The 68511-nt window shown below is 37.4% G+C and overlaps 2 protein-coding genes across 8 annotated transcripts; one reads left to right on the forward strand and one right to left on the reverse strand.

Moving 5' to 3' along the window:
* Positions 1-25892: 25892 nt before the first annotated feature.
* On the reverse strand, positions 25893-47254 carry NPY1R (neuropeptide Y receptor Y1). Of its 5 annotated transcripts, none has more exons than XM_078001411.1 (4): positions 46628-46758; positions 28594-28634; positions 27785-28227; positions 25893-27683 (listed from the first exon to the last, which is right to left on the reverse strand). In XM_078001411.1, exons 3-4 carry the CDS (start codon positions 28208-28210, stop codon positions 27231-27233), a joined length of 879 nt encoding a protein of 292 aa, XP_077857537.1. In that variant the 5' UTR covers positions 28211-28227; positions 28594-28634; positions 46628-46758; the 3' UTR covers positions 25893-27230. The 5 variants fall into 5 exon arrangements, with proteins under 5 accessions (XP_077857537.1, XP_077857536.1, XP_014994878.1 ...); XM_078001410.1 differs by lacking the exon at positions 46628-46758 and adding an exon at positions 34424-34538; XM_015139392.3 differs by having other exon boundaries at positions 27785-28634; positions 46628-47254.
* Positions 46213-54448, forward strand: NPY5R (neuropeptide Y receptor Y5). 3 transcript variants are annotated; one of them, XM_015139387.3, is made up of 5 exons: positions 46213-46321; positions 48060-48099; positions 49602-49733; positions 49821-49893; positions 52307-54448. In XM_015139387.3, the coding sequence occupies exon 5, from the start codon at positions 52316-52318 to the stop codon at positions 53651-53653; it is 1338 nt and encodes a 445-aa protein (XP_014994873.1). In that variant the 5' UTR covers positions 46213-46321; positions 48060-48099; positions 49602-49733; positions 49821-49893; positions 52307-52315; the 3' UTR covers positions 53654-54448.
* The last annotated feature ends 14063 nt before the right edge of the window (positions 54449-68511 follow it).

Below are 68511 nucleotides of genomic sequence, written 5' to 3' on the forward strand. Positions count from 1 at the left end.
CAATGAAATTTGACACCTTCATTGAATCTCTTTTTCATGAAATATTTCTCTGTAGTATGTGATGCTGTAAGTTGCATTTTACCCTCAGCAGAACTTTCAAAATTGGAGCTAATCCTCTCAAATCCTGCCACTTCTTTATTAACTAAGTTTATGTAATATTCTAAATTTTTTGATATCAATTAAACAATGTTCACATCTTCACCAGGAGGAGATTCCATCTCAAATAACCATTTTCTTTGCTCATCCATTCAAGTTTTGTTTGTTTGTTTGTTTTTTGAGATGGAGTCTCGCTCTGTCACCCAGTGCGTGGCACAATCTTGGCCCGCTGCAACCTCTGCCTCCTGGGCTCAAGCAATTCTCCTTCCGCAGCCTCCTAAGTAGCTGGGATTTACAGACGTTCACCACTATGCTCGTCTGATTTTTGTATATTTAGTAGAGACAGGGTTTCACCACGTTGGCCAGGCCGGTCTCAAACTCCTGACCTCAGGTGATCCATCTGCCTCTGCCTCCCAAAGTGCTGGGATTACAGGCATGAGCCACCACACCCAGCCCTTGTTCAAATTTTCTCATGAACTTGTAGCAATTCAGTCACATTATCAGGCTCCACTTCTAATTCTAGTTCTCTTCTTAGTTCCAACACATCTGCAGTTACTTCCTTCACTAAAGTCTTGAATCCTCAAAATATTCTGTTTACATGCTGTAAACAGAGGTGCTGTCATCCAAGCTTTCTTGTTTTATTTATAGAGCACAGGCAGAGTAGATTTAGGATGATTCTGAAGAGGCCTAAAATTTTTGGAATTGTAAATGAACAGTGACTTTAAGTTAAGGTCACCAGTGCATTAGCCCCTAATGAGTGAGTCAGCCTGACCTTTAAAACTTTGAAGCCAGGTATTGACTTCTCCTCTGTAGCTATGAAAGTCCTAGATGGCCTCTTTTTTCAATAGAAGATTGTTTGCCTCCACTGAAAATGATTTTTAGTGTTGCCATGTTTATCAATTGTCTTAGCTAGATCTTCTGGATCACTTGCTACAGCTTCTACATCTGCACTTGCTACTGCACCTTGCACTTTTATGTAATGGAGATGCCTCCCTTCCTTAAACTTCATGAACCAACCTCTGCTAGCTTTCAACTTTTCTTCAGCAGCTTCCTCACCTCTCTGTCATCATACAGGAGACAGAGAGTCTTGCTCTGGATTAGCCTTTGACTTAAGGGAATGTTGTGGCTGGTGTGATCTTTTATCCAGACCATGCAAACTTACTTCATATTGGCAAAAAGACTGTTTTGCTTTCTTCTCATTTATGTGTTCACTGGAGTAGCACTTTTAATTTCCTTCAAGAACTTTTCCTTTCCATTCCCAGCTTGACTGTTTGGCACAAGAGGGCTAGCCTTCAGCCTATCTCAGCTGTTGACATATCTTCCTTACTAAGTTTAATTATATCTAGCTTTTGATTTAAAGTGACAGAAGTGCAACTCTTCCTTTCACTAGAACACTTAGTGGCCATTTCAGGGTTATTAATTGGCTTAATTTCAATACTGCTGCTTCCCAGAGAATAGGGCGGCCCAAGGAAAGGGAGAGAGACAGGGGAATAGCCAGTCAGTGGAGCAGTCAGAACATGTACAAAATTAAGTGGTTTAGTTTGCCATCTTATGTGAGAGTGATTTCTAGTGCCTGAAAACAATTACAATGGTGACATCAAAGATCACTGACCACAGATCATCATGAAGGATATAATAAGAATAAAGTTTAAAATATTATAAGAATTACATGACAGACACCTAGTGTTCACATGCTGTTGAAAAAAATGGTGCTGATAGACTTGTATGAGGCAAGGTTGCCACAAATCTTCAACTTGCAAAACATGCATTGTCTGTGAAGTCCAATAAAGCAAAGCATGATAAAATAATCTATCCCTTTATATTGGAGAAAGGGCTCAGACTGAAGCTCTAATTCCAACATTAGTATCAGTTCATACAGTGCTACTTGGGCTTTGCTGAGCCTCCATTTCCCATCTTTAAAAATGTAACTTATACATTCAAGGGTTTCTAAGATATGTTCTACTTTCAATTCAATAATTCTGTGTTCTCCAATTTAGCTGGGACATGAAAATTTAATCCTGTAGCCAACAATCCCTAGTGTAGGATGTTATCAGCAGAAGCACAGTTTCATTTATTTGAAAGGATTCAACTGATATGCTCCAGGCATCAATGCTAGCCTGGATGATTGACAAGAGAATCTTTTCAGCTATGACCATCTGGCTTAGCCATGTCCCTGACCTTTGCACACTCCAGGCTAAGCAGTCTTTGCTAGGCTATGAGCTATGTCAGGACATGAACAACAACAAATTATAATTCCGCTGCTCAGTTGTGAAAAATCTAGGATAAGGGATGATGTGACATGCAATGGGAACATGAGACTTGGAGTCAGACATTGGTTTAAATCCTGACCCACCTCTTACTAGCTTATGTTTATAAATAGATAAGTGGATCTGGACAGAAGGAGAACCAGGGTAGATGAACTCTGAACAGAGTTCTAAGAACAGACACAGAGATGGTTTTACTCCCTGCTCCATTTTAAACTTCCTGGACAGAGGTGCTCCTGGACCCAGAGGTGTGATTTCCAGCCAACAAGAAGCCAGAGGCCTGAGAGCAAATCCTACCCTTAAAAAGTGAAGTCAAGAGAGGATAGGATGACCTCACAGAAGCTGAGTACAAGCAATTAGCACAAATGAGCGTCAGAATCATAGACCTTCAGATTTGGTAGAAAACTAACAGATGTAATTATCAATATCCTACAATATCCTGACCAGTGATGGTCTATTCTCTGCTTCAGTATGCCCAGTGGTGGATAATTCATCCTCTCCCAGGAAAAAAACAAACAAACAAACAAACAAAAAAACCTTTAATTTTTTTTGCCTTCTGAAATGCATTATTTTCTGAGGACTGTTTTAACTTTCATATATTTTTCTTGTGCCAGGGTTTGAGTAGGAAGTATAAGAAAGAACAGAAGAAAAAAAACAATAGCATCTCTTGCTGAAACTTGGCCTGATGGCTTAATAGTATCACAGTTTCCTGTGTTTTATTTTCAGGAATAATTTAACCTTAGAATGCATGAATTGCTATGGAGAAGTGAATCTTTGCGAACATTTTCTTTGAACTTATTTTGAATTTCATCACTTTAGAGAGAACTATTTTATATTGCTTAAAAATTCACATTATTGTGACCAAGTTTTGGAAAAATGCCAGAAAAAAATGGTTTCTTTTTTGTATCTATTTCAAATACATAGTTCAATGTTTTCTCTAAGCTCCTGCTTAAAGTGTGAAATTGTTCCCGCAGCTCTGGTAATGCTTCTTAAATGTCTTATTAAAAACAAAATGCAGAAATATATTGTATGGAAAAAAACTACCTTTAATAAAAAATAGCTAATCTTAGATAGAATCGGACCTACAGTGTCTATATAATATTTGCAACCTTCCAGAATAATTAATGGGAATCATTTTCATTTTTCCTCAAACTGGAGTGCTCTTTAGCATTATTTTCTCTTTTCTTAAACACATAGGACTTATATTTGAGGGCAATTAGAACTTTTAGAAATGCAGTAACTGTATTTCATAGGAATAATTTGTGCTCTCTACAACCTGATTGCCACTATATTTTAATATCTAACATACAGTCAATAGAAACTTGCTTTCACTATTCAATTATTCAGTTTTTATATCCCAGAAAGAGGAAACACTATTAATTCTCCACGTATGCAGTTACAAAACAGGGTTATAATGAGGTTGAAGGGTCTTACTCTTTTCTTTTCTTTTTTTTTAAGTTGAAGACTCACTCTGTTGCCCAGGCTGTAGTGCAATGGCACAACCTTGGCTCACGGCAACCTCCGCCTCCCAGCTTCAAGATATTCTTCTGCCTCAGCCTCCCAAGTAGCTGGGACTACGGTGCATGCCACCATGCCTGGCTAATTTTTGTAGTTTTAGTAGAGACAGGGTTTCACCATATCAGCCAGGCTGGTCTCGAACTCCCGACCTCGTGATCTGCCCGCCTCAGCCTCCCAAAGTGCTGGGATTACAGGTGTAAGCCACTGTGCCCAGCCAGTTCTGACTCTTAAGGAATCATCCATCCAGGAAATTAAAAATATTTCAAGAGGAATATTTATGGATACCAGTCTAAACAGTGCTGTTTATCATCGAGTCACACAAAAGCCTACCATTTGAATCTGACTAATTTTTTCTAACAAAAGTGATGAATGTTAAGACAGGAAAGCAGAGCAGTGTAGTGTTTAAGAGGGCAGACTCTGGAGCCAGATGGCTCTGAATTTGGATGTTGTCTTCATTACAACTACCTACGTGACTATGAGCAAGCTATTTGGATTTAAACCTAAGCATTTAATTATACACTTAAAGATAAGCCTAGTAACAGTTTTTAACCTCATTAAGTTCTTGTGAAGAATAAATAAGATAATAGACACAAAATATCTTCTACGACACCTAACACAGAGTAGATGCAATAAATATTAAGTGCTGCATTGGTCTATTCTTATGCTGCTAATAAAGACACACATAAGACTGGGTAATTTATAAAGGAAAGAGGTTTAATTGACTCTGTTCTGCAGCACTGGAGAGGCCTCAGGAAACTTACAATCATGGATGAAGGGGAAGCAAACACGTCCTTCTTCAAGGGGCGGCAGGACAAAGAAGTGCCGAGCAAAAGGGGGAAAGCCCCTTATAAAACCATCGGATCTCAGATCTCATGAGAACTCACTCACTATCATGAGAACAGCATGAAGGTAACTGCCTCCAGGATTAAATTAAAATCACCGGGTTCTTCTCATGACCCTTGGGGATTATGGGAACTATTATACAATACAAGATGAGATTTGGGTGGGGACACAACCAAACCATGCCAGTGCTATTATGTGATTGTTTAATACTGCATTCTAGAACTATATATTGTGATTGCTATATTCCAGGCCTTGTGAAAGTACTGGGGATATGAACATTCAAAATTCCTGGTTTTATTGGTTCTCCAAATCTAGAAGAGATGAACGAAACATAAACAAACAGCAGTATAATGGGAAAAATGCAATGGCAAAGGGACATGAGTACACTGCCTTGGGGAACCGAGAGAGACGTCACACATAAGATAGTGTTAAGATGCAGAATTTTATAAACATTTCTGATCCTTTTCTAGCTACAACAGAGGCTCTATGGATAAGATTTCTGAGAATAAATCATATGCTTCTAAAATCTACTGTAATTTCTTCAGGCTTTTAAGGATGCTGTCCAGGCATTATTCCAGTGATTATCATCAAAGCAGATGATTCACAGCAATTCCAGAAGTGTCAGGAAATTCTATAGAATCTCTTGGGTCCCTTAGCTGATGGGAGGATATATGTCATCTCACATGATGTAGTGGGTTAAGTGTGGTCTCTGGAATCAGGCTCCTGGAGTTGAATTTTGACTCTTCCACAAGTACCAGTTTGCTGTATGCAAAATACTGAGCTTCTCTACCTCAGTTTCTTCCTCTGTAAAATGGGGAAGCAGAATAACAATTTTATAAAATTTTGTGAGGATTGAAGAATACAGGTAAGTCACTTTCAGATGTTAAGTGATAAATGGATGCTAGCTTTTATTGCATATGATTAAGAGCTAAAAACTACTCTCATTTCAGAAAAGTTTTCATTTTTTGTTTGGTTTGGTTGGACCATGACCCACTAATCAGAATAAAAAGATGCAACTCCTGGTGAAAAGGAAAAATCTAGAGGTGCTAGAAGGAACACCTCTATTTGTTATTCTGTTCTTTCCTATTTCCCTAGATGGTGAAGGGTGAAGGGTTCTGTAAGTGTCAAACAAGATAAGGGGCTAGTTTCCATTTACATTGTTGTGATAGCTCTATTTTCTGTGTGCTCGTTCATAATGTTCTTATTTAATGTGTCAATATGTTTTAGTCCTGACATAGTGTGCTCTTGGTTTTATGACCAAATCTGTAGCCATGCTGTCCATAGATTTATTTTTCATATTTTAATAAGGATCCACTGGTTTATCCTTTCATTAGGCTCTTCTTGTGAAAAGATTTATGTAAGAATCAGTCAGAGCTAAACAAACAACCCCCTAGCTACCCCAGTCAATTAAAAAACAAAGGAGCAAGGTCTTAGGAAGGAAGATATGTCATCCATAGAAATATTAATAATAAACTCTGAACACAGGAAGTGGTGGGAGTGTAATTCATACTAAAATAAACATGCTGATTAATTAAAATCTCAGTCACCATGCCCTGCCTGCAGGCACTTCATTGTTAGTGTTACCAGGAGCAAAGCTGTATTGTTATTCTCTGATTTCTAGAGATTATTGTAAGGGATGTCTTACTATAATTGGAAAAGCAGCTCCAGAATCACCAACTGCTCCACACCACATGACAATGAACACACACACAAACACATTTGATGCGTACTAACAATTTTATATAAATATAAATTATATATAATAGATATAAATTATATATATTAATTATATTATATAATAATTATAATATAATTATTATATTATATGATATAATAACATAATATAATATATATTTATATACAAATTATATATAATATTAATTTCATATATAATATGGTATATATTATATACAAATATATATGTAAATATATATAATATATTATATATACCATTTTATATTTATATACCAATTTTATGTATATATACCATTTCAGCAGTAGACCAAACATATTTCGTTTATCCTTTTTATTTCTTAACACTAAATATTTACTATACTCAAATTTGATAGCAATAAACATTTCACAGGAGATTTTCTGCTCAAGCAGGCTTTTTAAAACCTGTTCAATATTTTGAGATATAACACAAATACAAAAAAAGTATAAAGCATGGTTGAAGAATGTCATGAAAATTATAAACAGAACACCCAATATGAGAAATAAAATATTGCTACATTCATAGAGGTTTTCTATATCACCGTGTGTCTCTTCCCAGATTCGATTCTTCCTTTCTTTCCCACTTGAGACAATTGGCTTGATTTTACAGCAACCATTTTCTCTATAGTTTCCTAACTATGTGCACATCCCTAGTAATGTAGTTTAATTTTTCATTAAAAAAAATTAATTTGGGCCGGGCGCGGTGGCTCACACCTGGTATCCTAGCACTTTGGGAGGCTGAGGCGGGCGGATCACGAGGTCAGGAGATCGAGACCATCCTAGCTAACACGGTGAAACCCTGTCTCTACTAAAAATACAAGAAATTAGCTGGGCGTGATGACGGGCTTCTGTAGTCCCAGCTACTCGGGAGACTGAGGCAGGAGAATGGCGTGAACCCAGGAGGCAGAGCTTGCCGTGAGCTGAGATAGCGCCACTGCACTCCAGCCTGGGCGACAGAGCAAGACTCCATCTCAAAACAAACAAACAAACAAAAAACAATCAAAAATATTAATTCGAGTGGATACATACAAAATATATTCTTATATGTTCTGGTTTCATTTATTCAAAATCATCTTGGAAGATTTTAGAATACGGCCAGGGTTTATTTTATTTTATTGCTATAAAAGTTCCAATCTATGAATATATAATATTATTTAATGATTCTACTGTCTTTGGACATTTGGATTGTTTCCAGTTCAGGATAATTAGAAGAAATGATGCTATAGACATTCTTTTACATGTCATATATTCTTGTCCACATAGGAGGAGACTGTATGAGTTTTATTCCAGGGTTTGAAATTGTAGGATGATAAGATATGCATATCTTCAGTTTCACTAGCTAATTCCAAACTAAGATACAGGATAGATGTGTATTTTGAGAACGCTCCATAGGTGATTCCAATCATTATTCTTGTTGATAATTACTCCAAAGAGTAACTTTCTGACAATGTTAATTTTAAGTGCCAAATCTACCACACATTAGTTTATGACTTTGAAGATGTTATAGAAACGTTTAGTTTTCTCAACTCAGCTGGTTTATACCTTAAATGTCAGTTGAATGAACCTGAACTGATACCTGAACAGGAATGAATGACACCTACCTGAAAGGGTTTATGAAGACTGGTAGGCATCACTAAATCTCTCATCCTCCTTTAATCTGGGTTTTCTGGTCTGTAAAATTGAGCTAATAATTACTTAGTACAAAGAGTGGCCGAAAATATCTAAATAAAGCAAACCATATGGAAGCAGTTAAAGAATTGCAACATATTATTTAAATATAAGTTATTTTCCTCTAAAGAGCTATCAGGTCAAGGAAAAGCTGGGAGCAAGAGATAGTGAATTATTTAGTACAAGGAGTGAATGCAAACTTTCAGGGACTTAGTGTTAGTTTCTATGAGAAACTGAAAATGGCGTCCAGTGCACCTTCTGAGGCACCATCTTCTTGTCAATGTAGCCATTTGTCAGGTAATATAAATAGCAGCAGGAGATATGGGCATGTTATTTTCTTTTCTTTTCTCTTTTCTTTTCTTTCCTTTTCTTTTCTATTCTGAGATACGATGTCACTCTGTCATCCAGGCTAGAGTGCAGTGGCATGATCTGTCCTCACTGCAACCTTCACCTCCCAGGTTCAAGAGATCCTCCCACCTCAGCCTCCTGAGTAGCTAAGACTACATACAGGTAGGTGCATGCTACCATGCCCAGCCAATTTCTTTTTCTTCTTATTATTTTTATTTTTGTAAAGATAGGGTTTCACCATGTTGCCCAGGCTGGTCTCGAACTCCTGGGCTCAAGTGATCTGCCTGTCTTGGCCTCCCAAAGTGCTGAGATTACAGGTGTGAGCCACTGAGCCAGGCCATGATATTCCTTTAGCCCTAACACCAAGTCAACCATTCTATTGGTCTCCCCAGTGCAACTAACTTATAGTGTCTGCCCGCTTGAACTTCACCTAGTTTACTTGGTTATTATTTAGCAAACAAAGTGTCTTGGACAGCAAATTGGAATGGAAAAGACTTGTTGAGCAAAGTTAGGTGCAAGTCAAGACTGTTAGAAAAAATAACCAGCTTCTTACTGACCCAAGAGAGCCTCTTCATTCTGACTAATAAACTGGCATCTGTTTTCAAGGATGATTGTTTGCATAAAAAAGAATTTCTGCTTGAAGAAAATGAAAGCGTACTTGGGTATGACATGTACCTCACCTTCAAATATCTAACTTACACAATAGACACCCGTAATAATACATCTTCCTCAATCAACCTAAATGTATGTAACTGGAGTTTCCAGCACTGTCCTGGGTGTTATTCATGTGCCAATAGCTGTATTGAAAGAAGAAACAGTCCTTAAATAATTGAACTTAGAACCAAAAAGCTAAAAAAAACATGATTCTTAAATGTGGTAATTATTTTTCTAGCACTATGAATATTAGCCAACATTTTATTTACACTTATCTTTGATTAATGTTAGTTCCTTCCTTAGCTAAAATGTTTCTAGTTTTATTGTGTTTAAAAATAACTTTTGATGTGAATGCATAAACTATGTATAACATAGGCAAAGAAAAAACAAGCAAAAGACTAATAATTTTGTTGTATGTTATATGAACTGGACAGATTAAGGTTCTCTATAATTTTTTCTGTCAGGTAGTTGTAATTCTACCTCGTTTTTGAGGTTTGGTTCAGGTGTTTTCAAGAAGCTTCCTTCAGTCCTGTCTGAGCTAAGTACCTCTGAGAACATCATGAATATACATTTAGGGTTATGCTCAACATATGCTACATGAGAAATGATATATTTCTGTAAATTTCCCCCATTGAATTTAGTGTCTGTCCAAAGTAAGGACAGTCTCATTTCACTGCCATCATCTTCCACAGAACTTGGCACCAGCTGGTTTATACCTTAAATGTTAGTTGAATGAACCTGAACTGATACTACCTCTTGCTGTAATCCATTTTTCTGCTTCAGAAAAACTGAGAGTGAGATGAACATATTCTACTAAATAAAGATGGGATGAGAATTCTTAACTTCATACTTTGCTGTTTTTCCCTTACCGACCCTCCAGCCAAGAATACTGTGTTAAACTGTTCAGAAACCCAGCAAAGCTGGCTGGAAAGAGAACATTATGTCCAAACCTCAGGAAGCATGAAAAGGAAATAAAAGAATTTCTCTAGAAGTATAAAGTTGGAAGTGTTAAGATGCCTTGGAAGCCAGGAACAATTGAAATATTTTCAAAGCACAAAGTTTCTGATTTCCTCAAAAGGAAAATATTTGAGTAAGACTTAACTATATTCTAGCTTCTAATATATTAGCTTACTTTATTTTCACCCTGTATTTGGCTGACTTATTTGCAGACATTCTAGTAATAATGAGATATTGAGAGTATTATCATGGCTATTTAATTATACTTTGTATTTTCTCTCAAGATGTGACTTTTTAAAGTTTTTATACAGTGCTTAGTCATATTTAGGCACACGTTTTCCCCTAAAGAAATACTCACATAAAAAATTTTCAGAAAAACTTGCACTTTTTTCCAAAATTATTTTGTGTTCTTTATTTAGTGTTAAATATAGGCTAACCACAGTATCTTGAGATTGAATATTTAAAAAATAGACTAGCATTATGGATGTGCTCAAGCGGAAAGCTACGTATGCAACTTCAAAACTTTCATTTGGCTGTCATTGGAAAGGGTAATATTTTAGTTTTCAAGTAGACATGCTTTGGAGTCACCCAGATGTGGGACTAAATTCAACTTCTGCAGATTAATAACTGAGACTTTAGGGATTCTATGCAATCTCTTTGAGATGTACCTTTCTCACCTATAAAATAATAACACTGTATACATATGGCTTGTTTTGATGTTTTAAATTCTCAGTTGGTAGCTATTCATATACCCTCTATGAAATTGTTTTTGTTTTTGTTTTACTATTCACTTGATGTCAAGGGATTTATTTGTCCATAGGATTTCTTTGTCTGCTTTCAAATTGGATATTTTCTAATTTCCAACCTATTATAGGAAAGACAGATCACTGTCTTCATTTTACTAACTGTCTTACTAACTGCCATGTTTTCAGTTTCCTTCCACCTCACCACAAACTCCTGGCCTCTGTGATTCCATGCATAGTATAATCATTGAATGTGAATTTCACCTTGCGTATAGAGTCTGTTTGGGTAATTTGCTTTCCTCTCCTCTACTTCATTCATATCCATATACATTTATGAACATCATGTTCTCTTTCCAATTGCAAAATGTCCTTTATATGGCCTTTAAATGCATTGTCCATTTTGAAAATTAGGTGCACTTTCCTAGGCAGCTCCTCCATACTCTCCACTCCTTCCAGCCTGACTCAGTCTTACATATGTTCAGCTGGACTTGGTTCTCTTTGGCCACAATTTCACCTTCTCCATTTTCCCCAGTCTGTCCTTGTATATGTCACAGAGTTCTTCTTACTTTGCTATAACATGCCTTTATATGTTTATTATTTATTTATTTTTGAGACAGAGTCTCACTCTGTGACCCAGGCTGGAATGCAGTGGTGCAATCCAGGCTCACTGCAACCTCCACCTCCTGTGTTCAAGTGAGTATTGTGCCTTAGCCACCCGAGTAGCTGGAATGACAGGCGTATGTCACCATGCCTGGCTAATTTTTGTATTTTTAGTAGAGACGGGCTTTCACCATGTTGTCCAGGCTGCTCTCAAACTCCAGACCTCAAGTGATCCACCTGACTCGGCCTTCCAAAGTGCAGGCATTATAGCTGTGAGCCACCGCACCCTGGCCTTTGTCTTTATTTTTCAGGACACTTTCTCATATACGATTTGTTGTAGGTAGAACATTTTATCTGCATAGAGTCCCTGACCAGGTCTCCCCTTTCTGTTAACCCAAGAGTCTTACAAATTATAAAATTTTGGAGCTGATATCTATCTTAGATGTCACTTAGTTTAATTTCCTCATTTTGCAAATGAGGATGCTGAAGCCTAGAGATGTGCATAACAAACATTGTCTATCTTTTCTTTCTAATTACAATCACTCCTTGAAGGCAAAGACTACATTTTACGCACATCCCCATGTGTCTGCAAAATCTAAATATGCTTTGGTGTTGAGAAAATAATAACTACTATGGAAGGTTGTGATATCATTGTAGAGTCAAAATACCAAAACACTGCGCCTGTAATGCTTAAAACCAACAGCAGAGAGGACGTAGACTTTTGCCTCTACCGTATTTCTGTTTGTCCCCTGCCATCTGTTAGGCCCTTGGATAAACTCAATCCCCGTAAAGGACAGTGTGTGTTGTATGTGGCAAAGAGACCCTGGGCTCTGAGGCTGGACAGATCTGGATTGAATTCTACCACTTTGCCAGCTTGTGGCCTTGGTTAACTAACTTAACCTCTCTGGGCTTTAACAAGAACCATAAGGCAAACTTGAAGTGAGAATCAGATACAAATTAGAAAGGCATCTACCACATATGTGCTGCATAACAGTCAGCTATTATTATTAAAGTCTATTTGATATAACTAGGGGAAATACATGCGTAGGATAGATACAACAATCTCCAAACTTGTCTTCCTAAGGGAAATAAGCAGTACAACAAAATGAATGGAACTAGAGAAACTTACTTATTTCATTAATCTTTTGAAGAGCCATAAAATATTAGGGCTCAAGATAAAAATAAAGTAAAGGAGGTGGGGTTGGGGGCCCAAAGGTGATGCTATGCCAAAACAACAGAAAAATTCAGTTATAGAAAGCACTTTTCTTCTTTTTTATTTTGCTATTTGGACAAAGCAAAAATATTTTGCATGATTGCCTTTACTCATTTTTTTTCACTAGCAGTTTTGTTTATGTGGAGCATAGACAAAAATAAATCAACTGTATGATGTCATTCAATTGCTCACTAATGTAGAGGTATAGAAGAGAAATCCATGGAATTTGCAGTCACATGGACCTAGGTTCCAATCATCACTTCTTATTTGGAATATTATGAGATAGTGTAGAAATAAAAGCATCTGGCAAAAGAACTTGAGTCAGATACATATTTTACTGCAATTTTCAAAAGATATTTAAATCAACAAAGGCTTCTCTTCTGTTTCCTTTAGGAGTGTAAGATGCAAATGCAAAATCTAACATGGATACAAGTCTGTAGATCTGTGACATGTCTCCAGGGGGTATTTAGTGCATGCCCAGTAAATGCATATGAGGCAATAATACAGCAGCTTTCACTGGAAGCATTAAAGCATTGCACAGAATTTCTTATTAATTTTCTTTTGATCAAGTTTAGGGAAGTTTAGAAAATAAGAGAGGAAATCTGGTACACTAGAAGTGGCACAAGACTTAGAGTCAAACACATGCAATTCAATTCCTGCTTTGCTTTTTATGAACTCAGTGAGTTTGGAATGCTGTTTAATCTATCCAAAACTGTTCCCTTATCTTTGAAATTAAGATAGAGAAGTGACTTTACAGATGTTTCATGAGGACCAAATGAGATGACATACATGAAATTTTTGGCACATAGTAGGTGCTCAAATTTTAGTAGTTTTCTGGCCTTCTATATCTTTTTCTCCCCTGTAGAAATAATTGTGAAAATAAAATTCATTTTTATGATCATTAAAATACCTCTTACATAAGTTTCCCTCCATGAAACTTATATTTTAAAATTAAATTATAAGAGGCAACCCAAAGAACAAGAGAAAATATGTGCAAAGCACATGTCTAATGAAAGACTAGTATCCAAAATATACAAAGAACCCTAGAACACAAAAGTATCAAGAAAAATAACCCTATTAAAAAATAGGCAAAGGAGTTTAATAGATGTTTCTCCAAAGAAGATATATAAATGTTCATTAAGCATGTGAAACTACGCTCGATGACATTAGTCACTAGGGAGATGAAAATTAACATCATGCTGAGGTGATAACCACTTCACACCCACAGGGATGAGCATAATCAAAATGACAGACAATAGTGGAGAAATTGGAACCCTCATGCATTGCTGGTAGGAATGTAAAATGTGCAGCTGCTTTGTAAAACGGTTTGGCAGTTCTTCAAAAATCTAAACATAGAGTTAGCAGACAACCTGGCAATTTCACTTCTAGGTATATATCCAAGAGAAGGGAAAACATATGTCCACAAAAAAAAGTATGTAAGAAGGTTCATAGCACCCTTATTCATAATAGCTGAAAAAGTGGCAACAATCCAAATGTCCATCAACGTACGAATGGTTAAACAAAATATGGTGTATCTATACATAGAAATACTATTTGTAATAAAAAAGGAATGAAATATTGATATGTGTTACCACATGGATGAACCTTGTGAATATTATGCTAAGCAAAGTGAGGTAAGTTACAAAAGATCACATATTATATTATTTCATTTATAAGGAAACGTTTAGAATAGGCAAATGCATAGAGACGGAAATAGGACTACTGGTTGCCAGGGAGTGGAGGGGAAAAGGAACCAGAAGCCATTGCTAGTGGATATATTATTGTTCGTTGGTTTTTTAAATAGATTTTTTTTCTTTTTTACTTATTTTACTGTTTTTGATTTTTTTTTGTTTTTTATAGACAGGATCTCACTGTATTGCCCTGGCTGTTCTGAACTCCTGGCTTCAAGCAATCCTCCTGTCCCAGCCTCCCAAAGTGCTGGGATTACAGGCATGAGCCACCACACCTGGCCTAGACTATTTTTTAGTGCAGGTTTAAGTTCACAGCAAAATGGAGTACAAAGTACAGAAATTTCCCATTTACCCCTTGCTGCCCCATACGCACAGTTTTCCCACTATCAAAATCCCACACCAGAGTGAAACATTTGTTACAATTGATGAAACTACATTAACATATCATTATCACCCAAAGTCCATAGTGTACATCACAGTTCACTCTTGGTGGTACACGTTCTATGAGTCTTGACAAATGTATAGTGACATGTATCCACCATCATAGTATCTTACAGAGTAGTTTCATTGCCCTAAAAATACTCTGCACTCTGCCTATTTGTCCCTCATTCCCTTTACCACTGGAAAACACTGAATTTTTTCCAGTCTCCATTATTTTGCTTTCTTCACAGTGTCATATAGTTGGAATCATACAGTATAAAGCTTTTTCAGATTGGCTTTTTTCAATTAGGAAAATGAATTTAAGGTTTCTTCACATCTTTTCATGGTTTGATAGCTCATTTCTTTTTAGCACTAAATAATATTCTATTGTCTAGCTATATCATCGTTTATTCATTCACCTTCTGAAGGACATCGTGGTTGCTTCCAAGTTTTGGCAAGGAAGAGTAAAGCTGCTATAAACATCCATGTGCAAGCTTTGTGTAGACATAAGTTTTTAACTCTTTTGGGTAAATACCAAGGAGTGTGATTGTTGGATCATATGGTAAGAATATGTTCAGTATTATAAGAACTTCCAAACTATCTTCCAGTGTGACTGTACCCTTTTGAATTCTCACTAGAAATGAATGAGAGTTCCTGTTGCTCCCCATCCTTGCCAGCATTTGGTGTTGTTAGTCTTTTGGCCGTTCTAATGGTATATGGTAGTATCTCTTTGTTATTTTAATTTTCAATTCTCTAATGACATATGATATTGAGCAACTTTTCATATGCTTATTTATCTTCTGTGTAACTTTTTTTGGTAAAATATCTGTTCAAGTATTATACATTTTTACATTGAGCTATTACTTTTCTTGTTGAGTTTTCAAAGTTCTTTGTATGTTTTTGATTACAGCCTCTTATCAGATATGTCTTTTTTTTAAATTTTATTTTAAGTCCTGGGATCCATGTGCAGGATGTGCAGGTTTGTTACATAGGTAAACGTGTGCCAAGGTGGTTTGCTGCACCTATCAACCCATCACCTAGGTATTAAGCCCAACATGCATTAGCTATTTATCCTGATTCTCTCCCTCCCCTGACTCCCTGCCAACAGGCCCCAGTGTGTGTTGTTCCCCTCCCTGTGTCCATGTGTTCTCATTGTTCAACTCCCACTTGTGAGTGAGAAGATACAGCGTTTGGATTTTTGTTCCTGTATTAGTTTGCTGAGGATAATGGCTTCCAGCTCCATCCATGTCCCTGCAAAAGACATGATCTCATTCCTTTTTATGGCTGCATAGTATTCCATGGCATACATGCACCACATATTCTTAATTCAGGCTATCGTTGATGGGCATTTGCATTGATTCCATGTCTATGCTATTGTGAAGAGTGTTGCAATAAACATACATTTGCATGTATGTTTATAATAGAATGATTTATATTCCTTGGCTATATACCCAGTAATGGGATTGCTGGGTCAAATGGTATTTCAAAGTGGGCAGAGAACATGAACAGGCACTTCTCAGAAGAAGACATTTATGCAGCCAACAAACATATGAAAAAATGCTCAATATCACTGATCATTAGAGAAATGCAAATCAAAACCACAATGAGATACCATCTCATGCCAGTCAGAATGGTGATTATTAAAAAGTCAAGAATCAAGAGAAACTGGTGAGACTGTAGAGAAATAGGAACACTTTTACATGTTGGTGGGAATGTAAATTAGTTCAATGATTATAGAAGACAGTATGGCGATTCCTCAAGGCTCTAGAACCAGATAAGTCTTTTGAAAATATTTCCTCCTAGGTCTGTGGCTTCTCTTCTCATTCTCTCTTTGCTTTTGCTACTTTTATTTTAGGTTCAGGGAGTACATGTGCAGGTTTGTTACATGGGCAAATTGCATGTTGCTGAGGCTTGGTGTATGAATGATCCCATCACCCAGGTAGCGAATGTAGTATAAGTAGCCTTCCAACCCATGCCTCCTTCCCATCCTCCCCCATGAAGCAGTCCCCAGTGTTTGTTGTTCCTATCTTTTTGTCTATATGTATTCAATATTTAGCCTCCACTTCTAAGTGAGAACATGTGGTATTTGATATTGTGTTCCTCTATTAGTCGGCTTTGCTGAGAGTTTTTATTATAAATGGATGCTAGATTTTTTCAAATGTTTTTTCTGCATCCATTAACATGATCATGTGATTTTTTAGCCTGTTGATGTGATAAATTACATTAATTGATATTCAGTTGATATTCAACTATACCCAGTTAATTGATGGTGCTATTGAGTTCAACTATGCCCTTACTGATTTTCTGACTGCTGTATCTGTCCATTTCTAATTGAGGGATGTTGAAATCTTCAACTATAATAGTGGATTCATTTCTTTCTCCTTGTAGTTAAATCAGTTTTTACCTCACATATTATGCTACTCTTTTGTTAGTCATATAAATGTTAATTTTTTTATGTCTTCTTGGAGAACTGACATTTATCATTATATAATGGCCCATTTTATGTCCAATAACTTTCCTTCCTTTGAATGCTGTTCTGTCTGAAATTAACATAGCTACTCCTGCTTTACTTTGATTAATATTAGCATTGTATATCATTCTCTATCCATGTACTTTTCATCTATGTATCTTTATATTTAAAATGGGTTTCTTATAGACAACAAATAGTTGGATCTTGTTTTTTGCCCACTCTAACAATCTCCATACTTTAACTGGTGCATTTAGATCATTGATGTTCAAAGTGATTCTTGATATTGTTGGATTAATGTTTGTCATAGTTGCTATTATTTTCAGCTTGTTGCCCTTATACTTTGTCCCAATTTTTTCCACTTTTTTTTTTTGCCTTTGTGGTTTTAATTGTTTATTTTATATAATACCATTTTATCCTCTCTCAGTATGTCAGTCATGATACTTTAATTGTTTTAGTGGGTTTTTAAAACTATTTTTAGTACTGTAGTCTTTTTTTACTATTATAATATTTTTTCTAGAATTTATAATACACATTTACAACTAATCTAAGCCCACTTTCAGAAACACTATACCACTTGTATTAGTCCATTCTTGCACTGCTATAAAGAAGTACCCAAGGCTAGGTAATTTATAAAGAAAAGAGTTTTAATTGGGCCACAATTTTGCACACTGTACAGGAAGCATAATGACTTCTGCTTCTGGGGAAGCCTCAGGAAGCTTTATACATGGCAGGAGGCAAAAGGGGAGTGATGCACTTCTTACGCAGCAAGAGCAGGACTTGTGGAAGAAAAGTGTTCCACACTTTTAAACAATCAAATCTTTGAATAACTCACTTACTATCACAAGAAGAGCACCAAGAGGATGGTGCTAAACCATTAATGAGAACTACACCCACATAATCCAATCACTTCCTCCCAGTCCCCACCTCCAACACTGGGGATTACAATTCAACATGAGATTTGAGTGGAGACACAGATTAAAACCAGGTGATTCCACCCCAGCACCTCCCAAATCTCATGTCCTTCTCACATTGCAAAATACAGTCATGCCTTCCCAACAGTCCCTCAAAGTCTTAACTTATTCTAGCATTAACTCAAAAGTTCAAAGTCCAAAGTCTCGTCTAAGACAAGGTTAGTTCCTTCCACCTATGAGCCTGTAAAATCAAAAACAAGTTAGCTACATTCAACATACAATGGGGGTATAGGCATTGGGTATACATTGCCATTCCAAAAGGGAGAAATCAGCCGAAAGAAAGGGACTATAGGACCCAAGCAAGTCCAAAACCCAGCAGAACACTTATTGAATCTTAAAGCTCCAAAATAATCCCTTTTGACTCTATGTCTCACATCTAGGGCATACTAATGCAAACAGGGGGCTCCCAAAGCCTTAAGCAGCTCTGCCCCTGTGGCTTTGCAGGATCCAGTCCCAGTGGCTGCTCTCAAAGACTGAAGTTGAGTGTCTGCAACTTTTCCAGGCACAGAGTGCAAGCTGCTAGGGGACCTACTATTCTGGGATCTGAAGAATAGTGGCCTCTTTCTCACAGCTCCACTAGGGAGTGCCCCAGTGGGGACTCTGTGTAGGGGCTCCAACCTCACGTTTCCCCTCTGCACTGCACTAGTAGAGGTTCTCCATGAGGACTCTGTCCCTGCAGCAGGCTTCTGCTTGGACATCCAGGTATTTCCATCCATCCTCTGAAATCTAGGCAGAGGCTTCCAAGCCTCAACTCTTCTTACATTCTGCACACCTGCAGGCTTAATGCCACATGGAAACAGCCAAGGCTTATGGCTTACATCTTCTGAAGAAGTGGTCTGAGATGTACGTGGGCCCCTTTGAGCCACAGCTGGAGCTGAAGCAGGTGGAATGCAGAAAGCAGTGTCTAGAGGTGGCGCAGGGCATTGGGGTCCTGGTTCTGGCCCACAAAACCACTGTCTTCCTAAGCCTCTGGGTCTGTGATGGGAAGGGCTACTGTGAAAATCTCTGAAATGTCTTAGAGGCCTTTTCCCTATTGTCTTGCATATTAGCACTTGCCTTCCTTTTAGATATGCAAATTTATGCAGCTTGCTTGAATTCCTCTTCTGTAAATGGGCTTTCCTTTTCTACCACATGACTAGGCTGCAAATTTTCCAAACTTTTAGGCTGTGCTTCCCCTTTAAATATAAGTTCCAGTTTCAGGTTATTTCTTTGCTCATGCATATGAGCTTAGCTGTTCAAAGCAGCCAGGTCACATCTTAAATACTTTGCTACTTAGAAAGTTCTTGTGCCAGATACCCTAAATCATTATTCTTAAGTTTAAAGTTTCACAGATCCCTAGAACCGAAGCACAAGTTCTTTGCTAAAGCATAACCAAAGTGACCTTTGTTCCACTTCCCAATAAGTTCCTCATTTCCATCTGAGACCTCATCAGCCTGGACTTCATTGTCTATATTACTATCAGCATTTTGATCACAATTTAACAAGTCTCTAGGAAGTTTCAAATTTCTCTTCATCTTCCTTTCTTCTTCTGAGCCCTCCACAGTCTTACAACCTCTGCCTGTTACCCAATTCCAAAGCTGCTTTCACATTTTCAGGTATCTTTATAGCAATGCTCCACTTCTCAGTACCAATTTTCTATATTAGTTAATTATTGCACTGCCATAAAGAAATATCTGAGACTACATAACTTACAAAGAAAATAGGTTTAATTGGCTCACAGTTTTGCACACTGTACAGGAAGCATATTGGCTTCTGCCTCTTCGGAGGCCTTGGGAAGCTGTTACTCATAGAAGAAGGCAAAGGGGGAGTGAGGTACTTCTTACATAGCAGGAGCAGAACTCTAGGTGGGTGGGGGGAAGTGCTACAGACTTTTAAACAACCAGATCTTGCAATAACTCACTCACTCACTATCACAAGAAGAGCACCAAGAGGATGGTGCTAAACCATGAATGAGAACTACACCCACATAATCCAATCACCTCCCCCAAGCCCCACCTCCAACACTGGGGATTACAATTCCACATGGGATTTGGGCGAGAACAGAGATTTAACCATATCACCACTTCACAGGTAATGTATCTTGTAATAACAAAATAATTTGAATTATTTCCTCCCATCCCTCGTATCATGGCTGTCATTCATTTTACTTGTATATAAGCATACATAAGCATATATATTATATATATACAGAAATTATATATATATATAAAATCAAATAAATTTTTGCTATTACTATTTTGAGCAAACTGTTATCTGTTAGGTCAATTGGGAATACAAAAAAATAAAGTTTTATTTTACCCTAACTTATTCTTTCTTTGATGTTCTTTCTGTCTTTACGTAGATTTGAGTTTCTGACTTGTAATATTTTCCTTCTCTCTAAAGAATTCCTTTTAACATTTTTTGTTTAAGGCCTATTTTGATTTCTGATGATTTCTCTGTTTGCCTGAGAAAGTATTTATTTCTCATTCACTTTTGAAGGATAATTTTAAAGGGTACAGAATTCTAGCTTGGTAGGTAATTTTTTCTTCTCAAGATTTTAAATATTTTGCTCCACTCTATTCCTGCTTATATGGTTTCTGAGAAGTCAGATATAATTCTTATCTTTGCTCCTCTATAGGTAACATGTTTTTCCTCTGGTTTCTTTCAGAATGTTTTGTTTATCTTCGATTTTCTAAAATGTGAAATGATATGTCTATATATAGCTTTTTAAATATTCATCTTGTGTTCTCTGAGTTCCTGGGTCTATGGTTTGGTATCTGTTACTAATTTGAGAAATTCCTTATTGTTATTGCTTCAAATATTTCTTCTGTTCTTTACTCTCTTTTCCTTCTCATATTCCCATTTTGCTTATGTTATACTTTTTATAGGTGAACTGCAGTTCTTAGATATTTGTTCTTTTCACAATTTTCTCTTTGCTTTCCTGTTAGGTATTTCCATGCCATATGTCCAAGCTCAGATACTCTTTCTCAGCCATGTCCATTCCACCAATGAGCATGAAAAGCATTCTTCATGTCTCTTTGTGTTTTTGCTCTCTAGTATTTCTTTTTTATTCTTAGAATTTTCATCTGTCTGCTTGCATTGTCCATCTGTTCTTGCATGCTATCCACTTTATCCATCTGAGCCCTTAGCATGTGAATTATAGTTGTTTCAAAGTATTGGTCTGATAGGTCCAATATCCCTACCATATCTTAGTCTGGTTCTGATGCTTGCTGTCTCCTCAAACTGTGCTTTTCTGTCTTTTAGTATGCCTTGTAATTTTTCCTTGATGGCTGGATATGAGGTGCTGGGGAATAGACTTGCTACAGAAAGGCTTTTAGTAATGTAGTGGGAAGGTATTGAGGATGGGAAAGCATTCTATAGAACTAAGATTTGTCCTCAGTCTTTTAGTAAGCCTTTGAACTGAGAATTTCAGAAGCGCTTCTCAGTTTTCTCTCTCACGAAGTGAAACAGGATGACTACAGGAGGCAGGAATTGGATATTTCTCTTCTGCCAGGTCACTTAAGTGCTAATAAAACTGTAACAGCTTACACTATAGTAAAATAGTGTCTCTAGAGGGCAGACCTGTTAGGAAGAGCAGAATGCTTTGGTCTATTTCAGAGAATTGGTTTCTTTTCTCCTCTCCCTGCCAGAAGCACATGGAATTTTTCTCCAATATCCATTGTGATAATGTAGTTGAACTCCTAGGGGTAAAACTCACAAAAGTGGGGGGATCTCCCTATGACTGGTTTCCCTGGGAGTTTTTAATGCTTACACTTGTCCTATTGTAGGAACCACTCAGGTCTCCTACTCAGGCACTGGTTGGTTCCAATGGAGGTTTCTTCTTAGGGATTTCTGCTACAGTGAATTGTGATTTTTTTTTTTTATATTGGTCTGTCTCTCTAATTTTGGGGGCAGCAGATTTTCCTTCTGACCTCACTTTTCTGAAAGATCTAAGAAGAGTTGTTGATTTTTCAGTTTGTTCAGGTTTTTGCTTGTTAGGATAAAGTGACAACTTCCAAGCCCCTTACATATGAGACCAGAAACCAAAACTTGGAATTTTTTTTTTTGGAGTAGTGAAAATTCTCTGGAGCTAGATAGGGATGATGATTTAACAACTCTGTTAATATTCTAAAAACTACTGAATTATATACTTTTAAAAAGTGAATGTATGTCACTTTTTAGTATGCCAATTGAATCTCAATAATAAAATCATAGAACAGATTAGCCAGAAACACAAATAACATTCACAATTTTCACTCCCGATGACAAAATAAAAAGATGCTTGAGAAATGCTATTTAGGACAAAAGTAGTCCTATAATAAAATGTATTTAAATGCTATGTCAAAAAGCACAGACCATAATATAATGCTGTTAGGTGACAGGGCCGTAGTGTCATTTCATCAATTACTTTGCTTCAGTATGTTTTTTGACTTGAATAAAATAGTGTTCACCATTAGTCAACAATTTCAACTGATAGCCCTTTATGTTATCTCCCAGATAATATTCAATATTTAGAAGTCAGATAGGCAGCAATGTTTATTCTAAAACTGAATTCATAGATGTTTTTCTAGTCTGTGGGCTAGAATATGGGCCCATGTAAAGTAATACTCTAGACTCCAAAGGAGAGAAAGTTGATCAAAACTAGTCAGGTTTCAAAGCCCCAGCCATTTACTGGGAAAATGCTCCCAGAAGATGACTCTGGCATTGACTTGGAAACTAGAAGAATAAGGATGTGTAAACCAAAATGACAGAGAAAATAAAGACCTGCAGCTTTGCAGTGATAACTTTTGGATGGAACAGATTTGTGTCTCAATTCTGCAACTATGTCTAAACAACCATGATTAGAAGTTTGTCTTAGATCTCAGAGGGTGACATTAAAAACATCTCTTATTTTTTTGAAATTATTAAGGCTCAGAACAGACCTGGCCTGCAGATGGGGTCATATGTGGATCCAGTAATGGAAAGATACGAGACGCAGAGGTTGAGGAATTCAGGCAGAGGCTGGCGTGTGGGGAAGAGTTTTAGTGTGTGCTGGTTAAAAACTTATTGTTATATTAAGACTCAGGAACCAAACTGCCTGGATTTGAATCCTAGTCCTATCTTTTACTAGCTGAGTGACACTGGGCAAGTTATATAATCTCTCATGCCTGAATTTCCTTATCTGTGAAATGAGAAAAAGAAAAGTACTACTTCGTAGGGTAGTTTGTGATAAGCACTACAGATATAATAGCTTTGATAAGAGATCAAGAAATGAAGAGCAATGAAAACAAACTCACTGTAGAATTATATAGGCCATATATCTATATATACAAATATATATTTTCTTAGCCACATAATGTGCGGCCTGTGCACACACGTGTACACAAAAATATATTAATAAACGAATCATGGAATAAACACAATTTGAGAAATCTTACTAATTTGCCCTGGTAAGTCATGTTCTCATTCTCACCAGCTGCTCTCACCTGCTCAGACACTTAAGTCCAACATGTTTGAAGGACCATGGCAATAAGTAGACAAAGAAAATATGGAGACTATCAAAGAATTCAAGACTCATTGAGAAACTACCTTAATTCCAGCACAATCCTTGATTGCTGAGGAAAGCAACCCTGGTGTGATCAAACACTTAGCAGTGCCCATAAACTCTGAATTGCAGTAACGACACAAGGCCAGACATTCCTGAAGCCCCAGCTTAAACTGCCTCTTTCCACCACTATTATTGTGTAGATATTTAAATTGTCAAAGTCTCTATTTGACTGTCAACATTTGAAATTACAGTATGTATTTATATTTCCTTGAGAATTTGTGGGATAAATTTCAGTATAATATGTACTTACACTTTCTTGGAATATGTAAAAACGAAATAAGAGAATAAAGTTAACAGCACAGAAATAAAATTAATGCGAATAACGAAATTCTATTTTTAAGCAGAATTGTTTAATTCAGAAAGGGAGATAACGGGTACATATAATCAAAATGACCATTTTCTCTCAACTCTTCTACTTCACTGCATTCCTTCTGCAGCTAAAATCAGAAAGAAGGTAGATGGCAGTGTTACGCCCTAAGATTGTAACTTGTAAAGAGAGAAGAAAATAATTCTTTTCTAAACTGTTGCAGGTATAGTTCAGTCATTAGTTTAGTAGCATTGGACAGACCTGGGTTTGATTCCTGCTCTACCTATTATTCAATGTGTTCCTCATACAGATATTTCAACTGGAGCTTCAGTCTCTTCTTATGTGAAGTGGCAATAACATTAGTCCTCACAGGTACTTAAGTACCTGACACAGTACTTGGCACATACTAGTTTAAATATTCTAGCTATTATCAATTTACTTAAAATTCATATAAGCCATATTATAATTATACTCTTCTACTAACTTAATTTTTTTTGTTCTTGGGTTTAAGAAAACCTAGTGGTTCGTTCCACAGTCATGTTTAATATGGCCTTTTTTTTTCTTCTTGAACTGCAATGCATCTGTAGCTGACCCTTGACTTTATTAGTAGCTCATCAATATATTTGGACAAAAGAAGAGTTTGATGTTTGGTTCATTATTTATGTGAACTCAAGGAGTTCTCATTCAGCATACACAGCTCATTATTTATGTGAACTCAAGGAATTCTCATTCAGCATACACAGCTGAATGAGAATTCTAGAAATGGCCTTTTCAGCAAATGTATGACAAAGAAGCACTTACTTATTAAGATTCTTCCCAAGTAACAACTTGTTTCCATATTATCTAGACAGAGAAAGAAATAAATTCCCATTTGTCTCCAAAAGCAGAAAAAACATCAAGTTGTTCAAAAATTCAGGCTTGGGTAAGGAAAAATTATATTTTCTAATAAGTATTAAAAGGTAATTTTATAATTTTATTTTTTTGAGACGGAGTCTCGCTCTGTTGCCCAGGCTAGAGTGCAGTGGCATGATCTCAGCTCACCACAACCTCTGCCTCCTGGGTTTAAGCGATTCTCCTGCCTCAGCCTTCCAAGTAGCTGGGACTACAGGCGTACGCCACTACACCTGGCCAAATTTTGTATTTTTAGTAGAGACATGTTTTCACCATATTGGACAGGGTTGTCTTGAACTCCTGACCTCGTGATCCACCCGTCTCAGCCTCCCAAAGTGCTGGGATTACAGGTGTGAGCCACTGTGCCCAGCAGAGTTTTTTTTTTTTTAATTTGGTTAACTAAAGGACATTCTTAGGCTATAATTTGATTTCATATTACCATTCAATGTAAAAAGTGTGATATTTGTTTGAGTTACAGGACTGATAATGCAAATTTCTAAAATCTAAAATGCCCTTTTGCTTAGTTTAGAAATGAAAATAATACAATAAAAGAGAAAACATCTTCTTGGCAAAGATTAACTTAGGAGGAAGGATCCAAGAACACTGCAGGACATGAGTTCAACATGATTATCAACAAGAAGGAAGGAAACTTGGTCATTAATCATTTGTTTTGGAAATATATTTTGAAAATGCTTCTAAGTCTTTGCACTGTGCTATATGCACTGGGGACAGTCATGTTAAACAATTCTTGCCTTAAAGAAGCTTACGATCTAGCAAGAGAGGGAGACTGAGCCATTAATGGCTATACTACATCAATGGTTATAACCATTGTATAGCCATCGATGGTTATATCACATCAGTGGTTATGTTTCATTAGCAAGCAGATACAGGATGCTTTGGGAACATCATGGGAGGGAAGTCATGGGATGAGAAAAAATGAAACTGAAAGAGACTCCTCAGAAAAAGCAAAAACAATATTGATTTTAATAAAATGTCCGCCCTTTTATAATCAAACACATTTAATACTTTATCTGTATAATACATTGAAGTATGTCTTGTTCTTTAAAATATAGTTTCTCCAAATGATTCTGAGGCTCAATCATGATTACAAGATACATGAAATTAGGCACATTAACATAACACAACTATCAGTAATCTTTACAGTGCATTATTTATAAGACGCCACAAGTCACACAGTTTATACATGTTAAAATGGGCTATATGAAGTATTCTCAGTTTTTGTGTATTTTTTCCCTGCTAGGTGAAGTGAATATTCTTTTAACATTGTACTTGGTGTTATCTCCTTTGAAAGATGGACATTGAAAGTTAAAAATCAGTCACTATATAGGCACTGCTGTAAGGAAAACACCTTTTGTGTTTCTATATATTGTAAGTGGAAATGCCTTTTGAGTACATATTTATGCCAGAAAGCTTGACAAACACTGAACAGTCTGTTAAAAAAAAAAAAAGGAAAATCTCTTGACCATCAATTCAAATGAATATAATTTAACTATTTGCAGCAATACTAATTTACTTTATTAATTACTCTGAAATGCTCTTGTTGTCAGGTACCAAAATAGTTTTGAAGTTAGGGAGCTGCTTTCTCTCTTCATTCTTGTGGGTGCCCTAATTCCCTGTAATATTTGCAGCTGAGAAGTACGTATTTTTATTCATTTTTAAATTTTCATTTAAGTGACAATCAATCGGGAGCAAATTAAATCCTCCCTTAAGGTGAAAAAAAAAAAAACACAAAAAACACAAAAAACACCAAAAATCAGAAACCCCAAACCACTTCTGACTGACTTCAGACCCTCCTTTGGCTCCTGAATGCTGCTTTTGCATACTGTTACTACTGTAACACACTAAAATGATGCCTATCTTAAAATAAGGACGGCCCAATCTATTGACAGTCTAATCTAATCTAATCAAGATGACCCAATCTAATGGCAGTATTGGATGGCAAGTACTTCTGAAGTCGGTTAATAGTAATACTTTAAAGAAATTTCATTCCAATAAGTACAATATAAAAGTCTTTATAATATATGCATAAATTCACAAAAAGCACTTCAAAGATGTCTAGTCAAAACTATTTCCAGAAGACCCCAAAGCCCACACCTTTTGTTCCAAATGTAATTATGACAACTACAACAAAAGCAGTAAAAAGCAAGACAAGAAAATCTTAGTCATTTTCAAATGATTTCAACCCCATTCCTTGGGAGAACAGGTAGTCAAAATATGTTGCAGGTTGTGCTTGTTTTTAAACAGACGTCATCTGGGACCATAGGCTATACGTAGTTTCAGATTCTTTCATTATCATCATTGTTGATTTTTTTAAATGCGACTGGGCTTGCTTGCTTCAAAGAAGTCTTGGAAACATCCGTGTGCATGGTGGACATGGCTATTGTTTCATAATCATCATCCCGAGACCGGAAATCACAAAAGTTAAAGAAGAACTGCAAGTCTCTCTGGAAGTTTTTGTTCAGGAATCCATAAAATATGGGGTTGACACAAGTGGATATCATTGCTGTGAGGTGGCAGAGCAGGAATAACAGATTGTGGTTGCAGGTAGCAATGATCTGATGATTCCAATCAAACACAGTGTTAAAGATGGTAAGAGGTAGCCAGCAGACTGCAAATGCTACCACAATGGAGAGCAGCATGATATTGATTCTTTTGGTTTCACTGGACCTGTACTTATTGTCTCTCATCTTGTCCATCATGTTGTTTCTCCTTTTTAAGCGTATATATATCTACGGAAGAAAAACAAATTTAAATAGAAACACTCATTTGATGAGGAATTCTGTGTAAAGAAGGTAAAAAATGAAAATGATAGAAAAAAAAGTTTTCTTACCTTGAAGTAGCAAATAAATATAAAACAAAGTGGACCAAAATACTGCAGCACCAAGAGGAGAGTGGTATAAGACAACCTATGAGAGTCCGATGGAAATTGATCAAAGCACACGTATTTGTCTTTGTACGCATCAAGTGTTACATTTTGGAACGGCTCATCAGTCATTACTTGGTAGATCAGGAAAGGCAGAGAAGAAGCCACAGCAAGGACCCAAATCACAGCAATACCTACATAAGCATGTCTATTATTTGGTCTCCACCCTCGAGGGTTGATTATCAGCTGATGTCGTTCCACAGCAATGAGAACCAGAGAGAAAATGGACACAGTGATTGAAACACATTGCACAAAAGGATTCAACTTACACATTGCCTCACCAAAGACCCAGTGGTCCATTAATGTGTAGACAAATGTAAAGGGGAGACACATGATGGCGACAAGCAAGTCTGAGAAGGAAAGGTTCACAATCAGGATGTTGGTAACATTTCTCATCTCCTTTTGTTTCAGGATGATTATGATCAAGGCCAGGTTTCCAGAGACACCAAGAATGATCACAGCTCCATAAGCAAGAGCTAAGGTAAATATCATGGCCAAGGGCAGATGACAATCATCATTTTCAAAAGCCAAAAGCTGGGCATTCTTCTCTGAGAAATTAGAGTGGACTGAGTGGTTTTCAACCTGGGAAAATAATGTTGAATTCATTTTGATTGGTTTGGTTGTTATGGATTATTTTAGACAAATGGACAGTATGTTTCTTCAAAGCAGGTCAACTGTTCAGCTTATTCTTATTCCCCATATTGGAATCCATTTACCAAAATTATTCTGAATTCTTCATTCCCTTGAACTGAACAATCTGTAAAGAGAAAATGACCAATTGCATTACTAATTTTATTGAGGGCAGTCAAAATGAATTCTGACTCACAGAACTCTTTAAAGTGAAAACACTGAAATAAACAAAATGTAATCTTGTAAACATCTTTCTAAAATAGCAGAAATAGTGAAAATACACTGAATAAAGAGAAAATAAAATTTTTAATTGGACTTGCTTACAGAACAAGTCTTAGTAAAACATAGTGGTCTATAAGTCAGTGAGGAATATATAAATCTTATGCCCCAAGTCTTACATAAACAGCAACAACAGCACATTCCTAAACATTGTAAGAATATGAATGTATAAAAACCACTTAATGCACAGATTAAAACATAAGAAAAATAAACAAAGCAAAACAAAATAAATTACCTAATTCTTCCATATGCTATAGAAATGGAAGAATTAGTGTCAAGGTCAAGTTGTAGCAATAGCTCCACCATACATACACTGGACTGCTTTTTAGGGCAGATGCTATTCAGCACAAGTATATTCAACAAAAGATGATCAATACAGTGAAACATCAAAAAACTTTGCCATGAATGACTATTGAGAGACTACACAATGTTTAATCTGGAAAATACTTAGTAGGAATGGTATAGATGTCTTCTCGTATTTTAATGGGTACCATGTAGAACACAGCGTTGAGCTTAGAATGTTACATCTAATTATATGTACAAGTTAAAATTAGGGCCAAGAGGTGTACATTATTTTTTTTAAATCACATCATTATGAGGAACAAAAGTTTAATAAAATGGAATTACATGCCTGGAAATCTAGCAAGTGTTCCATATACAAAAGTTGATAACCACCATATGAAAGACCATTTCAGACAGTTCCTGTACTGTGTAGGAGATTCTAACTTTAAGAGTCTGTTATTTTATTAATACGTTAGAAGCTTTCAAGGATTTCTAAGGTATTATTTATGTAAGTATCTTTCCTACCCACCAGACTATATGTGTGTCCAGTGCAAAGATCTAGGTTTTAGTTGTAATTTTGATTTTTCACAGTATTTTGTGATATATTTTTCTCTTATTAACACAAATCACAGACTTGTAGAGTTTTAAAAAGTTTGACATTATTTTAAAAACTCCTTTCAAAAATAAGTCTGATGTTCCCTAGATTACTAATATGTGAGACAGGGTTTCTTATGTTAATTAACAGGCCATCATGCTTGTATTAAGAAACTGAATTTCATTCTTTTCTTTCTCAAATAAGACCAATAAAGAAAATCGTGCAGAGTTACTTCCATTGAAAGAAAGATAATAAACTTAATAAGCCAGAAATGCATTTGCCTTTTACTTAATGCCTCTAATGAACCTTTCCTTTAATATTTTTGCTTTCTAGAACATGTTTTTTTTTTAAATTTAATATTATGAAACCATGATTTGGCCTTATAAAACTTAAGAAGAATAAAGTAAGGGTTGCTATAATGAAGTCAGAATGAAAATATTAAATAATGGTAATGGAATGATTTCAGGTATGAATGTGATTAGAAACGTGGCTCTCTCTTCCTCTATGCATCAACCTGTAATGACTCCCTAATACTTATGTGATAACCACATTTTTTCTTTCAAGAATTCCAAAGGCAGAGAGAATGATCAGTGATTGTCAGAGTTTGAAAACAATCTCAAAGGAGCAGTAATAACTTCAAATTATTTGGAAATCTCTTATTTTAAAAATTCAAGAAAATTTAGCATCATATTTCCTATTTGTTACTAAAGAGATATTAAACATGACTTATGAATTAATTATAAGTTTCCCTTCATTATTTAAAGTAAAACTAGCAGAGCAGGGAAAAGCTTTTTATCCTTGTCACCAAGTACCAACAAGTGAATGAGGACCCTGGTTTGAGACACATGAGAGAGAGAATACTAAGTACATTCCGCAGCCTGACACATTAAGACCTCTGCATTATACCTTTTCCACACTTTACTCTAATAATCCCAATGTGAATGTGAATACACTGTTCTAGGCAGGCGAGTCTGTTCACAGTCTACCAAATATAGCTCTGCATCTCCACCTCTGCCATTTTTATTGCTGGGTGTTCTCTCTCTCCCACCATCAATACAAACTCTACCCATCTTTCAAAGCACCATTTAGTTCCTAGAATCCTTAATTGGCTCCTCTCATTTTTAATATAACATCTTTGATGTAGGCATTGTGCATACTTCATAGCACCTTGCAAGTATAAGATTTAAAATAAAACTGTGTTGACTGATATAACTGATGCATGGTTGGAATAGTAGGTTCTTGGGTAAATTAATCCTAACATCAATAGCTCAATTCCATCATAGTCCTTGAACATGCAAAATGTATGCTAATCACAACAGCCGTGCTCCTAGGTCATGTATATAGGGGAAAATATTACCCTTTATGTAAAAAAAATATTTCTGAAAGAAAATTTATTCATTCAACAAATATTAATTAAACATTTATTTCATGTTAGGCATGGTTTTACTGGAGAGAATGTAACCTTTTCACTGAGTTTCTAGTCTTATGGGCAGAGAAAGACAAGAAGAAAATTAGTAAAAAATATAGTATGCTAGATGATAATAAGTATTATGAAGTAAAACAAAGCAAGAAAGAGGGACTGGGGTTGGGTGAGGTGGTTAACACCTGTAATCCCAGCATTTTAGGAGGCCGAGGCGGATCGCCTAAAGTCAAGAGTTTGAGATCAGCCTGGCCAACATGGTGAAACCTCGTCTCTACTAAAAATCCAAAATTAGCCAGGCGGGGTGGAGCACAGCTGTAGTCCCAGCTACTCGGGAGGCTGTGGCAGGAGAATTGCTTGAACCTAGGAGGCAGAGGTTGCACTGAGCCAAGATCAGGCCACCGCACTCCAGCCTGGGCGACAGAGCAAGACTCCATCTCAAAAAAAAAAAAAAAAGAGAGAGAGAAACTGGGATTTGGGGGAGCTGCAATTTATTACTCGACTGTAAAAGATGGCCTGACTGTCTGAGAAGAAGGTATGTAAGTTAAGACCTGAGAGGAGTGGTGAGTAGGGAAGCCACACAAGTATCTCGGGGATTGCATCCCATAGGGAAAGAACAAACATCCCTAAGGCCTGTGTGTAACTGGTGTGCTAAGTAGCAAAGAGAAGTGGGATAAATAAGGGAGGGACCCTTAGGAAATTAATTGGGAAGGCTAAAGAGGCAGGTACAGACTTCAGGGCCTTTTTTTTTTTTTTTAATGATCTTTGCCTATAATCCTGGGAGAGCTGGGGAGCCTCTGGTGAGTCTTTGGCAAAGGTGTGAAGTTATATGACTTTGGATTTAAAATTATTATTCTAGCTGCTGTTTTCAACACATTTAAGGAAAGAGAAGAAAAGGGGAGATTCATTAGAAAGTTAGTGCAATAATTTGGCAAGAAATAATAGAGACAGAGACCAAGATGTATACCATGGAGAGAAAGAAACAGAAATATTCTACCCACTGACTGATTTGGGCAAAAATGAATACATATAAGAATTCACACAGACATTAAATTATTGCAAAGTACAGGCTACAAACATAGCTTTCTTACAGATGAGTTCAGGTAAAAGCTCTAGTCTGACACTTTTGAAACGGTATTTAATAGGCATGCCCAATGAGGAAGCATTTTTCTTACTAGGTAGAAGTTAATTTAGCTATAGAGAAAATGAAAACTTTATTTTTTTTAAGGTGTTTTCAAGCCTGTTTTACTAATTGTACATTTGGTAGTTATTCCAGTGTGTAAACCAATTCTGCATTGGATAAAATGTGTATTTTCAGTGTACCTTAGTATAATTTCAAGAAAGAATAACTGTCAGAAAAGAACAATACTAAGAGATAATTTACATACCTTATCTTTGCAAAATAAAATAATTTGGTATTTACTATTGTAATCTAATTTGTAAAATAAGCTATGCAGCTACAGAAACTGCAAAAATTAAAGACTTAAGTCTCAGTGTAGCTGCCATGTGCATATAGAGACAACACAGAGACATTACATACATCACCAATTGGCAAATTAGCCCCCTGCAGAGGGAAATTTCCTCTTCTTTCTTTCCAATTAGAATGCTGGCCTTTCATTGCTTGCTCTTCGCAGGGCTGTTACTACTTGAAAATACAGCTCCCTGATCATAACCTGCTGCAGACAAATTTTTTGAAATACTCAGGATTGGCTGTTCACCTCACTTGTGTTGGAAAAGAAATGTCAGCCTTGTGACATACAGCCTCCCAAAGTTACTGGTAGCTTATCTAAATGAGTTACATAATTCTCTGCTCCTTCCTTGCTGGGGAGGGCTTGTTCAACAGACTGCTGCCTGAAGACAATAAAGACTAATAAAGTAGTAGTCACCCAAGAGCACTCAGTTTTTAGTCCTGGGTGGGGAACCGGGTCGGGTTAGCTTCCCGCTGCCTCGCTTGCTTCGCCAGAGAGCCTGCCCAGGGTCGAGGACTAACAGCTACTGCTTTTTTGTTGCAGACCTGACAGACAAGCTCCACATGTCCCCTGCCTGTGTGTGCCATCCCACCAGTCATGCCCTCTTATAGGATGGGGAGTGTGGGAAGCAATGCGTGCTCTAATATGTGTGTGTGTGTGTGTGTTAGTGTGTGTACATGGAAACACTCTCTTCTGCTCCTCTCCTCTAGGTTTTTCCTGTGCTCCAGAAGTTATCAAACAACGAAATGGGAAATGGGACATGTTCAGTCAAAATTCCTGTTGGCACGCTTACCCACCCACCTTTTTCATATTGTGTAACTAGGTGAATCGCCCGAAATTTACTCCATTCCTGACTCCCTACTACTTACTCTCTCTCTCTCTCTCTCTCTCTCTCTCTCTCTCTCTCTCTCTCTCTTTCTCATCAGGAAACCTTTCTACTAGTGATAAAAGACTGGCAAAAGAGAAAAGATACAAACAACCAAAAACAAGCAGATACCAAACCCTACTCAATTCTGTCTTTGGCCCAGTATCAGACCTTAAAACATTCGCATCTCTCCAGTCTACCTGGGAACCAACGGCACACCCTATCAAGTCACCTCCACCTCCTGTGCATTCCCAATCTCCTAACCCAGCCATGTTCCATCATTACTTTTCTAAAAGAAAGAGCTAAAGAGTTCCCCGATTAGAACTCCGATGATTAAAATCTTCGGGTGTCCACCCGGGCGCAGCTCCACACTCGAAGCGCTCAGTATTGGGGAGCACGGCTCCACTGCAGCCCAGACGCGCGGAATCCGCAAGTGGGGGTGGGCTTGCGCTCTGGGGTCCGCGCCGAGGGCTCCTCCCACCTCCGTCCGCTCCCAGCCCGACGCCTGCCGCGGGACCCGGGCGACGGCGGGCGACGCACCAAGCCCACCCTTCTCCGGCTCATCCCAGCCAGTTACTCCGCGAAAACTCCGGTGCGGCTAGAGCCAGCGCCTCCAGTCAGTCCAAGACACATACGGAAGATGAGCGGGTGCGGGATAGACGAACTCGGGCACCTTCCTAGTGCCTTGACCTTTTAAAGAGAACCTGGGTAGAGGAAAACTTGGATCCCCATCCAGAAATTCCCCGGGAGCAGGTGGTGGGAAAGCCCGAACTCCGCGTAGGGGACCCTCTCCTTTCACCCGCGTCGACCCCATACCCTTCGGCAGGAGCCCGCGAACGGTCCGGTGATTTGGAGCAACCTGCGACCTGCTTGCACTGGAGACCACACCTCGGTCCCCCAGAGCCAGTTTCGGACACTGGCGTCGTTTTTCTTCCCCGCTCATCCTTCACCTTGTCAATGAGAGATTTCGCAAAAGTCTCTGGAAAGGCATAAACTCGCAACTTACCCTCTTTGGAATTTGTCTTGTTCGCTCCTGCTTATTGAAGAAGGAAGGGTGGGAATGGAAGGGAGTAGAGAGGGGAAGATCCGCTGGTATCTCTCCTGCTCAGATCCTAAAGATTGGTGTAGCTAGGAAGAGACGCCCCCTTAAAGCCGAACTCCACCTCATCCCGGATCACGTGACGGCGTCCCGCGAGTAGCGCCTGAAGCTCCCCCCGCCCCACAAACACCTCACAAAGGTGCACACCTCGGGGAAGCGTTGCCTAGGAATTTTGGAAAGAAAAGCAATCCAACAGAAGCCACACATTATTCGACACAGACGCCCCGCGCAGGGGAAAGGAAGCCCTTATCCCCACAGTCCTTGACTCCGGGGAAGGGGGAAGGCAGGGCAGTTTCCCAAGGCTTGAAAAAGTCGGTGCCACTGTGGTTTTCTTTGTTTGCAGGTCAGTGCCATCTTGTGGCCGAAGTCGTACCCGGTTGGAGAGCTCGAGCGCCAGCCCAAACCGGGAATCAAAAGGCTCGCTGGGAAACATGAAATTCGCCACAATAATGGCACTAATATTTTATTTTGTGACGCTCAAATAACTCTCACGCCAGTGCCGAGAATTTGTTTTCCTCAGTTTATACGTGAATTAAGAGAAGAGCTTTAAAAAGTCAAGGCAGACAGTCGGCCCTCCTTTCTTTGGCCCACTGAGAAAATGCATTAAGTCAGATTTGTTCCCAGCGCTAAGTAGCTTTTTAGTTTTTTTAGGGGAGAACCATGAACTGAATATTTCCCTGGTGGTCGAAAAGAGTCAATGCAATTTTCTCGGTGATTAGTACTACAGTACTGAACATTATGTAGAAAAAAATAGAACGTACACCGAGTACGTTGAAGGCGGCCAACCCCATCATGGTGCCCGATGATTCAGGCCAGTTACTGACACACTGATCTGAGATGTTTTACCTGATTCTATTCTAGTTTCAAAAGTCAACGTTGTAAAACACACACACACACACACACACACACACACACACACACACATATATTATGTAGACGATGGACTGATGCAAATGAGTAGAACTTCTTCCAAATAAAAGTGTTAAAAATAAGAAGTCTTTCTAATAAAGATAGAGGGCACTGCCTAGATAATTTATAAAGATTACAAAACAATTCTAATGGCAGTCTTTCTTCTAATTAAAATCAAAATAAAATTCCAAGACAAATGGACTCACCTGAACTTTATACTGTTAAAAAAACTTTTCTTTTTCTGATTGTTATGCTGAATAAACATATTTAAGGTTCAGTATAAGCTCATTTATATAGATAGTGATGAACACAATCTCTGGATGTTTTTCCAAGAAAACTTTCTAAAATATGTGTCACTAGACAATTTTTATATAGTTGGAAAGGGATTGTAATCAAGAATTAAAATATCATGATTATGTAATGACTACTATTAGTGTATAACAACAGATAGAAGCATACATATAAAAATCTCTAATAGTTAAGCAGAGTAAAATGACAACAGATTCATTTATACACACACACACACAAATATATATATATATATACACACACACATACACACATACTTTTTTTTTTTAACCAAGGATGAAAACTTAAGGCCCAATTTAGGAATTTCAACTCTTTCAGGGAACAATAACTAATATTCATTCAGGTTTCTATGCATCCTCTGCCTACTCTATTGCCTGAAGTCACATTCTATTCTCAGAAGGAAGTTTTCCCTGTGGTTTTGATCACCAAATCGGCTATCTTTAGCCTGCTCTAAGAATTACAAATGACGTAATTTAATTCTCTACTAAGAATATATTTTTATGTAGAAACTTTTATTATGTCAGCAAATATTTTGGACTTGAGAATATAATTTGGACTCAGGTGCTATGCTTTCTCTATTTCCCAAGAATACTAATGAAGGCATGTCTGTAAGAGGTCTAAACTATTATGGCCATTGTATTTTATCATTTTATTAACTCAATTTTTATGAAGTGTTCTCCCTAAGGAAAATCTGTGAAACTGCATTCTGGAGTTATTAATATCAAATACCAATCTTTGAAAGATCACTGATCTCAAAGATTCTTTTCTATGACAACGTTATGGTACAAAGAGAAGTTCTGAAATGCTCAATAGCAGCCGCGGGCGGTGGCTCATGCCTGTAATCCCAGCACTTTGGGAGGCCAACGCAGGCAGGCAGATCATGAGGTCAGGAGTTCGAGACCAGCCTGGCCAACAAAGTGAAACCCCGTCTCTATTAAAAATACAAAAATTAGCTGGGTGTGGTGGTGCGTATCTGTTATCCCAGCTACTTAGGAGGCTGAGGCAGGAGAATTGCTTGAACCCGAGAGGCAGAAGTTGCAATGAGCTGAGATCGTGCCACTGCACTCCAGCCCAGGCAACAGAGCAAGACTCTGTTTTGGGGAAAAAAAAAAAAAAAGAAATGCTCAGCGGCAAAATTATATAATTCTTTAGAGATATCATGTACTAGGATTCTTTCCAATGTGAAAAATAGAGAAATTAGGAATAGTCCAATGGCCAAATGCAACATAAAATTCTCCAATAATGTGGTCTTATAGAAGATTTAAAATATGCAAAGTAGTTTGAATTTCTTAGAAAATATTTTTTAAAGACTTTCCTCATTCCAATTTTAAGATCATTTATTTTTCTACTCTTAAGTGAATAATCAGCTGCATACTTTCCTATCTGGGATTCAAATTAGATAAAACTTCATCTTTGCTAGGGAGAAGTTTTTCTTCAATCCTGTATATTTCTTTCTGTAGTTTCATAACAGCCTGACCTATAAACCAAGGGGAATGGTATTAATGACCTATTCTCATGTTCTCTTGGACAACAGTCTGGCTCTGTCATATAAACTGAGGGATAGGATCTACTCATTAAATTTCTGTAAATCTGAGTTTTATATTCGAAACAGTGGAACAATATTATGGCCTGGCTCAGCCTTTAAATTCCATGATTCAGTAACTGTTTAAATAAAAGTATGACGATATGCTTGCTACTGGAATTGAAACACACTAATTACTTTATTTGTCTTCTGAGGAATTTCTGCTACAAGGGTTAAAGTTTCTGAAATGCTATGAGGCCTTGATACAGGTAAATTATCATGAATTGTCACGCAGAAGAAGCTTAATAGGCATAAATACTACACATGAAAACTAAAATGTAGATGACATTGATAAGGGGGAAATTCCATGGGGGTAGAACTATGATGAAGCATGTCAGTGAATCAGTTCATCTTCTATGAATTGATTGTATGTCTGGATTTTCCTTCTTTCTGTGACTTACCTGCTGCATTTCTTTGGATCTTTGATGCCCAAGAATGTAAGGAGCAATTTTATTGTATGGACCACCAAGAAAAAAAAATGTTTTCAGTAAAGCAATGGCATACTATCAATAGCAAATGAATATTAAAATGCTTTTTAAGCCCACATCTTTTCTGTTTTGTTTTGTTTTGTTTTGTTTTGAGACGGAGTCTCGCTCTGTCACCCAGGCTGGAGTGCAGTGGCCGGATCTCAGCTCACTGCAAGCTCCGCCTCCCGGGTTCACGCCATTCTCCGGCCTCAGCCTCCCGAGTAGCTGGGACTACAGGCGCCCGCCACCTCGCCCGGCTAGTTTTTTTTTGTATTTCTTAATAGAGACGGGGTTTCACCGTGTTAGCCAGGATGGTCTCGATCTCCTGACCTCGTGATCCGCCCGTCTCGGCCTCCCAAAGTGCCGGGATTACAGGCTTGAGCCACCGCGCCCGGACTAAGCCCACATCTTAAAGCCAATGAAATACAGTTGGTAAAGAGTTTTGACTTAATCAGCACAATCAAATAGTCAGTACAATCATTTTATTCATCTGACTTTTGGAGAGCATAAACTAGCAGAAAAAAAAATGATGATTAATTTAGTTAAAAATGTTAGTATATAAGTGCACAGACAATTCAATGATCTCCTTTGTGCAGAAAACACGCAATACTCTTTGTGGATTTTCTCTTGATCTTGATTTGAAATGTGAATGCCTTTCAGTAAAGTTCTCATTTCACTACCTGGGCTGCATATTTCAGGGCATTTTTAAAAACTCTGTCACAATGAGGCTCTAGACAAGTAGGATCTTAAAATTTAGTAAATAGCCAAATCTTTTTCTGCATGCCTCATATGGTCTGATACCCTTTAGACATTCAAAAAAAAGTGTAATGTTATATTACAAAACCATAACATTATGTTTTTACTATATGAGATAATGAAAGGAGCTTTGCCACTGTTACTATTACTGTTTTTAATAATTATTATTAATATTCCTTTCATATCTTCTTTTGAAGAGACAAAATAAAAATAGTTGGTAAAAAGAATAAGTATGAATGCCACCACCACAGCTCTCATCTTCTGTGAGAAACATCTCTAACTGTTCCTCCTGCCCCTGACTCCCACTCCCCAAAATCTCAAGCTTGGTATTAGGCTTTCTCACAGCACAACACTTCAGATGGCCAATATCAATAGATCAGACTTGGCCTATGAAGAAAAGCTATGAAGGTATAATTTTTTCTAAAGAAAGGAGAAAATTAGGCTGGGTGCGGTGGCTCACGCCTGTAATCCCAGCACTTTGGGAGGCCAAGGCGGGCAGATCACCTGAGATCAGGATTTTGAGACCAACCTGGCCAACATGGTGAAACCCCATCTCTATTAAAACTATAAAAATTAGCCAGGCGTGGTGGCAGGCACCTGTAATTCCAGCTACTTGGGAGGCTGAGGCAGGAGAATCACTTGAACCCGGGAGGCGAAGGCTGCAGTGAGCTGAGATTGTGCCACTGCATTCCAGCTTGGGCGACAGAGTGATACTCCATCTCTAAATAAATAAATAAATAAGGGAAAGTATTTGTTTGTTTTTTGGTACACCTACATAATAGCACAAGCAGGTGCATGCAAAAGTGGTATGAAATGTTCTGAAGCATCATTTTGCTAAGGTAAGTATCCTCCTTTCATTCCTTTGTTTAAGGTCTAGCTATTGCTTCCTTTGCCAAGACACAAATACATCTAGGAAGAGTACACATATCTAAGGATGGTCAGTGGTATAACATGACCCATCTGATCTTATGAGATTGTTTAGCTGCCACTGTCCACTAGCATAGCATGTAGGTTAAAACTCAACTGTGCAGATTATTGCAACTGCAAATTCAAAACCTCATTAAGCCTTAAATATTACCCGGAAATGTGTTGGCTTGGGTGATTACCAATCTCTCTCCTCTTAGAAGCTATTTTGAAATTCCAACCCTCTCCCAGGCTCCTACTTCATACCTTCAGTCTCAATGGATTCCTTCTTTTTGGGAAAATTTAAAGGCCATAGGGTATTTACCCCCTAACTTTCAAGTCCCTCCTTTTGGCAATAGATTCTCCAACCCAGCTGTTTCAACCCCAGACTTTGAGTCAACCTATCCCACTGAGGTTTCTCAGTTTAGACCCCAAGCACCATGTGACAGACAAGCTATCTCACTGCGCCCTTCTGAGCTGCTGTCCCACCACGCAGTCCATGAGCATAAAATCCATGAGTTGTATTCCATTAAGTTTGAGGAAGTTTTGTTAAACAGCAATAAAATAACTATAATACCTGTTTAGTCAATAATTCACTTTTCTTAGCTTAGGATTAAAAGAAAGACCAAAACAAAATCGCTCATCTCTTTCTCATAGTAACTCCCTCACTGGAGTCACATCTTCCCTAGCTGCTTCTCTTTCCTGGCAAGCTTCTTTGAGGATAAGGTACATATACTGTCACCTCATTTTTTCCTCAAATATGACACACCTGAAAATGCTTCTGCCCAGGACACTAATAATCAAAGCCAGTGAACACGATTCAGATTTTCTTATATTTATTCTTTATGTAGCAGCGGACTCAAATGAGCATCCACTGTTTCTGGAATCTTTTTTTCCTTTGACTTCATCAACTCCACACTTCAGGCTTTTCTTCATTGGCTGTTGCTCAATCATCTCTCTCAAGATCTACTATTTCCGTCTACTTCTTAGGCGTTTTTCTCCCTAGGATCCTGTTATGTAGATGGGCCAGAGATGACCCATGGGTGATAACCTAACACGGTCCGCATACTGTTTGATTCTTCACAGCAGGCTAAGGCCCTTAGTCCAAAGCCTTCCAGCACCACTTCAAAATCTCACACATCTAATGGTTCTAAATATAGTCAAAAATAAATTAATTTTAGCCCATTTAGAGCCTACCTTCTTAAATGCCCCCATGAAACTCCACCCAACATCTGCTAACGATAGATAAGACAAATCTTGTAGCTGTGAAAGACACCAAACCACAGCTCCCTTCAGAGGTCTCTGACTCAGAGACTCCCCACCTTGTGGCTGAGTGACAGCACCCAGACATGCAAGTCTCCTCTCTACTTTCCCCTTCTGCCCCTTCTAGGTGGTAGCCCCACATCATTGTCTCTAGAAGTTCTCTTGCTAGGAGGGGCTACTCCTGTCATGCAACCTCCTGCAAGTGCCACCCAAATAAACTTGTGCTTTTAGTGGTCCTGTTTCTTCCTTCACCAACCCCCAAATTACCAGAATTCACCAGAGATCCCAATCTGAATCTACTCCTTTTTTTCATTCTTACCACACAGATATACCCTCTGCCATCAATTACGTGCTTGCATGTACATAACCCTCAATCTTCACCAAAAGTACAGACCCCTCTCAGGTTTCCTTGGACAGTATGCTTCTCTTGTGCTTCTCTGCTCATGGATCTGATCAGCAGCGTCATTCTCCCTCAAGCCAGAACCTAAGAATCGTCCCATGTGTGTATTCTCCTCTCTCTCACTCTCACTCACAAATCCAACTGGTCTCAGATTGCCGGTGATTTTATCTCCTAAATATCTCTCATGTGTGTTCTTTCACCTCTATCAAGCTCTACTTATTTCTCTGCTAAATGGTCTAAATCTATCAGCTTTTTTCACAGCCCTCCAGCCATATCAACTTCCCATCTTAAATCTTTTAGCTGCTTTCCATCCAGATGTCTCAAGTGAAGGACCAAAGACATCCTTTTTAATCAACATTTTCAGTATCATCCTCCACCCTATACACTGCAGTCATACGAAACCATTTGCATGATTCTGAATACCACACACTCTCTCACCTTCATGCTATTACAACATTTCTCGCTTCTCCATCCCCTCCATCTGCCTGTTTAGCTCTTACTAACCCTTCACATTTCAGTTCAAGTGTCTTCTCAGCTATAAAACCCTCTGTTACATCCCCAGTTTATTTTTAAGAACGAATTACCTAGGAATATAAATAAGAAATCAACCTAGAGTTTATTTCAGTTGCAGAACTTATCACATTGTATTGCCATTAATTATGTAGTTGCACATATCTACAACTATACTCTGATCTCTTACTGACAATGACTGTTGTTGTTTTTTTTCATCTCTTAAACTTAAGAGCCTGGAAGGGTATCTAACACATCATAGGATACTGAAGAGGTTTTGTTGAAAGATTGAAAAACTAGGACTAGGGTAGGACTACAAAAATTTTGAATATCACAAATCAAGCCCATTTGTTCATCTCAAACATTAAAAAAGTGTCTTCAGCATTTGCAGCTATGATGGATGATTGCTACTTTATGCATATACATTTTATGCATAGTTCGCTTACTAATACACTCCTTCTGATGATCTGCCTCATATTTTTGGATATTCTTATGTGTTAGCTCTGCATCATCTATTAGGTATAAACTTGAATATGGACTCTACTTCCTTTGAAACTGCTTATAATGTCTACTTGAGGAACGGTCTCATATTTTTTCTACCTGTTCAATAACATATTTTAATAGCTGTATTACCTGTGAGAATGGTAAGACTAAGAATGTGGTAACATACATTTTGAAGAGCATATAATTCAACTTTTGATCCTGGGCTTATGCTTTGAACAGTTCTGTAAACATTCTTTTTAAAGACTAAAACAAACCAACATACCAAAAATAAATAAATAAACTTTTTCCCTTTCATTTCCACTTAAATATAGTAAAGCTATATTTAGACTTATAACTAGATTTAAAATATTAACTACAAAAAATAGATAGGAAATGGAAACATTTTAAAAAATATTACAGGATACTTATCTTTTCTCAGAGGAGTTTTGAACTACAAAAAGAAATAATCGTATGGCCTATATATGGATTTACATAATAAAATGTTATATTGTCAAAGGAATCCATGCGCTCTTCTTCTTGTATATATATTTGTGCTGCAAAACTGAAAAACAATATAATTAAAGAATGAAGTAGTGATATGTAAGACAGCCATAACTTTTTGAAATGAATAAATAAAATATAGTTAATAGTAGCTGCAGGGAAGAGAATGTGCCAATAATAATGGAAAACTTTAACATCAGTATTTTCTTTGTAAATTTTAATGTAAAGGGAAAATAAACAATGTCTGTGGCTATCAAATATTTCTGAAGATCTAAAACGATGGTTTTTCTACACATATGTTTGTAATGCATGCTCATTAATGGCATACAGTCGTAAGTAGTCAGGTCTCAACGGGGACTCCAGATCTTCGATTCAAAATATTTCATTTACATCATTTACAGACAAAGAAAATGAAGACTGAAAAATCAAGTGCCTGTCTAAAGCCACACCACTAATTTGAGATCAAGCCTGGCTACAACTCAGTTATTCTGATAAGTGTCTATTATAAAAATATGTATGTGACATATGAACATATAAAATACATTTGTATCACATCTATGTGTGTATGTATTTTTAACATGGATATTTGCTAGTAAAAAGAATTATACATTCTTTCTGCAAATCAGTCACTGCTTTAAGGTCAAATCATTAGAGCATCAAAAGGATAAATAAAGTGTTGCTTAAGGAGCACAGTATTTATCAGAAGTCAATAAAATGTTAATGATGCCCCTGTAGGACCTCAAAATTGTCGTTAAGTTTTCTGGGAAATGGACTCAATGTACACAATACTTTGGGCAAAACTTTTTTTCAATAGTTTTTTTTCCCTGAAAGTAATAATAAAAAAAATCATGTATTTTAAGTTCTAAATATTGATTTGTATGACAAATCATTACTATTTCAAAGAAATCAATGCAGCATAGAGCATCATAAAATATTTTGATAACACATCTTTTAAGCATTAAGGATTTAAATTTACCCTGATAGGAAAAGTGGATGAAGAAACATTTACTCTTAAGGAGTACAATGAAATCCTCAGAGAAATAAATGCATGAAGTAAAATAATACTGTTTTCTCTAGTTTATTTACCCATACTTCTTCTATAACTAATATATCAAAATCAAATATCATTGGAGATTATACCAAAGCACTTTAGTCATTGCTTTCCACAAATGGTAGCTGTTATTAAAATGCAACAGTAGCTTTGACAAAAACCACAGTCATGTGCCTCAGCAAAATGTTACCCCAGGAATTGTTGGGCGACTGTTTTATTGTTCAATAATTTGTCTTAGGAGTCCCAAGTGACCTTTAACTTTTACCTTTCTTTCGTAACTGATAATTAACTGTAATAACAGGGCAATAGCCAGTTTAATTTTGTAACATGCACAAAATCCAACTTAATTTCCCAAACGAGCATTTTATAAATAGTGAGTAGGAAAAATACATAAAATAGAGGTGGACATTACTATTTCTGTTCTGATATTCCCCTCCGCTTAAAAGTTACTCCATAAAATAAAAATAAAATTATTATGTTCTACAAAGAGTAACGATGATCAGTCTCGAATCCCTCCTGGGAAATTTAAAGGTAAAAGCACCCTCATCTTCATATCTTTCTCTTTCTCATATTGCCTAAATTTGTACATTGATAATGTCCTCAAAACAAAAATCTCTTCATAACTTGTCCACTCCAGATGTCCTTACTACTGTGTATTGTCACATGTATTTAAAGAAGAAATGCCAGCTCCCTTTTTGAGACTTGTTTGTGGGTGCAGTGGGAAGGGAAAATGGTCAGGTTAATTACAATCTCTGTGTCAAAGGCACGTGGCCTTTTATTTTCAATACTCTAATAACAGTAACTTCATCCTAAAGGCTCATATCATCAAAATAGAAAACAAAGTTGTGGAAAAGAAAAAATAAGATTTGTTTTATACTTTTAATATGCAAAAGCCTGTAGCATAGACCAGTGTTTTGAAAGACAGTCACAATGGGGTTCACTTGGAAGTTGTTTTAAAGACAATGTGTATTTGAAGTGTACATGTTATGACTGTGCAAGAGATGGAAGGATAGAAATTTATGTGGCAATTTGTACTGCATTAACCGCAGAGACGGTGGAATTAAGAAAGTCTATAAAACAAGCCTTATTTCTCAAGGTTATTCCTTCTTGACACTTTCATCCCCTGCTCCCTACTGCAGAATCCCAGGTGCCTGCTCAAAAGGCCTATTCTGTTAAGCTTTTGGGGAGAATATATTAATATTTCAGAAATAACACACAGAAGAATAAAACAGGAACTGTGTTTCCTTGAGTTCTTTAAAAGCTCTTGGATGGCTCTTTGACTGATGAAATGGCAATCTATATAGATCCCCTGAGTATTGAATGCTAAAATTCAGCAGAAAGGGCGCACAAAACATTTTCTTTGACCTCTGGTATAACAGTGATGGCTGCCCCAGATGTGAGAATTACAAGTCACAGTGCTCCCAAGGGGTACAGTTCTCTTCGGTTTATAAAGAGCTAGTCCCACAGGACTCTCTACTCAGCAGGAGATGCTGTCTGTTACATAATAGTTCTCAGTATTAAAGGGTACAATAACTATACCCTTTCTCATGGTAAAGCTATGTCCAAAGACACACAGACCTCTACCCAATCTCTCTTTTCTCCTTTCTCTCTCTCTCTCTCTCTCTCTCTCTCTCTCTCTCTCTCTCTCTCACACACACACACACACACACACAGAGAGAGAGAGAGAGAGAGAGAGACGCGCGCGCGCGCACCTAAAGTACCTGCCAACTAATGATTAGCTAAAAATAAAGCAAACCTGCGCAATACAGATTTGGAAACATTAGAGATGGAAATCATGTTGAGAAGGAACAGAAGGATAGGGTTTTTTCTTCTTCTTTTGTGTGGGCTTTTTTTCCCGTTTTTTTTTTTTTTCTTTTAACCTATGACAATTCATTTTTAGCCCTTCGTCTTCTCTTTGCTATTGAATATAGTCTTGAGCAGCGTTGATTTCATTTCAGCTTCACTCCCCTGCTCTTGCCACTTGCCCACACCCACAGCTGCCACTCCTTGGAGTGGGGAAACTTCCCTTCTATTCTGCTGGGCGCATCCCCGCAGACTCCCTTGCCTCTCCTGGACATTGGGTGAGCCTCCCCACCGCCACTCTTCCTTACTTCAAAAAGGTGCAAAGGAGGAGCAGTGTTCTGTTTTTCTTTTTTTCTTTCTTTCTCCCCACCCCGCCCCCGACAATGATAAAACCTGAGACTCGAAGCTTGTTCTCAGGCATACTAAGCACTTAGGGGCACAGCCATCCTCACACCAGTTCAAGACTTCTCAGAGTTCACTACACAAGGCTGCGGGCTGGACTGGCAAAACTCAATTTGCCCATCAAGTTAACTTGGTCGGCCTGGGACCCGAGGCCAGGGTGAAAGGGCGACATCCCGGGGCCCTGTGGCTTCTCCCTAGAGCGCCCAAACAGCGGCGTAGGTCTGGAATGCCCCCGGCCCCCGGATTTGGAAGAGGCTGGCGCGGAGCAGGCGCCCTGGAGCAGGGTCTCGGGGGTCCCCGGAACAGTCACGTGTTCTCGAGACGCCGTTAAACCCCCGCCCCCTCTTCCCCACCGCCGCCTCCAGGTCCTGCTCCTGCTGTTGCCGCCGCCGCTGGGGTACAGGAGCTATCGCGCTGGGCCGCGCTCCCGGGAGCCCAGGGCCTGCAGTGGCCGGGGCGCCCCGAGGTACGGGCTCCCGCCCCTCCCTGCCAACCCCTTTCGCGCCGGGTAGGCCTGCACCCAGGGACCGTGGCGGGTCCCCGCGCGGGCTGCGAGTCTGCGCTGGTCCCTGGGAGCCCGCACCCCTGTCTCTGGTGCCAGGGCGTTGTCGGGGGTCCTAAGAGGGCGGGGTTGGGAAGGTGAAGGGAGTGCGGCTGGAAAAATGGGGATTAGGGTGTCGGAACAGACACTTGTCAGGAGTGAAGAGACAGCGCAGAGGGTACTGGGCTGAATTCTTTCCTACCGAGCAGGTCCCTCCAGTTCCCAACTCACCCGGGTGGAGCAGGCGCGGGCCGAACCCGGGAGGAGAGTGTCGGGGATCTGCGAAGGAGCCTCCTGGGGAAGGGGCGGGGGATGGACAAAGCGCTGCCCCAGGCTAGACGCACTCTTGCTGCAGCCCGGCTGGTCTGGAGCTGGGAACGGCAGCCCGCGGGGTGCCCGGGTCAGGGCTCAGCTCTAGCGGGTCTCTGGCGAGGCCAGGGGCGCAGCCCGCGAGGCGCCACTCAAGCCGTCCAGCTGCCGCGCAGTCCAGCGCTGACCTGAGCCCGGGAGTCAGCTGCGCTCCAAGGTTTGCGCTCCTATTTGCGAGGTGTCTTCATATGACAAATGCGAGAATAGCAAACATCCATAGAACTCGAATTCCAGAAACGGGAATTCTTTTTTCCAAGTTCACAGACCTTTAGTTAATCTTTTAAAGGAACTGAGGCGTTGTGTTGGACCAAAGCCAAAAACGGTTTTACCATAGACCATGGAAAATAGCCTAAGGCTCTTTCAGAAGAATCTTGCAGTTCGAATGCAATTTTAGATTTCAGATTTCTCAAGGGAAGAGAAACTCTGCTGTTAGAATTTGGAAGGGAGGGTGGTGCATGCCTGTGTGTTTGTCAGCTGAGCAGAGCTGTATTTATCTTTCCAATTCAAATTGTGCCAGATTCTGGCTTTAAGAACAAACCATGGGAATATTTGAGAACATGGAATCATGCTGCTGTTCCATGAGCACAGCAAAATAGACAATAGTTGATATTGTATCATTGCAGGAGGAAAAGAATTACATATATTTTATTCTTTTGTGTGATTGTCATCCTTTGTGAGAGTGATGTATATTTTCATAAGGCAAGAAATTATTCAAACAAATAAACCTTATTTAAATGTACAAGTCAGATTTTTAATATCCTTTGAATTCCCTGAAGTTCCTCCTATTATTCTTAAGAACACTTTCTTAAAATACTTTCTTAAAATACTTAAAATCTATTCAGAAGGTTTCATTTGTCTAGGTGTCAGATATAGAAGAGTTTATAAGAAAATTCCAGTAAACCTCTGAAAAGACATTATTTTTTATAAGTTGCCATAGTTTAATAAAGAACTTTTATTTTTCACACTTTTTACTCAGAGATTAAAGTTCTGTGTTTCAGCCTGGAAATTCTGATGGTGGGAGATACAACTATTATAAAAGAGAATGAGTAAATATAGTAATTAGGTATGACAAAAATTTCATGCTGTCGATATCAGATTTCTTGTCAAATAATATTCCATGTTAAAATATTCTTTCTCTGGCTATATTTCATAATTTCTGTAGCAATCTGAGAAGATTCACACATATCATTACTTTTATAATGGATAAAATATATTGCATAAGAATGTACAGCACTCATAATAACACTTGTTGAGAAGTAGAGGGTTGTTAAACATATTTGCATTTCCATTGTAGGTCTGCTGACTGTGTTTTTCAGGAAAAAGGAAGGGAAAAGGTAAGTTTAAGGAAAGAAATCTTGCTTTTTTGTTTGTTTGTGTTTTCATTTTAAGAGGGTTCCTGTACCTTAGATTTTCGACTTAAATCTGATTGGACAAAATTTTCCTAATGTTTAAATTATCCCCTGGCTACCAGGAGGCACTTTAAAAAAACTACATATCCACCACCACCCCTCCCCCACCCCTCCTCCGCGCCTCCAGCGTTTGCAGTATTCATCATTTAGTTGTAAGAAAAAATTATTCCTTCTTTGGAACAAAGATTCACAAACATGCTCATTTTGTGCAGACTATATATTAGGTATTGTATGTGTGTATGTTTATGTGGTAGATGGTGTGGGGTGGGGCTAGAGGGAGAGCAGGAGAAAGTTGACTACAGTCGCACCAAAATAAAATGAATAAATGAATGTGGAATGAATGAATGAATGCTAAAAGAGAATTTTTTTAATTTGCTAATCAGTCTATCAGTAGCTACATAAAGTATTCATTATATTCGGCAATAATACAAGTGTCCATGCTATAGTGAAATAATATACTACTGTCAGTCAGGAGAATGCCATTCATTTATTAATTCATTCATCATCCAATTTGAGGCCTTTTACATCTCAGCAATCTACAGTTACTCAGGGTGTGAGCTTGAATTAATCCATCATAGAATATTCTTGGCATAGCACCTTGCATTACTCATCTTTATGCTTAGAGCAGAGCAGAGCACCTAGCAAAATATATGTTCAGTAAATACTTCTTGAATGAATAAAAGAAGGAACAAGTAATCATTCTTAGCTATTCATTAATAGAAGGAGTCTAGCCTTTAACATTATATACAAATTATGTACTTTCTTAAAATACTCAAATATTTTAGGGAATGAAAGAAGCATCCTCAGTTTTTTCTCCAGTGTTCAATGAATACTCAAGATGGCATTTATTTCATCTTCTTACTAAGGAGATGTGGTTTTATAATTTAATGCATTCAATATTTTATGTGCATGTATTTAAAATAAAAGTTTTAATAGCAGACTGCACAGTCATGGAAGCAGATATACTTCTTTTTTCGTTTACATTTTTTAAATGTTTTGTCAATATATCTTGCAGTTTTAGTTTCATGTTGCTTGTGTGATAGCCTTTATCAATGAAGATATCCAAATGAAAATTTAAAGTGCTAAACTCTCTTTGTTGTCTATCTAGGTATCTCCTCCTCATTGCATTTTGGGGCCATTTAAAACATCTATAATTTCAATGGTTCTCTATAAATGTATATATAAAGATACATATACACACATATGTATGTACACACAAATTTATAGTCATACTCTATCCTGAATTTTCCCACATTGTCAGGATGATTCATTTCTGTTATTTTAAAGCAAGGGAAGTTAAATTGCTTTTCTAAAATGATTGGTAATGAATATTTACTTTAGCATCCACTATGTGTAACATGCTTTATTAAACATTATTTCTAGAATGAAAAATAATTAAGACTTTTATCTCCATTCGAATATAATAGAGAGATCTAACCACATGGATTGGAGAAAAATCTGAATTTTAGACTCAAAACTATGTTGTTTCTATTACCACAAATTGTGCTGCATCTTCTCTTTCTTCAAAAAATTTTGGACAGCAATTTTACACTAATTAAGTAAGTATCATCCACAGTTCCATGATCCAAAAAGGCACAAAGCCACTGTAGAAGGGGCCGTCTAATTTCTCTCTTGTTCTTGCTTAGGAAGTACAAGGAAAGGCTATCAGTAACAACTGACCTACCACAAAGTTAGAAGAAAAGGATTGATTCAAGAAAGGTAAGTCAAGGGAAGAACAACTAAGCAAGATTGCAGTTACAAGCAGCCTGTACACATGATAAATATAAATAGGATCATGAATAAGCTGAATTGAGCCAGAGGGTCATCAGAACTCAGGAAATTAGGCAAAAGCACCAGTCAAAGCTGTTTTGATTATAAGCTTGCTGACCTATCCAGAGTAGGTGCTGAGAGGCTGAGAGGCAATATGATGAATAATATGATTCAGTAGGTCATGCGAGTCACTTTTGTACCAGGTGTTCTTTTTCACTGAGGCAATATCAATGTAAATTGTTGGCTAGGGTCTAAGAATGAATGAATGCAATCCTCAGTCTTTGAATTAACTTATCCTTTAAAAGGATGTAGTTAGCTTCCAGAAAATAATTTGGTCAATATAGAATCACTTGTAGAAGTTGTGAAAAACTTATAACTTTTCTCATAGCACAAGGATGACTCTGTCATCCTGTTTGAAACTTGCTATATATAGAACTGAAGTTAAACTTACTTGTAATGAATGTATGTACACAGTAGTATTTGCCATTTGGAAATTTATTGAACTAAGACCTATAGGTCCCTCATAAATTAAAGATAACAGTTTTTACTATTAATTTAAATAAATGTATTTTTATAGTTGTAGTATAATTATTCAATTATAGATCTAGAAATAAGTAGATCAACATATATTAATAGGTAACAAAAGTGTTTTTTAAACTATGTGTATATCACAATCTCTATGACAGTGTATTTATTGGAATTAATTTGCTTGCTGGTTTGTGTTTTCTGTAGGAAATTCTTGTTTAAAAAAAAAAAAACTTAAAGTGGCCAGGCACACAGTGACTCATGCCTATAATCCCAACACTTTGGGAGGCCAAGGTGGGAGGATTACTTGAGGCCAGGAGTTTCACACCAGCCTGGGCAACATAGGCAGACCCCATCTCCACAAAAAAATAGAAAGATTAGCCATATGTAGTGGCATGTACCTGTAGTCCTAGCTGCTTGGGAGGCTGAGATGAGAGGATTGCTTGAGTCCAGGTGTTCAAGGTTACAATGAGCTGTGATCACACTACTGCACTCCAGCCTGGGCAACAGAATGAGACCCTATTTCTAAGAAAAAAAAAAAAAGTGTTTTTTTTTTTTTAAATGAGAGGAAGGGGTCCTTTTGCCTCTTACTGGTATATTATGGGCAATTTAGTGCTTCATCAGGCAGTAGCATCAAAAGTCTAATATGTAGAGGTAAACATGTAATGCCATTGAGGTATGACATTAATTTAATTTGAAATGAAAAAACTTATTACTGGAAGTTATATTAATATCACTTCTACATTTACGTTTAAGGTATAATGTTTTCCTTGAACAATGAATTAATTGACTCATTCATAAGGCAAAATCTATGCACAGTTTTTAAATTAATAAGCAAGTGAAATTTGTTTGTTTGTTTGTTTGTTTTAAAAAAAAAAACACCAACAGCACTGCTAGTCCATCAGTGGTTGTCCTAATCAGAGATAATCTGGCATATCCCAAACGATTGAGGATTGGTCACAGAAAGATGTCATCATTCAGCATTGTATCTACACAGTCAACAGTACAGCTTGACAAACAGATTTAATGAGTGCCTACTATATGCTCCTAGGTCAGGAGATAGTAATCCTATTCTCAAGGCGCTTAAATTTGAACGTTGTATGAGCTAGGTGATATTTGTTACTAGAGTTTTGTTTGAATATTTTATTCTCTCATAAACATTTACTTAATACCTGCAGTGGTAAAATTACTCTGCCATGTATTGGGATGGATTCCAAAGTGAGTAAGAGATAGTTTCTGCTTTCCCATTGCTTGTAAATAAACAAGGTAGACGGCTAGGCATTATAACGCAATGAGAGCAGATTATGATATGTAGCATCAGACAACTGTAAACAGAATGTTAACAGGAGTTCTGAAGAGGAGATCATGTCCAGCTGAGTTGACCAGGACAGGTGACTTTTAAGTTTGGCCTAGATTGAGATAGAAATGAATAGAATTTTTATGGTAAGATTATGTGACTATACTATGTACCAGGTATATTGACTTGGAGAATAATATTAATCAGTGATTGTAAAGCATATATCTTGAAGTTCTTGTCTACATTTGCTTTTTCTTTCCTTACGTTATTTACTACACAAATTTTAAAAATGCAATCTATTATCTTAACATAAGTTAATACATCTTGGAAGTAATGATAAAATTAAACTTACTATAATCATTATTGGCTGATATTTGCACTGCACTTGGAACGAGTTAAAGATTTCATAAACTTTCTTAGGAGATTAATAAGGTCATGGGAGCTGATTGTAAACTTTAGTTTCTGTCTGAATAGATTAATTTAAAGTAGTCATGTAATTTTTTTTTAGGTTGATGACAAATGTCTTTTTATTCCAAGCAGGACTATAATATGGATTTAGAGCTCGATGAATATTATAACAAGACACTTGCCACAGAGAATAATACTGCTGCCACTCGGAATTCTGATTTCCCAGTCTGGGATGACTATAAAAGCAGTGTAGATGACTTGCAGTATTTTCTGATTGGGCTCTATACATTTGTAAGTCTTCTTGGCTTTATGGGGAATTTACTTATTTTAATGGCTCTCATGAAAAAGCGTAATCAGAAGACTACGGTAAACTTCCTTATAGGAAATCTGGCCTTTTCTGATATCTTGGTTGTGCTGTTTTGCTCACCTTTCACACTGACATCTGTCTTGCTGGATCAGTGGATGTTTGGCAAAGTCATGTGCCATATTATGCCTTTTCTGCAATGTGTGTCAGTTTTGGTTTCAACTTTAATTTTAATATCAATTGCCATTGTCAGGTATCATATGATAAAACATCCCATCTCTAATAATTTAACAGCAAACCATGGCTACTTTCTGATAGCTACTGTCTGGACACTAGGTTTTGCCATCTGTTCTCCCCTTCCAGTGTTTCACAGTCTTGTGGAACTTCAAGAAACATTTGGTTCAGCGTTGCTGAGCAGCAGGTATTTATGTGTTGAGTCATGGCCATCTGATTCATACAGAATTGCCTTTACTATCTCTTTATTGCTAGTTCAGTATATTCTGCCCTTAGTTTGTCTTACTGTAAGTCATACAAGTGTCTGCAGAAGCATAAGCTGTGGATTGTCCAACAAAGAAAACAGACTTGAAGAAAATGAGATGATCAACTTAACTCTTCATCCATCCAGAAAGATTGGGCCTCAGGTGAAACTCTCTGGCAGCCATAAATGGAGTTATTCATTCATCAAAAAACACAGAAGGAGATATAGCAAGAAGACAGCATGTGTGTTACCCGCTCCAGAAAGACCTTCTCAAGAGAACCACTCCAGAATACTTCCAGAAAACTTTGGCTCTGTAAGAAGTCAGCTCTCTTCATCCAGTAAGTTCATACCAGGGGTCCCCACTTGCTTTGAAATAAAACCTGAAGAAAATTCAGATGTTCATGAATTGAGAGTAAAACGTTCTGTTACAAGAATAAAAAAGAGATCTCGAAGTGTTTTCTACAGGCTGACCATACTGATATTAGTATTTGCTGTTAGTTGGATGCCACTACACCTTTTCCATGTGGTAACTGATTTTAATGACAATCTTATTTCAAATAGGCATTTCAAGTTGGTGTATTGCATTTGTCATTTGTTGGGCATGATGTCCTGTTGTCTTAATCCAATTCTGTATGGATTTCTTAATAATGGGATTAAAGCTGATTTAATGTCCCTTATACACTGTCTTCATATGTAATAATTCTCACTGTTTACCAAGGAAAGATCAAATGTGGGGTCATATAAAATATATTTATGATAACTATTTATGTATAATAAATAGAAATTTTGTTAACATGAAATTTAATTTATGTGAAAGATTTCTGGATTTGAATGTCAGTTCATAATATATGGAAGATAATTTTATGTTATAGTAGGATTAATTTATTTAGTTGTGTAGTCAGTGTCAATCCAATCTGTAATTTCATTTTAGAAAGTTGTATTACCTTCCACTTCCATGTTGTCTTATAAACAAATGAATTGTATTTTTTGTTGAAACTAAAAGTTATGTGTAACCAACTCAGTACTTTTGTCCAAAAATATAATAAGAAAAAATTTTTCTTGAGGAACTTTTAATTTCAAACTTGAAGAATATCTACCAGCTATCTATATTCATTTCTACTCCGCACGCTTCTTAATGTTTAGTTTGTGAAGTACAGAAAAAATTTAATATGCCTAGAAAATCATAACTAAATGACAACTGTATGCCCAAATTATGATTATAATCTTCAACATTAAGTACAGTTTTGAAAGTCCTGTAGGAAAATGCTATTGCCAATTGAGAATTGGTCAAATTGTCAATTTAACTCCACTGTCCTAGTAATACACGAGTAATTTACCATATAAAGAATTTTAAATCCTTTCCAGACTCATTATACAACATTAAACACTACCAATAAAGTTGTTTTCATATACATCTTTTCTATTCTAAAATGTGAAGTCTAAATGGTATCTGTATTTCCAATTATTAAATAATTTTGAAGAATATTTTAAATGTGCACAGATAATTAATTTTTTGGCCAACATATAGAATGATTAACATACTTTATACTATTTCAATACTGTAGTTTCATATGCTGTCTTATTAAATTGAGGTCAGTCTTTTCAATCGTTGAAACTTTGTGTTAGCCTAGTCTTTTAAAGAACCAAGTCTCTGAAAAACAATAGCATATTTGCATATATGATTCAGATGTGCATAATAACATTGATGTCTTCAGTTCCTATAACTGATTTAAACCTTTTCCGTATTGATTCCTGTTCATAATAAGGGAAAACAATGAAAGAAAACAAATACAAAAGCTCTAAGTTTGTAAGTAATAAGCCATGCTGGTAAGTATTTAATTAATTAAAAATCCAGAATGTCTATGGGGCATTCTTTATGCCCTCCTTCTTCCCTGGATGATATCCACCTACGGGAAATTGATGTGATTTCTTGCCATGCGGGAAATAGTGCTGGTCCACAAAATATCCTCTACTGCTTCCTGTTGAACTCCAGTTGAGGCACAATAATCTTGCCTTGTCTCTGTGTTACATCAGGCTCTGATGTACCATGTATGCTCTGTTCTCAACAAGGTTAAGGCCTGAGAGTCCAGCTCCAGAATCCCCAACCCCGGCTGACATGGTAGGATTGATACTCTCATTGACTTAAACTGTCATTACTTGAGTGTCAGCCACATCCTCTGTTTTGTTCAAAGGTTAGGCTGTCTACTCTGTGGAGTCTTGCTATGCAGTCAATGACATTGCCCCTTGCCAAACGTGGAAACTATTGGAGAACTTTACATTCATCACTGGAACTCTGCAGGAACTTATGAAACACTGCTCCTCACATAGATAACAAAGAACTGAGGCAACTTGGGCTTACTCAGGCCTTCTCTCTACTCAGATGTGATAAGCTGCCCTATCAGCTCTGTTGTGTCCACTCCACATTGGTACAATAGCACTCTGCTTCTCAGTCCTTCTTTAGACTTTCAGATATAGATCTGGTCACAAGCCCCCTCTGCTTTTAGCTTCCCTCGAATCTTTCTAGTGCTATGTGAGTGCCTTTCCCAGGTTTTTATATTATAGCAGATGGAAAAGATGAAAAAACTTGGTTCACCTTTGCTTTTCTCTGTTTTCCTCTTTACTTTTTATTCTAAGGGATTCTCCTTTTTTCTGCCTAATAAGAATGTTCCTCACTAATATCATCCCTTTTCTCTGCACTGTGACATAGTAGAGCTATGTTAATCAAAGTTTGCTTTTGGAAGGGAAGATTTTATGATTAAAACTTTTTTCTTCACTCAGTCTCACCATGGACAAAAGAAGAAGGGGAAGGGGAGTAATCTGGAGACTAATCTCATTTAAAAGCAATTGGTATTTGCACTTTCACTAGCACAATTAATTTCAAGGTTTGATGTTAGTGGCTGAAGGGAGAAAAATCTCACTGATAAGGGCTAATATAAATGCATAGGGAGGTGTTTTATCCTGTTAGAAAAACTTACATTAGCAAGTACACAATAACTGTCAAACTTCACAGGTTTTATGGCTGTTGATAGATGAGTTTAGTTAAGCTGGATAAACTAATTTGGAGCTCTTAAACTATTGAACTCGAAGCAAGAAATTTTTCTTTCCTAAACAGAAATAACTGAATGTTCTTAATAATTGAAAGCTGAGAACTGTGGATGGGTTGGTGGACAGAAGTCATTAAGATTTGGATTAATGGTTTTAGAAGATTATTATGAATAATGATTTATTTTATAGACACTTGCTTAGTGAGTTAAACAATTTATGTTCATTCAAGTCTCCATTGCTCAAAGGCTGATTATCTTTTTCCTATTCTCTCCTGGTGTCTGACTTGATTACTTGTTCAATAGCATCTTCACAAAAGCATGGCTAGGGGAAATGAGATGAAATTATAAACAGTCACCCTCTTTACTTTTTTGCAATTATTTAGTAATATTTAATTCAGGAAGAGATGTTAAATTGGGCATTAGTGGTTATTTAAATTATTCCTGACCAGACATGGTGGCTCACACCTATAATCCCAGCATTTTAGGAGGCCAAGGTGGGAGAATTGCTTGAGCCCAGGAGTTCAAGACTAGCCTGGGCAACATTGGGAATTTTGTCTCTACAAACATTTTAAAAGTTAACTGGGTGTGGTGGCTCATGCCTGTAGTCCTAGCTGCTCAGGAGGCTTAGTTGGAAAGATCGCTTGAGCCCAGGAGTTGGAGGCTGCAGTGAGCCATCATCATGCCACCGTCCTCCAACTTGGGGAACAAAACAAGACCCTGTCTCCAATAATGTGTGTGTGTGTGTGTGTGTGTGTGTGTATTCCTGCCAGCTATGTTGCCCATTACTGTGAATAATAAAACACTAGATTAAAAAAATAAAAAGCTGGCAAAAGCACAAAAAGCAATTCAATTAAATGATGAAGAAATATATATGAGGATTATTTTAACCAACAGATATCTATTGAATATCTAGTGTGTACTAGGGATTCTTTTACATAACAGACCAAAAAGATCCCTAATCATTTGATGTTGGCCTTCTGGAAGGCGGGGAGTCGGCAATAGGAGGTGAACAAGCAATAGCAATAAGAACAATAAAATGAGATATATAGTAATGATACACTATATAGATACATGTATTGTTTGCAAAGGCTACCAAAACAAAGCACAGCAACATGGGTGACTTAAAACAACAGATGTTTATTGTCTCACAGTTTTAGAGACTAGAAGCCTGAAATCAGTGTGTCTGTGGGACCGTGCTCCATCCGAAACCTGCAGGAGAGCCCCTCCTCGCCCCTTTCTGGCTTCTGTGGCTAGCTGGCAATCTTTGGTGTTCCTTGCAGCTGCATAACTCCAACCTCCGCCTTGTCATATGATGTTCTCCCTGTGTCTCTGTGTTCCAGTCACTCTCTTCTTATGAAGACACCAGTCATATGGGATTGCCCCCCAACCCATCCACACTTTAGTAGAACATCATCTTAGTTGAAATACTTACATCTACCATGTCTTTATTTTCAAATAGGGTCACATTCTGAGGTATTGGAGACTACTATTTCAGTATGTTTTTAGGCAGGAGGACAATTCAACCCAATAACAGTGTATTAGTAGTAATGATTAGAACCTTAATACAATACAGAGAAGGGTCAGAAGTCATGTGCTTGTGGCATGAGGGAAAAAAAGAGATGGATGCAATTTCAAATGGGATGGTTGCATACTTTCATGGAGAAGATGACTTTTGTGCAAAGACGTGAAAGGGGTGAGGAAGTGAGCTGTATGACTATTGGGGAAAAGAGGACTGCAGGCAGGAGGTAAAGCCAGTGCAAAGACTTTGAAGCAGGAGCACACTTTGAGTGTCAAATGAACAGGAAGGATTCACTGGAGCAGAAGTGCAACAGACAGAAATGAAACAAAGAGCCGATTCAAGGACAGATGTTACAGGTCCTTGTAGGTATTTGTAAGGATGCTGAATTTCACTTTTGGTGAAATGAGGAGTTATTGTGGATATTGATCAGAGAGAAGACATAATCTGACTTACACTAAAAAGATAGCTCTAGTTATGAAAATAGACTGTGTTCCTCTGACTTCATTTGTGATATTCACCACCACGGATGCTTAATGCTGGTTAGTTCACTGGGGGTTGCTAAAATGGTGACGTTTTAATTCTATTATTTCTTTCACATTTATTAGATTAAATACATGAATGAAAAGATACATTCTTGTATCTATTATTTGGTTATGCAATGGTACAGTTCTTTTAGGAAAGACGGAATAAAAGTTTGATACTATCTCTTTATTTACTAATTGTTAGAAAGTGATCAACTCATGGATGTAAACACATTTGATTGGCTTTAATGCATTGCCTTTATTAGCATTATTGAAGCTCAAATAGTTCCAACTTTGGCTGGTAGGAGCCCCTTCAAGTTACCTCCAGGTCATTACATTTTTTTGGTTCAGTATTTATAATGTTTACCTGTGGAACAGTCGGATACAGTAGAAGCTACTTAATCATGACAGAAGAAGGAGTCCATTATGTGCATTCTAAATCATAAATGATAATGGGAAAATTTGAAAGAACGAGAGTTTCTCAACTATGGGATTTTAGGTTTCTCTCTTTTGCTCTCAATAGGTTTCCTAAAGGGGTTGAACAGAGCTAGTCAGCATAATATTGAACCTGGATAATCTTGAACACTTTTAGTAATTTTATTATACTCCATATAATTTGTTTTAAAGTCAGGCTAATGCAACAGATGCAGTTCAATGTAAATTAGACACGTTCTCAAAAGTGTTAAAAGCTAGGACTGTTTAGTAGTGGATAATAACTTTTACAGGTGAGATGGTGGCCAGTCTGGCACTAACTACTCTCAAATTCACTGTAGAAGTGTTTGTGAGGATGGTGATAGAAAGGATGACAAGATCGATATTACAATTATATTCTTTTACATTTTCCATGAAAATTCTTGTTCCTAGTATTACATCCTAAATACAGGTTTATAATCCTTTATAAATCATTACTGATCTCACCTGAACTCATAAGAGGCTAATTATGGTCTTTATTTATCCCACTTGGCAGGTATTGTCATGCATTTTGCTATAGAAACATTAATATTTTTGATTACAGACAGCTACCCCAGACCATACTGGGGGTAGTAAATAATATGTAGCATATATACCCATATTATATTTATATCCAATATGAAGTTATATTAGTATTTTTCTAAATATGCCTCATCTCAGAATTTTAGATACAGGGTTATGGATATACAATCTATATATCTACTACTTACTTATTCCCCATCAACTACACTTTAGTAATTACTTTCTTTGGACTTTTTTATTCCTTGTGTATGTAGGTAGGTATGTATTTTTAAAAAGTGTCAGGAGATCTGTCATATAAGTCTAAATTTTCTAGTTCCAAAGTTCATACCATTTTCTTAGATGCTAGCTTGGAAAACCTTCCATCTAAATTCCCTAATCCTTGAGATAAGAGGTCTAGAAGAGCAATAGCTTTTGGCAGGCATGGCAACTCTGATTAGTCTTGGGTGCTTGGATACCAGGTAGCAGGGACTGCAGAGGCCTCTGTGGTCTCTGCAGGTGGAGGTGATATGAATGATGTTCAGTGCCTCCCTGAAATGATGTTCTTTGCCTCTCTCAAGGCAAAGAAGCAAAATCAGAGCAGCACTGGTGTGGACCTTGCTTCAGCCCATTTTCCCATCTAATCCAGGAACAGCATCTAGTCTTCCTCTTTTCAGCAAGTGAATTGAAGCCTAACAATTAGAAAACATTATAATGATTATTGGTACGATACAAATATGAAGTGTTATTTTATCATCATCGTTATTGTTGTCATCACTGTCATCATCGACAATGGAAGCTTATTATTTGCCAGACACACTGAAGGCACTTTATGTGAGTGATCTCATTTGCACCCCTGCCTTCAAGGACAGTGTCATTGGTGCTGCTGTGGGTCAGTGTTTCCTTAGTGTGTTCTTCAGAACTTCGGGTAGCCCATGGAAGTATTTTGGGCCGTTAAAGTCACTAAAGACACCAATAGGTGCTATTTAAATATCCACTAAAATAATATTTATTTAATCTCCCTTCTTTTAACAGAACAGTTTTGAGAGTTCCCATGTGCACATTGAGTGGAAGTTAGGATGGTTAATATAGCCCAGAGAGCCTGCTGGTGACACAGTAACTCAGCTGATAAAGCACTTGGCAGAATGCTGTAAACCACAGTGGTACTTTTGACCATTATACAGTTGGTAATTATTTTAAGACTTAGGCTTAGGTTGTTTAACGTGGACCTCTGTTGAATAGGAAACACAGGGAACTCATTATTAAACTATATTAACTTATTAAACTATAAGTTAATAAAGAGGATGACTGTGGTGACAAATCCGCAAATCTGTCTCAAGATGCTGTACAACAGCTTTAGAAATTCCATTATCTAATTTAAATGTTTATATAGCATATTAAGATACTTCTATACCTAAAAAAAATCGTTAAATGAGAAAATAATTGGGCCTATTTGGTATTTGATTTATTGGGAAAAAAGATTATCCAAATCCACAGTAAAACTTTGAAGAGAAGCACTAACCTGCTAAAATATTGAATCATTTAGAATCGAAATGCAAAAATATTATAAAGTTGAATTTATGAAGTACAAAATGAAACAACCACAAACATCAGATTGTGAAAGTAGGTTTTTGAGGGTTTTTTTGGTATATTATTAACTTCATCAATACTTAGGTTCATCAGAATCTATAGTTTAAAATACATATACCATCAAAAGATACCATTTTTATTTGGGAATTTGTGAAGTTATTTCAATTTATTTTAAAGTAAGTTAAGTATCATGTGTATGTGCAAAAAAAAATCAAAATCTCTCTCTCTCCCTACAGATACAGTGAATATTGTTAAAGGTAAATGAAAATAAGATCTTTCCCCCTAAAATTAAAAAAAAAAAAGAGAGAATATCTGAAACAGCAGCTTGGGCAGTCTCTATAGACACCTTTGTTGTGTGTTTGTACACAGTGTAGAGCCAAGAGTTTGGTGGCAATTCAGGAGAGAGAAAAGAAATAGGCAAAAGAGGTTCACTCTGATCTTGGACTTTATAATTATTTGTTCTTGGTCTTTGTTCAAGTCTGCTGACAGCCTTCCCACACTCAATGCTAACCAATTTGCAGTCCTCTTCTCCAATTAGCTGGTCTCACCTCTCTTTTTTCCTAGAGTTAACCAAGCATCTTTCACTGAATTTGTTTTTCTATCACTTTTTGTACACATTTTCCTTTTTTTCTATTGTGTATCCTGATTAAAATGGTGACAAATTATCTCCTACCCTAACTTTAATGATTTTTTTAAAGGACAATTTGGTTCTTATTAGAGTTTTCTTTTTTGACTTATTAGAACATGATGGTGGAAAGATTTGTTTCTTGTTTGAACCTAACTCTGTTATCATAACGGGTCTCTGTCAGAAGCTTTGCCACTTTTCAGATCACTGTATTTGTCTTCCCGGGGTTTAGGCAGCAGGTGCCTAAATTTAGATACTTCTTTCAATTCCTGAGTCCTTTAAGTTATATATGTCCACTTTTTCTGCCTCTGTTTTACCAAAACCCAAGTTTTTTTGTTTCTTGTCCTCCCACAAGACAGACAATTTCAGATGCCTATATGTAGCTGTGATTTTCTAATCCTGACATGTAATCAAAAGAAATAGAAATGGGAGAGGGAGGGATGTCACAGGTAATTCAACAAAAATATTTAGCTGACTTTGCTATGCCTTTTTCACTTTGGAAAATTTACTTTTTTTGTTATCATATTCACTTAAGTTCTTGATAAAACAGGTGTTTACTACCCTGAATACACACTATTCCAGGATTATAGTGATAAGTGGCAAAGAAATGGTTTCCTAATCACTTAGGTGGGTGATGAAGGGTTTATGGTGGTCAATAAATAAACTGGTATTTTCACTGTATCAATTTCAGGTGGCCACAGAAAGCTTTGAAGTGCCTGATTTTAAAAAGTCATTTCCATTATTCTCATTGTACTCTTATTCCAGCAAGCAGGTGAAGATCTATTTTTTATAACAGCTTTATTGAGACATAAGTAATATACTGTAAAATTCACACTTTTAAAGTGGTTAATATATAGTCACAGAGTTTTGCAATTAATACCCCTCTCTGACTTCAGGTCATTTTCATCACCCCAAATGTCCCTGTGCCCATTGGCAGCCACTCCTCATTTTCTCCCTCTCCCTTCCCCTGGCAACCACTAATCTAGTTGCTATTTCTATGAATTTTTATTTTGTGGACATTTTATATAAATGGAGTCATATAATATGTAGATTTTTATGATTGGTTTCATTCAATAGTATATATTCAAGTTTAATTCATGTGGTAAAACGAATAGTACTTCATTCATTTTTGTTGTCACTTACTATTTTATTGCATTGATACACCACATTTTATCCATTTTCTGCTGATGGACATTTGGGTCATTGGCATGAAGTGGTACCATCTGTAGTTTTGATTTGCATTAAAACTATTTTTTTTTTTTTTTTTTGAGACAAGGTCTCACTCTGTCACCCAGGCTGGAGTGCAGTGGTGCAATCTCAACTCACTGCAACCTCCGCCTCCCAGGTTCAAATGACTCTCATGCCTCAGTCTCCTGAGTAGCTTGGATTACAGGTGTGTGCCACCAGGCCAGGTTCTTTTTTTTTGTTTTTTGTTTTTTTTATATATTTTTAGTAGAGATGGGGTTTCACCATGTTGGCCAGGCTGGTCTTGAACTCCTGACCTCAAATGATCCTTTATGCCTCAGCCTTCCAAAATGCTGAGATTACAGGCATGAGCCACCACACCCGGACTGATTTGCATTTCTCTAACGACCTGTGATGTTGGTGAGCATCTCTTCCTATGCCTGTCAGACATTTGCATATCTGCTTTAGAGAAATGTCCATTTATCTTTCCATCGTTGAGTTGTAAGAGTTCTTTCCATATTCTGGATAAAAGTCCTCATCAGACAGAGGATTTGCCAGTGCTCTCTCTCATCCTGTAGGTTGTCCTCACTTTCTCAACGGTATTCTTCAAAGCTCAAAATTGTCTAATTTTGATGAAGTACAGTTTAGCTAGTTTCTTTAGCTAGTTTCTCTTTTCACTTGGGCTTTGGGTATCATGTCTAAGATGCCATTGCCTAATCCAAAGTCACAAATTTATTTCTAAGTTTTCTTCTAGAATTTTAATAGTTTTAGGTCTTACATTTCTGTCTATGATTCAATTTGAGATACTTTTTGTGTATTGTTTGGCAGAGGTCCAGCTTCATTACCTTGCATGTTGCTATACAGTTGTCTCAACATTTTTTAAAAAGACTTCTTTCCCTATGGAATTCTCTTGGTACTGCTGTCAAATATTAATTAATTATCAATGTAAGGATTTATTTCTGGACTTGGAATTCTACTCCATTGATCAGCATTTCTACCCTATGTCAGTACCACACCATCTTGATTACTGTAGCTTTGTAGTTAAATTTTGAAACCAGGAAATAAGTCATACAACTTTATGCTGTTTCAAGATTGTTTTGGGTACTTCTATTTGCATATCAATTTCTTGCTCTCTTCTCTCATTCTGGAACTCCTATTATGCCTATATTGATCTCATAGTAAAATGAGTTTGTTTTTGAAAATTCTCTATATTTTAATATATTTGTTATTTTCCCAAGGTCATTTTTCATCTTACTATGAAACGATAATATTCTTTAATTCTAATGCTTTTAAGTATTGTCACTTTTAAAGTCTTTTGAATATTTCCTTTGATTTGTGTGTTAGATAAGCTAGATGTTACAGAAGCATATCATTTTCTCTTTTCTGGTAATTGCAAATAATTGTCATAATCATTTCCTGCTCAAGCCCAGCTTGCTGGTATGATGACAACAACAAAAGTAGCAAACTAAATAATAAGCTCTCAACTGTGTGTAACTTGTGTAGAATTCTTTTCTTTTACTAGGAAAATTAGCCTCTGCTTTTCCCGTACCACAGGAAACTGTGGTATGGGTAAACAACAGCAACTACTACATCATAAAACAGGTGAAGTAACAGGAACTTCCCTGAACTGACCGAAGAACCCATGAAAATTCTCCAGGACCCAGAAATACGTGTTTAGATTTACTTGTTTGTTGTTGTTATTGTTGTTCCTATTTTAACTCCAACTGTCTTTTATGTTTTTTCTACTACCCATGGTAGAAATAGTGCTTCCTATTTCAATGCTAAAATGTACATGTATAGATCCACTATTTTAAGGTGATGCCATTAAATATAGGGAGTAGCAGAAATCGCCAAAGCCAGTTTACTTCCCTCTAAGTATGAACAAACCATATATTCAAAGAGATGGATGTATACTTTCAGTATTCTGTAGAAATCAGTTGGAACTGTTACACTGACACCACTTATTCTTCACTCTCCTTGTAATTTTTTTGGTGCTAATCTTTTCCTCTAAGATCAGGTTAATATTTGTAAAATGCTATTTGAACATACTTATATATTATATATTATAGTGTCAGTTTTCATTCATGTCACTTTACTCCCTAATATTAGGAATTTCTGATTTCACAGTCTTTCCTTACAAAAGAGTTTGTTTCAAGTGATTTTTACATTTGTTTAGGTGTTTTGATTATTTAGATATAAGTATGTAATTCTAACAAAAATCAATTTTCATTCCAACAGAAGGTTTAAAGAAAACTTTTCTTCTTATAGTAATCTGTGGATATAAAGGAAAATATGTAAAGTCTAACCATATAAAACTGCCATTAATCAATCATTTTGACCTACAAAAAATGATCATAAGCTTCAACCTATAAATAAAAGCCTGGAAGGTGTCCAACACTGGTAAGTTGTAGAGGCTTAAGACTATTCTGGGAAGGAGATTTATTTTCTTCTACTTCTTTATATTTGTATAATGTTTCATTTATGTTTATTGGTTATAAAAAAAGTTAAGCTATATTAAAATACTATAGCATTCACTTTAAGAATATGTGTGACAAGATGGAGCTATGGAATCTCTTGAGAGCATTCCACTAAAATGTAATCCCCATGAAGGCAGAGACTTATCTAAATTATTCATCAGTATATCCTTAGTGTCTATTCTGGTGCTTGGCTAAGCGAGTGATAAATAATTAAGTGTTGTAAGATCAAATCTATGAACAAACATATAACAAGCCTTCTCAAAGAATTAAATATATTTTTAGAATCAAGAGGGTTCATGAAGCACTGGGGTCTCAGTCATAAAACGTTATGAATCTTCAATCTTGGATTCTGCCACTGAGGTGATTTAATTATTGTCCATGTATCTGCTTTTCTTCTGAGTAACTGTCAGCTCTTTATGAATTCGGTCTTCTCTATATATTATACTCTCCTGTTTCACTATTTTCTCCACTTGCTATGACACTCCTCTCTTCTCAAAATCAATTTTATCTCAGGATCCTAAATTTAATATCTGGCATTTCTTAATTGCACCCCCTTTACTTTGCTTATATTGCTAACTGCTTCATTTTGTCACAATTGGGACTAAGCATAGTACCTGCCTAGATAAATGGTATTTTTAGACGCTGTGGGAAGTAAAAACGGTCACACACAAAAATGATGTATCAGACAGTTTTTATGGCCATTGGTCTAGAGATAGGAAGTCCAAAGTGTAAATCCAGGGATGAAGAGAGAAAAAGCTGCCTAGTGGAAAAGTCCCTGTGGCAAGGAAGAAACTTTGGAATAATGATTACACTGCATGGTATTTAGTTTTCTACTGGTGACTGTGCTGTGCTATAATGTTGCATTCCTCCTCAGTATCACCTATCCCATTTTCTCCAGAAAATCTACAACACTTAATAGTCTTGTTTAAGTGGCTGTTTTAGGGGATGAATGAAGTGGGATGGAGAAGGGGTAGCAACTAGAGGAGCCCAGAAAAACGGTGAGAAGACAGACAAACCTGGGAAGCAGTCCTCAGCACATCTTCACTTAGGAGCAGACCTGATGTGCAGGAGAAACATTTCCCCCCACCTGTGAGATGAGAGTGGGCCTTGAAAGAGTTATACTTAGGATTTAGTGCTCCCTGTGTTTATTATCTCTGAAGGTGACACAATTGTACTCACCCCTATGTCCTATTTTGCTTCCACTTGCCCAATTCCTTCTCATTCCTGATGTTCTCATTGGGGAAAATAAAAATAAAATTTTCTGCCAGTCCACTGAATTCTCTCCACAAAGGTAGAAAATAAGCAATTTCATTATTAGATAAACATTAAACCACATTGTAACGCACATCACAGGCAATTTGCTAAAGCAATTGTAAGAACAGAAAGAAGTCACCATTTAATAAAAATAGGCAGATGCTGCCGGGCGCAGGGACTCACGCCTGTAATCCCAGCACTTTGGGAGGCCGAGGCGGGCAGATCACGAGGTCAGGAGATGGAGACCATCCTGGCTAACACGGTGAAACCCCGTCTCTACTAAAAATACAAAAAATTAGCCTGGTGTGGTGGTAGGCGCCTGTAGTCCAAGCTACATGGGAGGCTGAGGCAGAAGAATGGCATGAACCCGGGAGGCGGAGCTTGCAGTGAGCCAAGATCGCGGCCACTGCACTCCAGCCTGGGCAACAGAGTGAGACTCCGTCTCAAAAAAAAAAAAAAAAGGGCAGATGCAACCCATTGTATGTATGTTCTCAAGACAAAGGACAACTTGCCCACTGGTAAGAGGACTTGACAGAACCATTTGCTCTACATAGTTTATCCTAAATTTGCTTGGTACTGTGTGGACATCTGTGTTGGCTGATTGTCTTTATCCAAAATGTCTTATTCTGCTATGCTATGCTATGCTATGCTATGCTATGCTATGCTATGCTATGCTATGCTATGCTATGCTGTGCTGTGCTATGCTGTGCTGGTAATTACGACTGAGAGCCAGGAACCTAGTTAAACTCCTATAGACAGAAATATAGGGGTACTATCTTCCCTATGTGTACAATTCAAAGACAGGGGTCCAAGTTTCTTCAGGAAAAACACTCTTGAGTAATAAAACTGTTAGGATGCTTTTAGGTTTTTGGAAGATTTACATCCAAATAAAAAAGACCGAGAAAGAATTTGCAATTACTTGTTTTTAAAGAAAATGATGTAAGAGAAAAGAAGGGATATCTTTCTTTTTGGCACCGAACAAATCATGTTTGTCGTTGTTTTTGTTTTTAGATTTGTTTTCTCCCTTACATTGTACAACACTGGTTTACAGAAGGAAGCAATTTTGCTCCCTAGGGGTGACTTGACAGTGTTGGGAGATATTTTTGGTTGTCATAACTGGGAGATGGGAGGCTACCAGCATCTAGTGTGTAGAGGTCAGGGATGCTGTTAACACATCTTACAGTGCATAGGACAGTCCCTTGCAACAAAGAAATATCCAATCCAATATGTCAACAGTGCTGGAATATACTTATATAACTCTTTCAAGGGCCACTAGCATCTCATATGTGAGGGGAACTATTTCTCCCCCACATCACATCTGCTCCTAATGTGCTGAGGATTGCCTCCCAACATGGTCTGTTTTCTGACCATTGTTCTGGGCTCCCCTAGCTGCTACACTCTCTCCATTCCACTTCATTCATCCCCCAAAACAGCAAATACACTTAGATTTTTGTTCCAGTCTAATTATTAACAGCACCCACTTTTTATATATTTACATATGTTTGCTGTACAAAATATATATATATATGCTGTCCCAATGTAATTATTTTATATATATACTACATATATAATATAGTATAGTCATCTTGTCTATAAGCCAATTGCCAATAATTTTACTGTCAAGAATTATCCTCAGAACACTTATGCCATTAACAGAGCCTCTCAGAATGTTCTGGTGAACATTTAAAAAATGACTTTCTGCAGGAGGGTGGGAATGCCCTGACTTGGAGTGCTCGTGATTTATGTAATATACATACTTCCAACATGGTCAATTTCAGGCTATCATTTAAAGTTCAGAGGATTTGAAAACAGGGCTAGTGGTGGCTCTGTTTAAAGATCTCAGAGACCCATTTTCTGCTTTGTTGTTCTGCCATCTCTAGGTGTGGCATTGAGCCTTCGTCTCATGAGCAAAGATGACAACTAGAACTATAGTCATCACTGGGGCAAAGAGCATGAGCCAGATAGCTTTTAAAGACTGACCCATAAGACTTTTACTTAGGTTTTGTGGTAGGTTAGATTGTTGGGCAGCAAATATTCATTACCCATCCCTCTTCATGCGAGTAGTTTATTCCCTTTTCTATTGATGTTGTGCTTGGCCATGTGATATGGTTTGGCTGTGTCCCCACCCAAATCTCATCTTGAATTGTAATCTCCATAGTCTCCACGTGTCAAGGGAGGCACACAGTGGAAGGTGATCGGATCATCGTGTGGTTTCCCCCATGCTGTTCTCATGACAGTGAGTGAGGTCTCACGAGATCTGGTGGTTTTATAAGGCAGTTTTCCCTGCTCCGGCATGCTTCTCCTCTCTCCTGCCGCCTTGTGAAGAGGTGCCTTCTGCCATGATTATAAGTTTCTTGAGGCCTCCCCAGGC

Source organism: Macaca mulatta, chromosome 5, assembly GCF_049350105.2.
Source record: "Macaca mulatta isolate MMU2019108-1 chromosome 5, T2T-MMU8v2.0, whole genome shotgun sequence".
Classification (NCBI taxonomy): Eukaryota; Metazoa; Chordata; class Mammalia; order Primates; family Cercopithecidae; genus Macaca; species Macaca mulatta.

Excerpts from the sequence above, each read along its gene's own strand:
- NPY1R (XM_015139392.3), bottom strand. The coding sequence starts at position 28,483 with ATGAATTCAACATTATTTTCCCAGGTTGAAAACCACTCAGTCCACTCT. Across the intron at positions 27,684-27,784 it reads TATTTATTTGCTACTTCAAG|ATATATATACGCTTAAAAAG; the intron begins GTAAGAAAACTT and ends TTTCTTCCGTAG.
- NPY5R (XM_015139387.3), top strand. The coding sequence starts at position 52,316 with ATGGATTTAGAGCTCGATGAATATTATAACAAGACACTTGCCACAGAG.